Genomic DNA, 69154 nt, shown 5'->3' on the forward strand with positions numbered 1-69154 from the left:
TTAAAATAGGATTAGACATTTTCCATGATGGCTGAGCAGCATCCTGAATGCCAGTTACGGGAAATTGCAGGTGGGCAGCGTGCTGTTCATGCCCTGCATCTGGTTGGCCACTGTGATACCAGGATGCTGGGCTAGATGGGTCATTGGATTGATCTAGCAGGCTGTTCTTCTGTTCGATTTGTGTGCCTGGGGGAAAAATCTGGTTGGGTCTCCTAACAACCTGCAGCACCCTTAACAAACTATAGTTCCCTGGATTCTTTGGGGGAAACCATGACTGTTAAATTGGTATGAGGGTGCTTTAAATGTACTGCATCCACAGACAGCAATCGGACTCACAAAGGACATTTTGGCTTCCCAGCCCTCAGCAGGCGCAAGTATAGTATTGTGCCCTTAAACTGTGACTATATTTCCTACCTCAAGAGATCCTATTTCAGAGGTGAATCAAAACCCACTTCATAAGAAAAACGGTTTTTCTTTTTTAGAATGATAGACACACACAACCCTATATTTTTGGTGTCCTTCAAGATAAAGGGCTATTGCAATATGCCGTATAGGTTGTTGGTTTCTTTGCAAGATCAAGAGAAACAGTGGCTTGTATTCTCCCCTGCTCTCCCTAAAGGAGGACACACAATACGTTTAGACTTCTCTGACCTTGCCAAGAAGCCTTTTGCTCAAAGACAAAAGCAAGAGAACAATGGGAGGTTGTTCTTTGATGCTGGGCTTTGCCAAAATCTTTTTAGATAAAGGTCAGAAGCTGGCTGTTGTTGTTGTTACTGTTGTTGCTATTATTATTATTATTAGGTGGGTGTGCGCACTATGTTTTATTGGAAATAATAAATTCATCAGGTAATTAGTGCCTTGCATTTTATTTTTCTTTGCTGACCCTTTGCTTTTTTAAAAAAAATGCCCGTTAAAGAGATTCTGACTGCAGCGAATGGTAATATAAATCTCAACATTAGAACTTGGATAATATTTCCAGAACTGCTGTACATTAAAAAAAAAGCAAATGAATCTTTTGAATTTCTCATCCTTCCCTGAGCCATATTAATCAGAGAAGTAGATCGAGAGGTGTCGCATGGAGACAGCGTCCTGGGCGTACCTGTGCTGCATACTAATGGGATGCTCCCACCCTGCAGATGGAGACGTGGAAAGCCTTTTTAATGTCAGCTCAAAGCTGAGAAGTTAAAGCAACAAATCTCACTCAGCAGAACAGGAGAGCGTCAACGTGGCTGAGAAACAGCATTGCCATCAACCTCAAATTATTTCGTTTTGTGGGGGAGGGAGGGAGGCCAAACAGATTGAGACTCATCCTTTAGGGCAGGATGAGGCTGGACCTATTACCCTCCAGGTGTTGGCGAACTCCAACTCCCATAATCCTCTGACCGTTGCCCCATGCTGGCTGGGGCTGATGGGAGTTGGAGCACTAGCCTGCCCATCCCAGAGGTGTTGGAGATAAATGCATCTTCTCAAGCCTTGGAGTGTTGAAGCCTGAGAGAAGCCAGCTTCCATGAAAGCAGATATAGCCTCTTAGTCCAGGCACAGCTCCAGCGAGGGAGTAATGCTCCGATATGCCTCGAGAAGGGAAGGGAAGCAACCTGCTATCGAGCCAGAAAGAGATAGGCGTGAAAAGATTCAGCACAGCCCCACGTATTAAAACTGCTGTGGCAAAGCCCACGTCAGAATTTCCTACGGTGGATAGCAACACCGGGCAGGTCAGCACCATACATTTAAAGCACACCCAACACACATTCAAATCACGTGACTTCCTCCAGAGAGTCCTGGGGACTGTAGTCGGTTAAGGATGCTGGGAAACAGTAATTCTGTGGCGGGGGACTACAGTTCCCAGGATTCTTGGGGGAAAGTCATGTGCTTCAAATGGGTGTTCGTTATGCTTTAAATGTACCGTGTAGATCTGCCCATCTTTTCTTGGGAGAAAAGCAATGACAAACCTAGACAGCATCTTAAAAAGCAGAGACATCACCTTGCTGACAAAGGTCCGTATAGTTAAAGCTATGGTTTTCTCAGTAGTGATGTATGGAAGTGAGAGCTGGACCATAAAGAAGGCTGATCACCGAAGAGTTGATGCTTTTGAATTATGGTGCTGGAGGAGACTCTTGAGAGTGCCATGGACTGCAAGAAAATCAAACCTATCCATTCTTAAGGAAATCAGCCCTGAGTGCTCACTGGAAGGACAGATCGTGAAGCTGAGGCTCCAATACTTTGGCCACCTCATGAGAAGAGAAGAATCCTTGGAAAAGACCCTGATGTTGAGAAAGATTGAGGGCACTAGGAGAAGGGGACAACAGAGGACAAGATGTTTGGACAGTGTTCTTGAAGCTACCAACATGAGTTTGACCAAACTGCGGGAGGCAGTGCAAGACAGGAGTGCCTGGTGTGCTATGGTCCATGGGGTCACGAAGAGTCGGACACGACTAAACGACTAAACAACAACAAGATCTGCCCATAGGAACATGGGAAGCTGCCTTGTACTGAATCAGACCATTGGTTCATCCAGACTCTGTAGTTTTCAGACAGGGAGTTTCCTCCTGTATGCAGTATAGATGCTCTGTCACTGAGCTACAGATATCACTCATGGGCATCACCTTCAATGAAGTGGGTATCCTGAGCCGAAATTTCTCAGAAATTTTCTGATAATTTAAAATATACTTTTGTCTCTTCTCCTAAAAAGAATTCTTGGAATATTCTATGCCTCCCCTACCCTTTTTTGCTTGTTTGTTTGTTACCATTTCCCCACTCACAAAGTCCTGGAACAATGGCAGGTCTCGGGCATTGGGAGGAACACAAAATGTTGCCAAGTCTGCCAACTGAGTTGCTGCAGCATAAAAATACATGGTTCTAGGTGGGTGGCAGGGATAAGCTGTGCTGCAGCAGCAGCAGGCGGGCAGCCTATCAACTACGGGGGAATTTCTCCTCCTTCCACATTCAGCAAAATGGTTCCCCCTGTTTTGCTGCCTGCAGAGAGAGTGGAGAATTTTGGAAGGCCATTTTTGATGGGCTCTTTATGTGCTTGCTGCAGGGTACACACCAGGGTAACATTCAGTGCAGCGATCATAATGTGTGGAGCAAAAGCCACGAAGAGAGCCATCTGGAAGAAATGGCGGAGATGAGGTTAAAATATGCCAGGCCTGTTAATGAGGTGTGCATTAAAAAGGAATCATTTGTGTCAATATCATTTGGTGCTTCTATGCATTGATTTTTCCCCCCTTGTAATTATCTTGTGATTAAGGAATATGTATGCTGGAACAGGTTATCCACATAATATTTTCCAGGACAAATCTCTTGAGTCACATTCGATTCACCCCACTGAAATTATGGACAGCCACTTCAAGTATAACTTTTTTTTATTAATTTTTTTTAAGAATGCTTCGTTCAGTTCTGGTCTCTGCACTTCAACAAAGAAAAAGAAAAAGATACTGCTGCGCTGCAAAAAAATAAAAACAAAAATCAGAAAATGATTAAGGGAGCTGGTGAAAATAATTAAAAGCCTCAAATGCTGTAAACTTTCCTCATAGGGGAAAGTTTACAGCATTTGAGGCTTTTAATTATTTTATTTTTTAATGCACATACTGTGGAAGGAGGAGAAAATGATAGAGGTGTATAAAATGTGCATAGTGTGGAGAAAGTAGAGAGAAACCACCTTTCATAATACTAAATCCAGGGTCATCCAGTGAAGCAGAAGACAGGGAGATTCAGGAGAGACAAAATACAAACTGTGGGATTTGGTGCCACAAGATATGGTGACGGCCATCAAACGGGACAGCTTTAAATTGAGCTTAGACTAATTAATGGAGGATAAAGCTATGGCTCTCAATGGTGACCAGCCATGTTGGTGATGCTCTTCTTCCGCTGTCAGAAAGAGTGGGCCTGAATTCCAGTTGCTGGGAAATGGAACCAAAAGTGGGCAGAGTGCTGTTGCACCTTTTGGCAAATGTGAAATTAGAATGCTGAGCTAGACGTGCCTTTGATCCTGTCTGGCTGCTCTTATGATCTCATGTTCTTATGTGCCTCCAGAGGATGCTTCCAGGTCGCACAGGAACTGAACCCCTGAGCTGGAAGCAGGGAGGGAAACCTCAGAAAGGAGGTTTGCATTTAACATCTAACTTGAATTTGTGAAAACCACAAAACGGGAACAGTGTTCCACTGAGGTGGAATGCCACTGACACCACATACGGCCTTTTCTATTTTATTTTATTTTATTTGTTTATTGTGCTTATTAGTACAGTGGTTTATGTACTAATATCCTCGGTTTATGAATACCTCGGTTTACGAATTTTCGGTTTACGAACGCCGCAGACCCATCTGGAACGGATTAATTCACTTTTCATTATTTCCATTATTTTCAATGGGAAAGTTCACTTCAGTTTATGAATGCTTCAGTTTATGAACAGACTTCCAGAACCAATTACACCCATGCTTCGGGTTAAGTACGCTTCAGGTTGAGTACTCCATGGACCCGTCTGGAACAGATTAATCCACTTTCCATTACTTTCAATGGGAAAGTTCGCTTCAGTTTATGAACGCTTCAGTTCATGAACAGACTTCTGGAACCAATTGTGTTCATAAACCAAGGTACCACTGTATTTTAATTCATGTGGATTGTTTAAATTGAGTTGATACAGCAACCGAGAAATTTCATTGTTCCCGCAAGGGGACAATGACAATAAAGATCTATTCTATTCTATTCTATTCTATTCTATTCTATTCTATTCTATTCTATTCTATTCTATTCTAAATCATATTGTGTCTCTTCCATTGTGACATCAGTGCTATGTTATTAACTGCAGCAGACCAGAATTTTGTTCCCCACCCGCAGTGTGACAGCAGTGTTACATAGGAACACAGGAAGCTGCCTTATACTGAGTCAGACCGGAAGTCCAACTATCTCAGTACTGTCTACACTTACTGGAGTGTCCTTCCTCCAAAACCTTCATTGGTTGTCTTTGTGAACTTGCATGAGTGCGCAAGAGCAATTTGCCCTTGGAATTAGCACTGAGAATGCCCCTTGCCTCATAGTAAAAGGTAAAGGTACCCCTGACCGTTAGGTCCAGTCGCGGACGACTCTGGGGTTGCGGTGCTCACTCTATAGGCCAAGGGAGCCGGTGTTTGTCCGCAGGCAGCTTCTGGGTCATGTGGCCAGCATGACTAAGCCGCTTCTGGCAAACCAGAGCAGCACACGGAAACACTGTTTACCTTCCTGCCGGAGTGGTACCTGTTTATCTACTTGCGCTTTGACGTGCTTTCAAACTGCTAGGTTGGCAGGAGCTGGGACCAAACAATGGGAGCTCACCCCGTTGCGGGGATTCGAACCACCAACCTTCTGATCGCCAAGCCCTAGGCTCAGTGGTTTAACCCACAGTGCCACCCGTGTCCCTTATACCGGTAGTACTTTGGCATTAAATGCCATTTACATAGCTCTGAATGATCCAGCAGTAGGTCTGAACCCTCAAAAGAAACCAATGTTTCAACAATGAATAGTTCCAGGATTTAGAATATGCCTTGAATGCAGGCGGTCTCAGATTCAATCCCTGGTGTCTCCGGTTAATGCAACCAGGTGATGGGAAGGAACCGGGAGAGTCACTGTCAGAGCAGACAGACAGACAGTCTGACCTGGTATAAGCTAAGGCAGCTTCCTGTGATCCTCAGGAACAGAAAGCAGAACTTTGCCCTCTCCTCATGGAGAGCGGGGCTGTGGCAGAGAAGCATCAGAAGGGGTGGGGCTTAGCAGCACCATTGTTATAACATTAGAAACAGACCTGGATAGAGCTAGTCAGTGTCTCAGTACGTAATACACAATGCTGTAATGTATTTCCATCAAAGCCTCCTTGGGAATCAATCCCAATTGCATTACAATAGATGAGCACCAATTGAAAAACAAATGCAACATGCCTGGTTTTTATTAGCATGAATAGACAACGGTTAGACAACAGCCCTTATATACAGATAAAAGAGTGTTATGTGTGTTACCTGAGCAGCACTCGGTATAAACAGAAATGAGAAATGAGACAACTCTGATCCTGGGTGTTCCATATTTTGAAGATGAGACGTCTGTTCCTTCTCTTTAATCTACCACCCACGAGATTAATACTTGCAGGAGGACTTTTCAAGTTCTGCAAAGAGCCTTTCGTCGTCTTTGTTTAGATGTTATGTTCTTTCCCTATGTAGTTTAGGTGTTGTTCTGAAGCATAAACTGATTGAACCCAAAATATTTTCTCATCTCAACGTTAAATCATATTTTAATAATGTGAAAAAGTTCTGTTTTGCCTGCTTTTCTTCTTCAATTTTTGAAAGACACTTTCTGGAACTTGGGGCAACAGTTTTGTGTTATTTGTAGAAACTTAACAGTCCATAAAAGCAATATTTCCACAGGCACTCTGTGTAGGATGTATTTACGAATTCCTCCCTACATATTCAGCCCTGTGTTCATATAAGTTCCATCACACTTGCCCTCTAGGACAGGGATAGCGAATGTGGTGCCTGCCAGGTGTTGCGGACTATAACTGCCATCATCCCTGGCCATTGGCCATAACAGCTGGGGCTGTTTCCATTGCAGCTCACAGCATGTGCAGGGCCCTGTGTTCGCTACCCCTTGCTTTAGGAGGCATCCATAACACGTTGGCCTTACAATTTGCTAGATGGGATCTGTCTCGAGAAACAACGGAGTGCGCCTTCAGGGGTGAAGTCAAATTGTTGCATTAGCAGCACCGAAGTGACCTCCCTGAGGAGCAAGCCTGGGCAGTGTGTATGGAGGGCTTAGGCTGCCCAGACAAGACCCCACTCTCGGCCTCACTAATATGGTCCAAAGAAAAGCAGAGCAATATGTTTTGGCACCAGCTTGGCTGCAGAACCCATTGGAGCCACAGGTGAGAGGTGAGTGCAGGGTGGGGACCAAAGGTGGGCAAACTACCCCAGAAGGAGCACGACGTGTCCCACACCAGAGGCGCTACCCTTTCCTATACACCCCTTGTTAGATTATAACTGAACGAAAACCACAGCAGTCAGTCAATCTGCGCCTGTTATGGCATTTCTAATTTGGAACCCGCTCTGAAATGGCTTGCACTGAAGAGCAGGATAAAAAAGTTTTAAATTAATAAGCAAATAAATAAGTGCCTGATCCTATGCATGCTTACAGTGAACTCAGAACTTGCATGCCCCCCAAAGGCATTTGCTCGCTTCCCAATCTTTTATAGGAACATGAGAAGCTGCCTTACATTTTATAGGGACATAGCAAGCTGTCAGGCCATTGGTCCATCTAGCTCACTACTGTCAACATTTCATCAAAATGTAGTACCAGTGTATTCAAAAGGACTTACTCCCAGCTAAGCGTGATAGGGCGTCAATCCTTATATACCCTTATTTAAACACAGTAGGGTCAACTTCTGTGTAAGCATGCCTAGGACTGCACTATTAATCTGATGGGTTTTCCTCTGTTCTTTCTTTTTAATGCAGAATAAACACCCGGAAAAAGTACATGCAATTTAAATAATTTCTATATTTGATTTATTTGCTCATTTGTCTTAACACAACATAGTGGTTTCAATAATAAATTAAGACGGCAGTCCTAAACCCACATACTTAGGAATATACCTCATTTATATGTCTACTTTTATATCATCCCAATATAAGTGATTTTCCTTCATTCTCATGAAAGACAACATTTGTGCCATAGTTGCAAGGTTGAAGGTTTTTACTATTGATTCTTTTAAATCTGGGCTTTCAGATGAATTCCCAGTGTTTCGTGTGTACTACTCTAGCATCTATCATGTAGCTAGCTAATCAATTTACTATGTTGTTGTTTTTTACATTTAAGATCTCTTGGTACCCTAGATGAAGCCTGAAAAATACAGAATAAAGTGTAACTGTGACTTCTTGCAGCTTGAAAAATCTGTTCTCTTAATGTATGTATTAAAATTGTATCAGCTCTTTTTAAAGCGACGTCCTACTGCTGACATACTGGTTCAGATTGAGATTGACTACAATCCCAAAGTGCATTTCGCATGTACTGCTTGCAAGCCAGGTATTCCCCATCCTATACCTACACATTTGCTTCTTGTTTTTGCTTAATTGTTTCCAGTATACCTGAAGGAGCGTCTCCACCCCCATCGTTCTGCCCGGACACTGAGGTCCAGCACCAAGGGCCTTCTGGTGGTTCCCTCACTGCGAGAAGCAAAGCTACAGGGAACCAGGCAGAGGGCCTTCTCGGTAGTGGCGCCATAGCTGCCAAGTTATCCCTTTTTTACAGGGATTTTCCCTTATGCTGAATAGGCTTCCTCGCGAGAAAAGTGAAAACTTGGCAGCTATGAGTGGCGCCCGCCCTGTGGAACGCCCTCCCATCGGAGGTCAAAGAGATAAACAACTACCTGACATTTAGAAAACATCTGAAGGCAGCCCTGTTTAGGGAAGTTTTTAATGTGTGGCATTTTAATGTCTTTTAATCTTTGTTGGAAGCCGCCCAGACTGGCTGGGGAAACCCAGCCGGATGGGCGGGGTACAAATAATAAAATAATTATTATTATTATTATTATTATTATTATTATTATTATTATTATTAAACCTCTTTCTCTGTGGCTGCATAGGATTATCTGGTGAGAGCAGGTGGCGTCTGGTGAAACACTGCTTAAACTCTACCTGTGTAATATGACATGAATGCACAATGTCACATTTTGGGCAGGATGCTATGCAACTTTTGCTGCTCTTCCCCACCATCCCACCCCACCCCACCCCCACTCTCAGCCTGACTCTATACAGTATTTATTTGATTAATTTTAACTCTTCCTTTCTGTCCAAAGGCCCCCAAGACAATTTATATAAGCATGACCAAAGGCAGTTTAAAGTCTACATAATCAATTTGGGATCTCTCTCTCTCTCTCTCTCTCTCTCTCTGTTTTGCGAGAGATCCCACTTCAAGATCCAATGCAGTTATGTAGGGAGCAGCCCCCTTAAATGCTGTGCCACAGACTTTTGCTATGGAAGGGTTGCAGGGGTGGAACAAAATGTAGGAAAAATTAGAGGAAGTGAAGATTGGTATTTGTAGATGTTATGAAGCACCTCCTCCACTTCCCCATATTTCATCCTACATAGGAACAGTGGCTGCTGCCTTTTACAGAATCAGTGCATTGGTCCATTCAGCTACACTAACTGGGCGGTGGCTCTCCAGGATTCGCAGACATGGTCTCTCCTAGTGGGACCTTCTACACTGAAGCATGTGTTCTGCCACTGAGCTATGGCCCTTCTCCCCACCACACAACCACCCCATTAGCTCCTTGAACGCTACTGAACTTATATGCAAATACTATCATTTAGCTATAACAGTTTTACACCTACATTGCAAAGGTGGGAATCATTACCAAAGGTGCAAAACAATGACAGTGTGAACCTTTCTATTTCCAGCCAGGGAGCAGGACAGGAATGGCAGTTGCTAAGGTTGCCTGTGTTATTCTGTTGTACATACCCTTGTGTCGAAGAGAATTCTTCAGGATAAATTGGGAATGGAATGGAATTGCCCCAAGTAGCGGGGGGTGGGGTGGAGAGGGAGGGAACCCAAGCATTTCTCTTCACCACAGTCCCCTTCCCCTCCACACAGATGGCGGATCCAGGTCGTAGAAAACAAAGGAGGAATGTCTCCCTCTCCTCTTGCTCGGCGCTCTCAGACAGGTTCAGAGTGTGCAAGAGGAAGCCCAGCCGAACAATTACAAGAAGCAAGACACATTTTTATTTTAGTTCCACAGCTGCCTCCGAGTTCTTTAAATATGCTCCTCTTTAAATGCTTTCATGTGCAAGGCTATCTGAAGTGCTGCAGGCAGACTACTCAAGTCCCTTTCCAAAACTAATCTCTGTTTGGCCTTGTCAAAGAAACTAAACGGGGTGGGTCAGATGCCTAGCAGGGGCAAACCGATTCCCCTGGCAGACGCCTCCAGCCAGACTGGTTTCAAGTGATAAGTCAGTATGCCTTCCTTACTGGGCAGTGCATCCCAGCCTCTCACATCTCACATCTATACATTCCCACATACAGGTGAAACTCGGAAAATTAGAATATCGTCGAAATGTGCATCTATTTCAGTAATGCAACTGATGTTTTTTTATTTTTCTTCTAATTTTTACAAATGCTTTCTTTGGGGAATTCCACAGTAATAAAACAAATAGTTACAATAATACAAAAATAAACGTCGCTATTACATTTCATTCATTCCATTCCATTTATAATTGACCCCCCTAACGACAAATAATTACAATTACAACAAATAAAGGCTTGACATATCTTGCTTTGCCTGTCATGCATCTGTCTCATATATTGGTTTCACCTTTTAAGTTGCATTACTGAAATAAATGCACTTTTCGACAATATTCTAATTTTCCGAGTGTCACCTGTATATACACAAACATACAAAACACAGGAAACCACTGCTGCTTCTTGTAGTAGTGCCAATGGGCACCACTATGTTTTTGTATAAGTGTGCTCTATGGAGTGATAAGTACTTTAGCCTGTACTGGCCTGGGTGTTTTTTGGCTGCCTGGAATGCAAGCTACAGACTCTGAGATTTACTGGGAGAAACCTGAGAGATCAAAATCTTCTGCCAGAAACGCTTGAGTGTGTGATCATCCTGGATTGTTTTTCCTCTTTCGGCTTTTTTTTTTTTTTTGGAAGGTAATTTCTGGTCTTCCAAGGATTTTTGCTGCCATCGTGTGGGAAAGGCCCACAACGCAAATTTTCTTGGGGGTAAATTTTCCCCATCTCTTCCACACAGAATCTATGTCATACATGCATTCATGCATTGTGTATATGTCTGTATGTCTTATATGGGATTCCCTTCCCTCAAGACAAATAAAGTACTCCACTCACATCAACCAAAGCCATTCACATGGCAAATTACTTCATTAAATTATTTCACTTGCAGTTGCCACAGGGCTTCCTGAAAGGGATTCTAGATTTTCTGGAAGAGCGCAGCTGGGAAAATGTTTGGCAAACTGGATGTATTTACAAGTAGGGATGGGGAAGAAATTTGAAGGTGAACCTACATAATCTGCCATTTCCAAAAGATACATGAACCGAAACACGGCCACCCTAAATTCACACTGTTCCAGTTTTGCAATGTAATTCTCTAGACGTGTACAAAATTGCATAAAGGTAAAGGGACCCCTGACCATTAGGTCCAGTTGTGACCGACTCTGGGGTTGCACGCTCATCTTGCATTATTGGCCGAGGGAGCCGGCGTATAGCTTCCAGGTCATGTGGCCAGCATGACAAAGCCACTTCTGGCAAACCAGAGCAGCACATGGAAACGCCGTTTACCTTCCCGCTGTAGCGGTTCCTATTTATCTACTTGCATTTTGATGTGCTTTCGAACTGCTAGGTTGGCAGGAGCTGGGACCAAGCAATGGGAGCTCACCCCGTCACAGGGATTCGAACCGCCGACCTTCTGATCAGCAAGCCCTAGGCTCAGTGGTCTAGCCCACAGCGCCACCTGGGTCCTTACAAAATTGCATATGCCAGGGCAAAATGTGCATAATCCCAATCCTTGATCATAGAACTGTAGAGTTGGAAGGAAACATGAGGGTAATCTAGTCCAACTCCCTGCAATGCAGGACCCTTTTGCCCAATATGGGGCTCGAAACCATGACCCTGTGATTAAGTGACTCCCTGTAGTTACTCAGAGCTTAGGAAAAGCTTATAAGAACCTATGATGCCTCATGGATCCGACCAAAAAGCCAACAACCCTTTCCCACGCTTGTTCCCTAACGAGTAATATCAGATTCAGGTAGGTAGCCATGTTGGTTTGACACAGTCGAAATAAATAAAAACACTGAAAATAAAAAAAGTGAAAAATTGTCCAATCGCACCTTAGAGACCAACTAAGTTTATTCTGGGTGAGCTTTCATGTGCATGCACACTGTGTAAGAAGTGTGCATGCACACGAAAGCTTATACCCAGAACAAACTTAGTTGGTCTCTAAGGTTCTACTGGACAATTTTTCCATTTTAAAAAGTACTATCAGGCATATTTCCTCTGAACATGGTAGTTTGGAATGGAGAGTAGCCATTGACAAGCCTATTTCCATGAATTTGACTAAACCCTGTTTAAAGCCAAGTAAATAAGAACCCATCACCACATAACATGGCTGCAAATTCTGCATATGAATTACACATTGCGGGAAGAAGTACTTTTTTTGTCTGGTGTGGATACAAACTGGGTTTAATTTGTGGCAGGGCTCCTTAAGGCCCAGATGATGATGGCCCATCATTGATGGGGAACAGAAGAAACCAATGTAGTGAGTTTCACAGTCCCCAGCATCTCTCCCCCACCCTCTCTTTTGGAAATTCCCAGCTATCTGCTGATTTCGAATGAAACTCAGCAGACATAAGCCAGCAGCATAATGTAAATGGATCTGTAATTACAGTATAGATGACACCTAGTGGTCATTAAACACAACGATAAATTCCAAATAAAATAAGCCACCTGTGGGTCACTCAAAGTCACTGCCACAGCAATAGATTCCTAAGAATTTAGGAACACAGAAAGCTGCCTTACTCTGAGTCAGACCACAGGTCTACAGGTGAAACTCGAAAAATTAGAATATCGTCGAAATGTGCATTTATTTCAGTAATGCACCTTATGGTTTTTTATTTTTCTTCTAATTTTTACAAATGCTTTCTTTTGGAAATTCCACAGTAATAAAACAAATAGTTACAATAATACAAAAATAATACAAATATAAAAATAAACGTCGCTATTACATTTCATTAATTACATTCCATTTATAATTGACCTGCCTAACGACAAATAATTACAACAAATAAAGGCTTGACATATCTTGCTTTGCATGTCATGCATCTATCTATCTCATATATTGGTTTCACCTTTTAAGTTGCATTACTGAAATAAACGAAGAGTCCGACGAAGAGTCGGACACGACTAAACGACTAAACAACAATAACTGTAATAAATGCACTTTTCGATGATATTCTAATTTTCCAAGTTTCACCTGTAGTTAGCACAGTACTGTCTACACGGACTGGAAGTGGCTCTCCAGGATTTTGGACAAGGAGTCCCTCCCAGCCTGACATGGAGATGCCAGAGACTGAAACCAGAAACCTTCTGCATGCAGAACAGATGCTCTATAACAGGCACCCCCAAACTGTGGGCTTCCAGATGTTTTCGCCTACAACTCCCATGATCCCTAGCTAAGAGAACCAGTGGTCAGGGATGATGGGAATTGGAGTCCAAACATCTGGAGGGCCGAAGTTTCGGGATGCCTGCTCTATAACTTACGGAGCTACAGTCCAGCAGACCAAAAGTTAATACTATCTAGAGTTTTGATTCCCAGAGTGACTTGTCATATGCTTCAAGCATCCTTACAATCATAGGTATCTGCATAAATATTTCCAGGTGAGAGTGAAGTAAATACACCAAACATGACTAGCGTAAGAGAATTGGTCTATCATTTCTGGTACAGTCATACCTCGGTTTAAGTACGCTTCGGTTTGAGTACTTTCAGTTTAAGTACTCCGCGGACCCGTCTGGAACGGATTAATCCACTTTCCATTACTTTCAATGGGAAAGTTCGCTTCAGGTTAAGTACAGACTTCCGGAACCAATTGTGTACTTAAACTGAGGTGCCACTGTACATGTGATGACTAGTGGCCAGGCCTGGGTAGGCATGGCCTTTAAAAAGCAAGGGTTCTAGGTCTACCCTTCATTGCTTCCCAATGGGTAGATCAGCTGTTTATCCACAGATAAACCTACCAATCAGACAAAATTATTTATTTTGAGAGAGAGAGAGAGAGAAGGGAGGGCGGGAGTGAGACAGAGAAAAAAAGGAAGAAAGAAAGAAAGAAGGGAGAAGGAAGGATGGAAGGAAGGATGGAGCTCCTGTCCGCCGCCCCCCCTACAGCTCAGGTTGCTCCTCCCCCCCTCCCACGTTCCTGTTGCTGGCTGCAGCCATGGAGGGGGTGAAAACAGCCCGATTTCCATAACCCACAGCGACTTTTCCCCTTCAGTTTTCGGAGGGAAAAAGTGTGGGTTATGGTCCATAAAATACGGTAATTTTATTTATTTTTTGCTTCTAGGGGGGCAGCTGCCCCCTGCCCCTTGCTGGATACGCCCATGAACTGTGGGGAAGTCTATGCTTTCTGAATAGATACTGCTGGCTAGGTAAATCCGTTTTTGTACATGTGGCCTGACTAACCTTAAAATGCCTAGCCACACTACCTCCCTCTGCCACTGCTGCCCACTTGAGTTTTGTGCACACTGACACTGAAGAAGAGGACAGGGCCTTGATTCTGAAAAGGTACAGCAGTCCTTTCTATTTGATGGAGGAGATGAGATCTTTGACTTCGTCAATTCTTCACTTTTCATGTTGACCCCTCTCTCCCTTGAGCTTAGCTGCAGCCTGTAGGAGAGAAAATGAAATGGCACAAAGAAAACAAGCCGTTCTGTGTTTGCTATGGCAAACTGGTAGCTAGTCAGTAAAGCATTTGGGAAGAAGCTTTGTAGGATAGCTCTTTGAGCAAAACTGAGCAGTGCTGAATTTTATGTATCTCACTTTCAAACTGCAGGAATGTTTCCTAGTCAGAAATGCAAAGTGATTTTTTTATTGCTTTAAATATAGGATGCTCACTATATTCCTTTTTTTTCTGAATAATATTTATTTATTTTTCCACTTCAAGAACAATATTATATACATTTTCCATATAACAAATAAGATTAAGGAATAAAAATAAAACATATCTGGGAGCTTAACAAAGAAAGGTTAAGCTCTTAATAACAGTTATTCCTCACAGAACATTTGTAATCAATTGTCTAAAGGAAAGAAAAAAAAAAACCCGAAAAAACAGAAAAAAAGAAAAAAAGTTAAAAATAAAAAATGAATAAAAATAAAAAATGAAATGATAATAATAAAAAAACAGGAAAAAAGAAAACACTCTGGGCTTCCTGTTACCACCGACGGCTTAGTTTTTGTTCTTCCATTATCGAATGTATATACAATCAGTACTATTTCTACTTTCAATATGTTTTCACATTCTATTTCTTTAAGTTTCTACAAATTCAATAAATCTCCTTACCCTTTCACTCAAACGCTATCATTTTAATTTTATCTTCAGTATATTTTCTAACATATTTCTTGTATCTATCCCATCTTTTAACAAATTCTTCCTTATCTTTCCCTCTCAAACTATTTGTTAGCTGTGCCATTTCGGCCATTTCCTGTAGCTTTTCCTGCCAATCTATGATTTTTGGGGCCTCTCTTTCTTTCCAGTTTTTGGCAATAACCAGACGAGCCGCTGCTAGAGCATATAATAAAATTTCTTTTGTTTGTGATGGTATATCTTTTTGAAATGTTATACTTAATAGGAAAATCTCTGGTTTTTTTGGAATGTTTTTCCCTAGAATTTTTTGTATCTCATCATGAATTTTATTCCAAAATTTCTTAATGGTTTCACAAGTCCACCACATATGAAATAAGTTCCCATCGTTACCACCACACCTCCAGCAAACGTTAGCTATATTCTTATACATCTTTGATAATCTGGAAGGTGTCAGGTACCATCTGTTATTCATCTTTAACATGTTCTCCCTTATATTGCAGCTCGACGTAAATTTCATATTAATTTTCCAAAGATTCTCCCATTCAAAACATGTAATTGGATAACCACAGTCCTGTGCCCACTTAGTCATGGCAGATGTAACCTTTTCATCCATGACTTCGTGATCTAAAAGCAATTTGTACATTTTAGAAATAAGTTTTGTATTGTTTTTCAATAATTCTTTTTCAAATTTTGTACATTCCATCTGAAATCCTATTTGTTTATCTTTTTTAAATAATTCATTCAATTGATGATAATCCAGCCATGTGTTAAGATGTTCCCTTATATCTTCATATTTTTTAATTTTGATTTGTCCTTCCTCTTCTAGTAGCATCATATTGTATGTTATCCAATTGTTATCCATGTTTACTCTTTTTGGTGTTATTGCCTCCATTGGAGATATCCATCTTGGAATTTTTGGTTCAAGATATCTTTTGTATTTGTCCCATGTTCTAAATAAAGCATTTCTTATTATGTGGCTTGTAAATTTTGTGTGTGTCTTTCCTTTTCCATAATATAAATAAGCGTGCCACCCGAACCTCGTTTCATGTCCTTCCAGGTCTAGTACGTCCACATTTTTTAGCAAGCACCAGTCCTTTATCCATGTGAGGCAGGAAGCTTCGTAATAAAGCCTAAGGTCTGGGAGGCCAAATCCTCCTCTCTCTGGAAGGTCAATAAGTATCTTATGTTTAACCCTCGGCCTCTTATTTTGCCATAGAAATTTGGATACCTCTTTCTGCCACTTATCGATCATCGTAGTCTTACCAATAATTGGCAGGGTTTGAAATAAATACAGTAATTTAGGTAAAATCTTCATTTTAATTACCGCGATCCTGCCGCAAAAAGATAATCTAAGCCTACTCCATATTTCTAAACTGTTTTGGATCTCTTTCCATATCTTTACGTAATTGTCTTCAAATAAATTGATATTTTTCGGGGTTAGCATTATTCCTAAATATTTTAATCTGGGGTAGATGTTTAATTGAGTAGCTTTTTGTACTTCTTCTTTCTCCGCTAATGTCATATTTTTTGCCAATAATTTAGTTTTGTTATAGTTTAGTCTGAATCCGGAAACTGCACTGTATTCTTTTATGATGTCCAAAACTTTGATGAGGCTTTGTTTGGGGTTCTCCACCGTAATGATAAGGTCGTCCGCGAAGGCTCTTAATTTATAACTTCTCTTTCCTAAAGTTATACCTTTAATTTCTTTTTCCTCCCTTATTTGTTCGCAAAGGGTTTCTAATGTCAAGATATATATTAAGGGGGACAGGGGACACCCCTGTCTGACCCCTTTATTTATTTCGCATTCTTGGGTTATATTCCCATTTATTATAACTTTGGCTTTCTGTTTCGTATATATAGCATTTATGGCATTTAGGTATCTCTCCCCAAAATCCATTTGGTAAAGTAGGTCCTTCATGAAGTCCCATGAAACTCGGTCGAATGCTTTTTCAGCATCAACCGCCATAAAAATTGCCGACTTATCTATTCTTACATCCAGGTATTCTAGCAGATTTATGATGTTTCTAGTATTGTTAGAAATGCGCCTGCCTGGGAGGAAGCCCGCCTGATTATCGTGAATGACATTCAAAAGGATTTTTTTAGTTCGTTGTGCTAGAATATATGCGTACAACTTATAGTCGTTGTTGAGAAGTGCAATGGGTCTATAATTTGCTATTATCTGGTGGTCCGTTCCCTGTTTTGGTATGACCGATATGTAACTTTCCTTCCACGTATCTGGCATAGCTCCCTCTGTCATAAAATTGTTCATAATGTCTTTCAGTGGTTCTGTTAGAATATCCTCAAAGTTTTTATAATAACAAGCCGGAAACCCGTCAGGGCCCGGGGTTTTCCCAGTTTTGGCTTCTTTAATTGCACTTTGGACTTCAAAAGTTGTTATTGGCGCCTCCAACATTTCTTTCTGTTTTTTAAGGATTTTGGGCAGGCTATGTTTTTCCAAATATTTTTTAATTTCTTGTATGGATTCTCCCTCTTTTTTATATAAATTTTTAAAAAATTCTAGAAATTTGTCCTCAATTTCTTTTGGATCAGTTATTATCTTTTCATCTAATTTTATTCTATTGATAGTTCTTTCAGCTTCCCGTTTTTTAAGTTGCCAGGCTAATAATTTCCCCGGCTTGTTGGCAAATTCGAAATAGTTTTGTTTCATTGATTTTATTTTATTTTCAATTTCCTCGTTTATTAGCATTGAGAATTGAGATTGAAGAATTTTCAAATCTCTTTTTAGATCTTCCTTTTCTGGTTGTTGATATACTTCCCTTTCTTTTTTTTTTCCCTTTCCCAGCAGGGGAGAAAGGGATGCTCACTATATTCCAGTGTTAACACCCTGAGTAATTTAAACTTCAACAGAACCTCTTGCTTAGGCCCTGTATCTATTGTCTTCTGATCTGTAATGCCTTGGGGTTTGGGTAGGAAAACATGTATGTGTTGTTAGCTGCGTGTTACTATTTTGCATCAAGAACAAGGTTTTAAAAATACTTTAATATACTTTAATTCATAGTGCTACTGCTGCAGAAAATATTTCTGCCTACTGCTCAAACCTTGCTTTCCTAGCTTAAGACCTGTTGAAAGGGAGGAAAAGTCACAATTAGGGATGGGGTAGAAAGTTGATTCAGTTTTCATTTAAAGGTATATTGTCTCCCTGCTTATTTAACTTATATGCAGAATTCATCATGTGAAAGGCTGGGCTGGATGAATCCCAAACTGGAATTAAGATCTCCGGAAGAAATGTCAACAACCTCAGATATGCAGATGCCACAACCCTGATGGCAGAAAGTGAGGAGGAATTAAATAACCTTTTAATGAGGGTGAAAGAGGAGAGTGCAAAATATAGTCTGAAGCTCAACATCAAAAAAACTAAGATCATGGCCACTGGTCCCATCACCTCCTGGCAAATAGAAGGGGAAGAAATGGAGGCAGTGAGAGATTTTACTTTCTTGGGCTCCATGATCACTGCAGATGGTGACAGCAGTCACGAAATTAAAAGACGCCTGCTTCTTGGGAGAAAAGCAATGACAAACCTAGACAGCATCTTAAAAAGCAGAGACATCATCTTGCCAACAAAGGTCTGTATAGTTAAAGCTATGGTTTTCCCAGTAGCAATGTATGGAAGTGAGAGGTGGACCATAAAGAAGGCTGATCACCGAAGAATTGATGTTTTGAATTATGGTGCTGGAGGAGACTCTTGAGAGTCCCATGGACTGCAAGAAGATAAAACCTATCCATTCTTAAGGAAATCAGCCCTGAGTGTCACTGGAAGGACAGATCGTGAAGCTGAGACTCCAATACTTTGGCCACCTCATGAGAAGAGAAGACTCCCTGAAAAAGACGCTGATGTTGGGAAAGATTGAGGGCACTAGGAGAAAGGGACAACAGAGGATGAGATGGTTGGACAGTGTCGAAGCTACAAACATGAGTTTGACCAAGCTGCAGGAGGCAGTGGAAGACAGGAGTGCCTGGCATGCTCTAGTCCATGGGGTTACGAAGAGTCGGATACGACAACTCCCCACTTACTTGGGGTACCGACAACTCCCCACTTACTTGGGGCTTATGTTCTGGCACCCCACGCACATTAGTAAAAGAGATTTCACTTTACAGTACATGGTTTTTCACTTATTAGACTATTGGGGGGCATATTGAATCTCTTCCATTAGAGATTTTTAAATTTTTTGTTTTGCTTGCTCCTCTGTTTTCTCCTCCAGGGCTTCCTGACAGCCCAGTGATGATGGCCCAATTGGAAGGTTGTATCTTTTGGTTTACCAGAAGCAGCTTAGTCATTCTGGCCACATGACCCGGAAGCTGTACACCGGCTCCTTCGGCCAGTAAAGCAAGATGACCGCCGCAACCCCAGAGTTGTCCATGACTGGCCCTAATGGTCAGGGGTACCTTTACCTTTACCTCAGTCACATGTCATAGGTTTGTTTGCCCCTAACAGAACAAATCAATATTCAGCTTTGTTGTTAGAGACTCTTGGTTGCTTAGCACAGAGTACTCTCTGTATTGCTGTTTAAGAGCTGGAATATGAGAGCACAACACTGTTTGTTTTGTTTTTAGTAATAGTTTATATCCATCATTAAGTCATCTCAGAGTAGACCCATTGAAATCAATAGAAAATTAGTTATCCAACAGATAGAACCCATTAAGTTAACATTGTGGAATACAATGTACCCAAACAGTGTTCATGTTATACTATGTTTTTAGAGTGCAATACCAATAAAAATCTAGTTTTATGTTAAACTTGAGAAATTTTGCGACTAATTCTATCTTTACTTCCAGCTAGGAAGTTAAAGGGGGAGGCGGGTGGCGCTGTGGGTTAAACCACAGAGCATAAGAAGGCTTGCCGATCAGAAGGTCGGCGGTTCGAATCCCCACGACAGGGTGAACTCCCGTTGCTCGGTCCCAGCTCCTGCCAACCTAGCAGTTCGAAAGCATGTCAAAGTGCAAGTAGATAAATAGGTACCGTTACAGCGGAAACGTAAATGGCGTTTCCGTGTGCTGCTCTGGTTGGCCAGATGTGGCTTTGTCATATGGCCACATGACCCGGAAGCTGTACGCCAGCTCCCTTGGCCAAAAACACGAGATGAGCGCTGCAACCCCAGAGTCGGTCACGACTGGACCTAATGGTCAGGGGTCCCTTTACCTTTAGGAAGTTAAAGGGGTCTGTTGGAATCCAATAGATTGCTGCTGTCGAAGAAGATTGTGTAAGAGGTTTAAAAATACTATCTGATGTAAGGTGGTTCTTGGAGTGCCGCTGAAAAGCAGTTAGCCCAAAACATACTAGCAGCAATCAGTACAAGGTCTGGCTTGCAGGTATTCAACATGCTTCTACCCACAGCAGCATTCCAATTCCTGAAGAATGAGAACATATGGAAATGCTTTTCAGAGCTGGGACAAAACACTTAATTTCAAAAAATATATAGCAGTGTGGGGAGGGCACCCGTATATAGCTCTCCAATTTTGCTCTCTTTAATTGCTCAACATGAGCCAAAGGAAGAGCAAGCAAAACACAAGCATTATTATGGTGTCCCGCTTAATGATGTTTTTTTTAAAAAAGACCAATGTACCAGCAGCTATGTGGGGGCAGCTATTTTTCCTCAGGCTGACAGCACAGAGGGGGAAAGGTTAATCCCTGTCTCCTGATCTTCCCACCACCAACACAGCAGCTGCTACTTTGAAAGGGGAAAGCAGACGTAAAAGAGCCCAGCCGGATCAGATCAAAGGCCTGTCTATTCCTGCATTCTGTTCCTGCAGTAGCCAACCAAACTCCTCTAGCAAACCCACAAACACCACATGAGTGCAATAGGCATCTTCCACCATTCCCAGTGACTGGCATTTCAAGCCATATTTGCCTCTGATCTTGGAGGTTCTATATGGCCATCATTTGATGGACGAATTGATGGAGGAGAAGGCTAATCTCCTTTTGAAGCTGTGCAAGTTGGGGCCATCATTACATCTTGTGGTAGGAGGTGGTATCATGGTCTGAAGAAGTACTTTCTTTTGTCTGTCCTCACTCTTCAATCATTGTTTATATTAGATTATTCAATTGCTGTACCACTTAATATATTAAAAATATGTATATCTGAACGGTGTACTAAAAACTGAAGCAAGAACAGTTCACATTGGATGACCTTGAGTTTGAGTATTATGAGAGAGGGAGGAATCCAGTTTCTTCAAACCATGCATCTTTTCAAACAAAGGCAGGCATAGACAAATGAAGAATCTAATAAAATGTGCAGTTTGGCCCAGAATCTATTAATATTGGAGCAAATAGATAATGTAATCTCTGTGGGTGGAATTCAACACCATTTTCCAATTCAACACTTTTCCAATCATTCTGTCTGTGCAAAACATTTCAGCTTGCCAGATGGCATGATCCCCCATCTTCTCCCCCTGCGTCCTGTTCTGAGGGTCCTATCGACTCCCCAGAGTCAATTTTGGGTGGGTGTAAAGGGGCAGGGGTGGGGAAAGCCCCATTGCACAAGCGGAAGTCCTTGTGCATGGGGCTAGTTAGGTGAGTATCACACAATGTATTTGAATGGGTGACTTTTTAGAAATGCTTCTCTTTCACTTGCTAATTTCCTTCCCCTCCTTCCCCTGAGCGTCCATAAGCAACAGCTTTAAAGGTGTCTTGGTCTCTGGTAGAGGATGAGCAGTTATTTTTTAAAAAAGTAATTTGCACTGATTTTCATAAATGTGTAGCAAAAAATGGAGTTGGTAAGTATTTATGTTCTTACAAATGGGACGCGGGTGGCTCTGTGGTCTAAACCACTGAGCCTCTTGGGCTTGCCGATCAGAAGGTTGGCGGTTCGAATCCACACGGCGGAGTGAGCTCCCATTGTTCTGTTGCAGCTCCTGCCAACCTAACAGTTTGAAAGCACGCCAGCGCAAGTAGATAAATAGGTACCGCTGCAGCGGGAAAGTAAACGGCGTCTCCGCGCGCTCTGGCTTCCGTCACAGTGTCCAGTTGTGCCAGAAGTGGTTTAGTCCTGCTGGTCACTTGACCCGGAAAGCTGTCTGCGGACAAAAGCCGGCTCCCTCAGCCTGAAGCAAGATGAGTGTTGCACCCCATAGTCACCTTTGACTGGACTTAACCGTCCAGGGGTCCTTTACCTTTACCTTTTTACCATATGTTCTTACAGTGTTGCTTCTCTTTATTCTTTTCCCTCCACAGGGTCCTCTCTTGGTGTTTTGTCAACAGCCTGAGCAGATTTTGAGTGTGTGCATATACATGTTTCATTTAATTAATATATAGCACGGCAGCCTGGAGAGAGAGATAGATGATAGATAGATAGATAGATAGATAGATAGATGATAGATAGATAGATAGATAGATAGATAGATATGAGATATATTCAAAAAGGTTGAAGGTGGCAGATTGAATGGTCTTGCCTTCCTGCTCCTCCCAGCTTCGAGGGCTCTTCATCAGTGGCTCAGCACCCCCTGCGCTGTGTGCTGGAGTGATTGCCAGCCTTCCTGTGCTAACAGCTGGACAGCGGGTGCAGCATCAAAGTGAGCACCCAGAAGCTCTGCAAGGATTCAGCATTGTTTGTCTTTTTTTTAAAAAAAATATCAGCTACTGCAGGGAGCTGACGTCAATATCAAGGCAAGCAAAAAGCCCCTTTGTTCTCCAAAATGCTTCAGCTTGGGAGAGTTTAAATATAAATTATTGCCACAGTTTGAGTGGTGTGATAACTGTTGTTGGGCTAATTACTTTTCTGAATATGGGCTGCAAATCATTTGGGGGGGGATTTCTCTTTGTGAAAAAAGAATGTTGTCTAAACGGCAGCCCCTCTCGAAATTTGCACAGCTCTGATGCTATTGAAATCAGCTACAGGCTTCCCTAGCTGTTTGCTCACCACAGGTGATGCCCGGGTACTCAAGTCAAACCTACGGCGATGGGTAATGCTGCAGACAGTGTGCAGTTAGGAGAGGAATGGCCAGATCTATTCTTTTTAAAAAAGATTTCTCAGTTTGCAAAAGTATGTGCAATGTCTCTTTTTTTCAAGCTGCATTTTTTTGCAGTTCAGTTTGATGCCAGATCTATTCTTTGAAAGGTGGTTAGCAACTGAAACATGTAAAGTGCACTTGAAATCTGTCTTGATTTGAACAACTGGAAAACAACTGGAAAACGGAAAATAATTGTTGCGAATTTTGCTTTAAAAATGAAATAAAATGTAGTTGTGAAATAACTCAATAGATTCTCCCAGGATACAGTTACAGGTTGATCTGACATAGTCAAAACAAAAAATAATAAAAATTCCTTCCAGTAGCACCTTAGAGACCAACTAAGTGTGTCATTGGTATGAGCTTTCGTGTTCATGCACACAATTTTTTTGTCCCAGGATACAGACTGCTCCTTCAGTTTCCGTCTTTTTTTAAAAAAATGGTCTCTTTAGCTGCTTCTCTCAAAGATGCTTTTGCCTTGTGGCTTCTCAGAATGTGAGGTGCCGGTTCAGATGTAGAAGATAAGAAGTGGCCAGCTAGTTTAGGCCAGTGGCCCATCTGGTCCAGCGTCCTGTCCACACTGTGACCCACCAGGTGCCTATGGGAAGCTTGCAAGCAAAATCTGAGCACAAGAGCATTCTCTTGCATGTGTTCACATCCCAAATAACTGCAACCAAAACCATCACAAATCTAAAAAGCTACAGTTCCATCTTTGATGGCCGAGGCCTCTGCACTTGAAGAAATTGTGCACTGTATTTGCACTTTGCATTTCTTTTGGCTGTCTTTTGAAATTCAGAATTACCTTTGGTCATCTAGTTTCAGGGAAAATTCGGCTTTAGTGCTCAGTTGGAGCCAACAGCAATTCAGGTTTTCTCTGGATTGATGCTTGCTCCAATTTAGCTTTAAAAAGCGGGGTTTCCCTGGGAAAGGAGCGGGGCAAGGGGGAAGCCGCTTGGACGTGTGTCTAGAAAGTGTGGGTCAAGTGGAAACCCACTTCAACATGTGCTTTCTAGGCCTGGGGCAAGCAGAAGTGTGGACAAGCCCTAAGTGACTATTTTATATCCAGTTCAGGTCAGGCTCGTCTTCGATTGCTGGTGTTTTTGCCTGAATAGCAGCTGGTGGCTCTTTATTGTTTGACTGGTGGAAGAGGCCACTGTCTTCTTTTTCTTTTGCATCTATAGTCTCAGGACAGCAGTCAGAGCATGGACTTCTTCTTTCTGGTAGGAAGAGGAGAGACACAAGCTCCCTTCAGCTGACCTTTCTCTGATCAATACAGTTGTACCTTGGTTCTCGAACAGAACGTGTTCCGGGAGTCCATTCGACTCCTGAAACCAAGGGGCAGCGCAGCTTCCTACTGGCTGCAGAAGCATCCTGCAGCCATTCGGAATCCACGCTAGACATTCGGCTTCCGAAAATCGTTCAAAAACCGGCTCACTTCCGGGTTTCAATTGATCGGGAGCCAAGGTGTTTGAGATCCAAGGTATGACTGTACCGGGACTAGGTTGGTCTCCCCATTGTTATGATGTTCTTCCTAGGAGGCAGGAGGAAAAACACCCAATGACCCTTGGCTAATGGCAGACCAGTATATTTCCCTCTTGCTTCTGCAGTCTCAGGGGACTTGAATCTTGCTTTGTTATCTCTTTCAGCATCCTAATATTTACCATATGCTGTCTGTGTGAGGGCCATAATTTCTTTATTTTTTTTAGTTTATTTTCTGAAATGTGAACTTCTTGCCCTCCTTTTCTGTCTTACAGCTCTTACCATGCAGCAAGCATCCTTGTAATCTCATTTCCACCTTTTCTTTCTCAGGCACATCTTTTCCTTGTGGTAAATAACATTATCTCTCCCACCCCCACCCCCGCCAGCTTCTGCAACCCCCCCCCCCGGTAATTTTCCATCTCTCTGCCGTCTTCTAAAGAATTGCATCAAGTGAGAAACAAGAGCATTTTTTTGGTATGAGAACCCGGTAGCCACATGTCTCATCTTTAAAATCTCAGCACTTTGAGAAGATGGAAGTGAGAGGGGAAATCAAGCAAAAAACACCATGAAGTTAATATTGTGAGTGGGTGGCAGCTGTTGGTAAATGGAGAGAAGAAATAAACAGAGGTAGGAGCTGAATAGAAATAGGAGCCAAGTACCTAGTGGGGTCAGAGTCTTCGTCACCTGGGAGGGTTGCTAAGAAGCGAGTAACTCTTTGATGATGTGTGTTTTTTACTTTTTTTTTAAAAAAAAAGATATTTTACTCCTCTTAAGGAAGCAAACAGTTCCTCAAAATGGTGTAATGCACAGTGGATGCTGTATTCTCCTCCTATTTCCAAAGGGAAGGATAGGGAGGAATAGAGGAATCCTCTCTTTTAAGAGAACTTGTGAACATGAAATGTCTTTGGTATCAGCTTTCTGCACTGCAGATCATCCAGAACTGATTTGTCTGTCAATTAAGGCATAAGCATCAGATGCATGAAGTTTTGCACTGAGTACGTGCAATATATGAGTGTATTATAAGTGTGAGTGACCCAGGTGGGGGACCCAGGTGGCACTGTGGTTAAACCACTGAGCCTAGGGCTTGCTGATCAGAAAGTTGGCGGTTCGAATCCCTGTGACGGGGTGAGCTCCCGTTGCTTGGTCCCAGCTCCTGCCAACCTAGCAGTTCGAAAGCATGTCAAAATGCAAGTAGATAAATAGGAACCGCTACAGCGGGAAGGTAAACGGCGTTTCCATGTGCTGCTCTGGTTTGCCAGAAGTGGCTTTGTCATGCTGGCCACATGACCTGGAAGCTATACGCCGGCTCCCTCGGCCAATAATGCGAGATGAGCGCGCAACCCCAGAGTTGGTCACGACTGGACCTAATGGTCAGGGGTCCCTTTACCTTTACCTTTATAAGTGTGAGTGAGTATCTCACATGCACACATGGTTGGGGAAGGGGAATTACAAACACTGAGGTCAGAAGAAAACAAAACAGAGAAAATAAAGACTGGGATAATTAGGTTATTAACAGTGTTTCTGTATGTATACGGGCACAAGCACACACACTCCAAGTACTCAGGGTAGCAATTCATTGTAATGATGAAATGGACCATCGTACGTAAAAGCTCGGCTTTCTTTTCAGGGAATGTTACCTGTTTTTCTATCTGCTTTAGAGGGGAAGGAGCTAGTTCAGATGTTTCGTTGTTAATGTATGGTGTGTGTGGCAGTCTCTTACATTTCTGAATCTGCCTCCAGGCCCCAAAGGGTTGGGGACTCTTGGCTTGAGGTGGTACAATACCCTGTTGTTTTGCTGCAACAGGCTAATATGTCAACCTCGCTGAAAATCAACTGCTTAATAGACTCTTGCTGTTGCACATGAATTGCTGATATGGAAAAGACTTTTCCTGTCTTCACCAGATCTCTTCCCCTTTATTTGCCTGCTAGTCACCTCACCTGTAAGTTGGTGGAGCAAGTTGCTCAGTGGGTGAAATTGTGGGTGCCATTGACTTTGTCTTTCTGCATTCAGGGCATTACATTTTGCAGGGGAGGCTGAGTTTATATTTTCGGTTTTTATGGGGAAGTGTATCAAGGATCATTTCCTTGTCATCAGAGTCCTCCATAAATGTGCCTTGATGTGATGACAATGAGATCTGCCTATGTGAAATGCTGTGCTTCAAAACAAATGTTGCCTATAATGTGAATGAATCTTGGTTTCACCACATGGGGGTGCATTTGTAACATGCTGGCACATTGATTGTGAAATGGAAGCAGTGACTGGCTTCTTGATGGAAAACCTGATTTTCAGGGTGGAAAAACACCCAGTAGCATAGCTGTGCCCACTCCACACAATGCACCCTCACCGGTGAGCATGGACCTGCTTGTGATGCAATAATCTGCCCTATCAATTGTTGCAATATTGCAGGAGCCCAGGGAAGTGGCACACAGAAATACTTTGGGCAACCCCTTCCCAAGCAAATCTGTGAGAGCCACAGCCTTGTTTCTAATCCTCAATTCTTCTGTGTCAATTCTTCTGTGAGATGTTGTCTGTCTCACAGAAGTCCACTTGGTGAAGAGGGGGAGAGAGAGAGAGAGAAGATGTTGACAAAAAGGCAGAGGAAGAAATAGTTGTCCATTTCGGCTTAAGTCCACCCACCACATGGCCATACAGCTCCCAACAGCTCTGCCCCACTTCCCAAGGGAATGTGGTCCTTGGCTGGAAAAGGTTCCCCCGTCATTTGCAAAACTTTGGGGAAGTTTGCAGAAAGTGTGGGTAGACAGACAGACAGACAGACACACACACACACAGAGAGAGAGAGAGAGAGAGAGAGAGAGAGAGAGAGAGAGAGAGAGAGAGAGAGAGAAAGAAAGAAAGAAAGAAAGAAAGAAAGAAAGAAAGAAAGAAAGAAAGAAAGAAAGAAAGAAAGAAAGAAAGAAAGAAAGGGAAAGAGATATGTTGCTGGCTATACTGTGATACTGAGGGTCACTGGCCTCCATTCGAATTGAAAATTACATGTAGGAACCACAGACCTCTGTCTTTCCCAGCTGTAAAACCACTCTCATGCTGCAACTAAATAAAATGCTTAAGAGATCTAAAGGATGTGCATATAGATGGTTTAAATATATTGCATTTCAGATTTAGTTCTGTGTGTGCAGATGAAATGGTACATAACAATAGTCTAAACTGGGGGCGGCATAATTCTGGCCTCCATGACCTCCTCTGACCCTAACATTCTCTGATAGGGGACAGCTATGCCTTGACTTCCCTTTTCTAAGGCTTTAGCTCCTTAGCTTTCAGTGTTTTCCCCTCTAGTCTTCCTTCCATTCACTCACTCATGCATCCCTTTGGCATACACAATGACTGCATCTCCCCACGTCTTTCCCCCTTTCAGATTACAGAATGAGCTCCCCTTCGTCTTTTCTCATAAGTCTTCCCTGAGCCTTGCAGAATTCTGGTTTCTTGTCAGATTTCCTTGTTACTCTGTTTTCTTCCATCTGTGTTTCCCCCAAAGCCTGGAGACTAGCACGGCCAACAGCACCCATAAGGCCAATTCAGAAAAATCCAATGGAACACTGCAGTTTTGAGGGAGATCTCTCTTTATGCTGCGCAGCAATTATAACCCTGGCTTGTCTGCTCATACTATGTAAAAAAAAGATGCTCTAAACAGTGTAATGGTGGTAGCACTATGATGGTAGAATGTCTCGCATATGGAGAAACATACACTTCCTCGAGCAAAGAAAATGCACTTTTCCCATGCAGCTTTGTCTGATTTTAAAGGCTAAATGTGGGACTTCACAGGCACTGTGTGGAGCAGAACAGAAAGCAGACAGTATGTATGATATGTGAAGACTTCAAGAGATTGTCTCTTTAAGATGCCAAATCATGTGAGAGAGATGGGCAGATATAACATTGCTTGGGGGGGGGGGAACCTGCAGGAATGCTTCCTCTCACAACTACGTTGCTGGTAGACCTCTCTAGGGAGGGGATTCCACAGCATGGGTGCCACCATTGAAAAGACCCTGTTTCTTTTCTGTAAGTTTTTGATGGTGAGGGTATTTGGAGCTTTGTAGCCTCTTCATTTAAAGACATACATTTCCTGTGCTTTTCCATGACCTTGGAGCAGAACAGTTTAATTGAGAGAAAGTTGTGTCTTGAGTTAATAGATAGTGACTTTTCTTCATCTCAGGGATTTCTGTGAATAGACTCCTAGATGCACACACACACACACACCCTGCACTTCTTGTCGAAGCTGAGAGCTTGATGAAACTAAGGAGTTTGAGTAAATGAGGTACTCTGACAACTACGGCTCCTGTGGGGTCTACAACTCTGAGGCCTTGGGTGTTATTCTCTAGAGAGCTGGCAAAGCGACAGAGAAATAAACTAGCCTGCAACATTACAGAGATTTCACGTTGAATCATAGAGTTGGAACATGCCTCAAAGGTCATATAGTCCAATTCTTGGTCGATGCTGAACACCCACTGTTTCAGCACCCCTCGTTCAGCCTCAGATAAAGAACTTCTAATGATGGACTGTCAAGCAGCTAATACCATTGGGAAGTTGTTCCTAATTTTTAGCTGATACCTTGCAATATGAATCTGTTAGTTCAGATAATACACTCTGGGCACGAGAAGACAAATTTGCTCTGTCATCTATGTGACAGTCCTTCAGATATTTGATGACGGGTGGATATTGCCTATTAATTGTTTTTTCTCCAGGCTGAACATGCCTGTACAGAGAAGCTATATTGGGTGGCTCCCGTCAGTCAAGAGTAGAATACCTAGCTAGAGAACAATGATCTGTCACTGTGTGGCTTCGTATGCATGTCAGAAAGGATCTCAAATGCAAAACTTCTCAAAAGGAAATCTATATTGACTGACCTTGAGGCAGTCACACAGCAACATAGCTGTGATTTATCTTTTGATGTGGTGTTTTTCATTTGCAAAGTGCTTCATAGTCTTTTCTGCTTCACTGCAGTATCACAAAACGATGAGGTCGGGGTTAATATTTGCAAATGAGTGTGGGAGATGGGGTGGGACTGTGCACCCCCCCACACACACACACACAGTCCCACCAAAATATGGAGATGCTCTGACTTCCATTGTTGGCATATGATGGCATAAGAATCCCACAAATGACGATTGGCAGCCCGCAAAATATCCTTGCCTGCAACTACTGGTTCAATCAATACGAAGGGCAAAGGGCAAGAATCTCATAGCTTAATAAGTTGTGTTGATACAAGAAAGCTACTGACAGGGTATCGGGGAGCCTGTCCCTTTTAGAAATCAACAAGAAAACAAAAAAGCCAGCAGTGATACAAAACAGAGCATTCGGACCATATCCACAGAAAAGCTTATTCACTCTTCCACAAGGGTAGAACAACAATCTCAAGCTCTGGGATTTTGAATATAAAAGGAGACAATATCAGGCAAACTATCCCAGAAGGGGCATTGCATTCCACTAGGATGATTAGATGTGAAACATAATCACATGATCATCTTCTCCAGCAAGATTTCAATGAGAATATGAGAACTCGCTGAAGACAAAGCTTGGGGAAGTCTTTGTTGGGGTGGGTGGGGTTGGTTAAATGAAGGTATTTGCCATATTTTTTTGGTAAGGGTAATAAAGGCAGTGGTATTTAATTCCTCCTCCCCCCTTGCAGATATATGGGAGTTGTTGTTGGCATCTGTCTGTCTCGAAAGGATGGAGAAGTGTACCTTTAGGGGTGAAGTCAAACTGTTGGAAGGTTACAGCACTTGCTGTGGTTGTTGAGACCAATACAGGAGAGACATGTCTTGTTGTAACTGGGACAGATGAAGGTGCCTGGCTGTGTTGCTGCAGGTGCACCGTGGCGTTTCTTCTCTCTGTGCTTCTCCAGTGGTCATTCCTCCTCTGGCCACTGCCACAAGACCTGACTGTCTGTCAGGGAGCCGACTGTGATTATTTGGTGGTGAGGGAAATAAGCACTTATTTAAGCAACAACACCCAAGATGGCTTAAAAGATCAAATTGAAAACAACACATCAAATCTACACACACACACACACACACACACACACACACACACACCCCTTTGGTTATCACTCATGGCCGAGTAAGATTATCTTCCATGAACACGGTCTTAAGAGTGAGTCTGTAAGTGACTTTGGAGGCCAGTTCTGGATCTACAGGTCCTTCCACAGTGGGGACATAGGTTTCTGGGTGGCAGTTGATCATGGTGAGGGTTTGCCAAATGAGCTCGCTTTTAGCTCGCTTCTCCCTTTCATCCTGGGTTCAAGTGTCTTCAAAGTCCATGACACCTTTGGTAAAGGCTGTTCTCCAATTGGAGCACTCACAGGCATACCTGCCAAGTCTCCCGCTGAAAAATGCGGGATCAGCGGCGGTGTGCACCAAGTGTGGGCACCAAGATGGCCGCCGGGCATGCATAGAAGCAATTTCTGGGGCCGCTCTGACCATGTGTGGGCACCGGAAATAGGGCAGAGCGGCACCAGAAGTCGCTTCTACGCATGCCCGGCAGCCAACTTGGTGCCCACACATGGGCAAAGCAGCACCCAAAATGGAGGCTCCCTGGCAGGCAGGAAATCCAGGGGATTTCCGGGATTTTTCTCCATTCAGGAGAACAGCAGGAAACGGATTAAAATCCGGGGGTTTCCCGTGAAAAACAGGGTACTTGGCAGCTAAGCTCATAGGCCAGTGTATCCCAGTTGTCTGTGTTTATACTACATTTTTTTAGATTTGCCTTGAGACAGTCTTTAAACCTCTTTTGTTGACCACCAGCATTACGCTTCCATTTTTAAGTTTGGAATAGTTGCTTTGGAAGATAATAATCAGGCATCCAGACAACATGACCAGTCCAAGGAAGTTGATGTTGAAGAATCATTGCTTCGACCCTGGTGACCTTTGCTTCTTCCAGTACACTGGCATTGGGCTTGCCTGTCTTCCCAAGTGAGGTAAAAAATTTTTCAGAGACACTGTTGATGGAATCTTTCAAGGAGTTGGAGATGGCGTTTATAAGTGGTCAGTGTTTCACAAGCATACAGTAAGGTTACCAGTACAATAGCTTTGTAAACAAGCATACACACTTAAGGTCTCCCTTAACCGGGAGTTCTATAGTCTGCATATGGTCACGGGGACAGTCCTTTCCTGTTGCCCAGCCTAACTCAATTCACATGCTGATGGGAGAAATTCTGGAGGAGAGCCTCTCCAGAGGATCTTTATGAGCAAGCAGGGGTGAGGGAACTGTTGTCCTTCAGATGCTATTGGACTCCAGTTTTCATCATTCCTGACCATTGGCCATCTTGGCAGAAGCTGATGGGGTTGTAATCCAAAAACACCTGGAGAGTCTAAGGTTCCTCAACTTTCCAGGACTGAACTCTCTGATGTTGAAAACGTAGCATGCAGTAGTTCATGACTCTTTGTTTCTTACATAAGAGATTTAGCATTAAAGATTTAAGGAGTCCAAAATGAAAAGCCAAGAGTAGTTACACAAGAGACACACATTGTAGAACCAGAGAAAAAGAGAAAATCAATAAGCTACATTGGTTTACTATTTTATGGTTTAACATTTTATGATGGTGGCATGACCCTTTTTGGCCTTATTTTTACACTGACCTGATATCTAATTGCTAGGCTAACTTGAAATATTTTATCTAATAATAAAACGAATTCTTTTGTTTATGGTATTTAAGAATCTAACAGCCTCATCCTTCCTCCCCATTTCCCAAAAGAGAAGTTAAAGATCACAGCACGGAAGAGGCAAACTTTTTTTTATTAAAAAAAATCAATACATTTTATTGTTGTGTGAAAATGCAGCAGAGGAGATAGCTAGGTAAATAAAGGCATTTTCATGCAAGCACATGTCTTACAGTCATACCTCAGTTTAAGTACGCCTTGGTTTGAGTATTTTCAGTTTAAGTACTCCATGGACCTGTCTGGAATGGATTAATCCACTTTCCATTACTTTCAATGGGAAAGTTCGCTTCAGGTTAAGTACGCTTCAGGTTAAGTACACTTCAGGTTAAGTACGGACTTCCAGAACCAATTACACTCATACCTCAGGTTAAGTACGCTTCAGGTTGAGTACTCCGTGGACCCACCTGGAACAGATTAATCCACTTTCCATTACTTTCAATGGGAGAGTTCGCTTCAGGTTAAGTACAGACTTCTGAAACCAATTGTGTTTGTAAACCGAGGTACCACTGTATTTAGTAAGCCACTTCTCTATGTGTGCTAACCTGTTAGCAATTTCTTCTTTTGAGATGTTCTCAAGGTCAATACACCTCTTCAGAATATGCTTATTTAATTTGTTTCTTGTGTGTGCATATTGGCACTACAAAGCTGTATGACAAGGACATGGCCAAAGCTTTTTGTCAATGGAAATGTGAGAAATGTGACTTGGACAGTTCCTTGGACCACATTTCTCCACCAAATGTGAACCATCCATGTTGTGAAAGGAAAAGATCCAGCACCAATTGCTAACTGTGATCCTTCCGGCCAACTCAAGAGCAGCAGTAAGGTTTCCTTATGTTACTAATGCAAATATGACACTTGTCATAACTTGAATGTTGAGGAAATGTTGACTCTTCTGGGTGCCTCTGCCCTCTGAGGTGACCCGGGTGATGACTGGGGAGAAAGCCTTCTCAATGGTGATGCCCTCTTTGTTGAACACTCTTCCCAGGCAAACTTTCCTGGTACTCCTCTTTGTGTTGTTTTGGCACCAGCTGAATATCTCTCCCCCCCCCCAACCTAGCCTTATAAATAGTCTGTGCTAATTTTAACTTCGGAGCTCCTGCTAGGTTTTAAATGCTGCTCATTTATTTTCTGTGTTTATTCTGCTTTAATTGTTTCAGTTGTTGATTTTATTGTTTTAAAGCACAGGTACCAAAAGGGCGGGGTCAAGTTGTAGAAAATAAATAGGTAATTTGCATATGGAAAAAGGTAAAATGTGTTTTGTTTGTGGGGTGGATTTCAGCATTAGCGCATGTGCTTAGATTTCCATTTTCAAGATGCAAGTTCCTAATTAAAAATAAATGAAACACAAACAACTATTTCTGAATTGTGAAAAAGTGATGGATTTTCAATGTCTGCAAAATCCAATATGGGCACCAGCATAAAATGTGCTTAGCTGAAATAGGCTGACAGATTTTGTTACCTATAAAAAAAAATAAGGCACCTTCCACTATAGGTTGGAAGGGTCCAAGTTGTATTTAGCTTCCCTACTGATCTGATTAATCCCTGCAGTTTAGACTAAACTAAGTTAATTGCCCCCATGAAGTTGAATGAATATGTTGCTAGAAGCATCATTCTAAGACACCCTTCCCCAACCTGGTGCCCTCCAGATGTTTTGGACTATGTGGCTGGCTGTGTCTGATGGGAGTTGTAGCCCAAAACATTATGGGTGCCAGATTGGGGGAGGCGGTTTTAAGACAGAACAGCTTGGTGTGGCCCAAGAGGCAGTCATGATTAGAATAACAATATGGAAGAGAGCTTGGCTGTGGAAGGATGGTAAAAATAGAAATAAAAAATGAGATTGAATGGTTTTGTTCCTTGAAATGTCTCTTATCGTCCATGTATGGTATGAACTCTTCACCCTATTAATCATGAAAGAATTATTTATTACAAAGTGCTAATTTGAGGGCCTGCCTTCAAGGGCTGCTACTTAGAGTCTTCCCTTCAATAATTCAGTTCACTATCTCACTTGGCTGCTCCCTGACACATGCAAAACTACATCTCATGCCCTCTTAAGTTGGAGACCGATGGGAGTTTTGAAGAAAGCTGAAAGTGGTGCAAGACAGGCATTGTTGCCCTGGGTGTACATACACATTTCATTGATCACAGTGAGTTTCTCGTTTTGGTTTTTTTGCACCACTAAAAAGCTGCAAAATGGGTTTACCAAAGGTGAAAGAGGAAGAGTACTGCTATAGCTTCTAGCCAACCATTCCTGCTCTTCCTTTTGTCAGGCAGACTGCACATTAGTCAGCCAGAATGGGTAGCAAATATTTCCTTATGGAAGCAACTTCTTGATAGAGCCAGCCCTGCCATTAGACAGAGTTAGGAAGTTGCCCCAGGCAGCCGGTGCTGTGTGTCCTCAGGGTTAGCTTACTGCCCCATGGCGCAGTGGGTGACTCTGTTCCATCACCAGTGTTGAATAGGGAACTGTCAGTTTTGGCTCCCTTCATTTCTCATTTTACCCATCTTAAACTGACTTCTCTACATTTGGAAGCAATTTGCAAAATCATCAGCATTTTAGTGCAAACTCTCTTAACACATTTTTATAAGCAACTTTGATTAATGTACACGTTTTGACAAGCACTTTCCCCCAACATAATGCATTTGCGCACATTGTTTTCACCAATATCTTCATTTTTATGCATGCGTCTCCTAAAATATGCATTTTTGTAAACAATGGTTGAAGAACCAAAATTCGGATAAGTGCAAATTTCAAAGGATAGCTTGTGTTTCAGTTCATATATTGTTTTGGAAAGTGTGGATTTGAGAGATCCAGTTTTAAATGCATACTGAGTCAAATTTCTCCTCCGTTCCTAATGTTGAAGTAAGATTCCACTGCCATTCAAGTTGTCTTTTGTACATGGAATGGGGGAGGGCAGGCTACACATAGAAATATGATTCCTTCGTTCCAACATAAGCATGATGGAAAAGAAACCCGTTTATTCTCATACACAACTCATTTTTCAAATAACTCCCTCCACCTATACCATCCCATTCTTCTCCAGCCTCTGCTCATTCACTCCCCTCTCCCACATACACAACAATGCAGTCTTAGGGTACTCCTCCATGTGAGATGTCCCTTGAGAAGGCAGGAGCCCATAGCCCAGTGACAAAGCACGCAGCTTTGATGCTGAAGGTCCTAAGTTCAATCCCTGCCATCTCCAATTAAATGGGTGGGTAAGCTTTGGGGCGGGGGTGTCAAAGCCTGCATCCCATCAGAAGAAAGTGACAGGGGGACACATACTGGTGGTGATAGGTTGGGCCAAAGCAAAAGGTTATGGGGGGGCATCGCTTATCTCTCCCTTTCACCCATCCCTCCATTTGCACATCTGACCATCATCCAGTAACACTTATCCCCTCCTTACCTGCTGCATTTCAAGCCACATGTTTACATCGCCGTAGACACCATTTCCTGGCTTGTTTCCCCACACCTGCAAACCTTCCAAATTCCTATTCAAGGAAGCCAAGCTCTGCGCATGTGCTGTCCTCTGCGCATGTGCAATGGATGGCTGAAGTACAATGCACCTCTGCTTAACTGCGACTTACGTTTTCAAATTGGAAGGAAGCTGGTCTGAGGGGAAAGGCATTAAACAGCAGAAACTACAGGATGCATAAATAAGGACTGTGGCTAATGGTCGTGTGCACTAAGCTTCGAACACCAGCATTGAGAGTGCACAGGAGCCACAGTAATGTGTACACAGCTTCCCTCTCACCATCTTTTCCTCTTAAAGAAGAGGTGGAGGGCCTTTTGTCAGCACCAAGCTGTGGGTTGCCAACTTGTGAGTTAATGGATTGAGCTTAGAAAATGCTTCTTCTTACAATCATGTAGAGCCCCTGTAAGTCAGACAATCATGGGCTCTGCCTCAGTACAGTGGTACCTCAGGTTAAGAACTTAATTCATTATGGAGGTCCGTTCTTAACCTGAAACTGTTTTTAACCTGAGGTACCACTTTAGCTAATGGGGCCTCCCGCTGCTGCCGCGTGATTTCTGTTCTCATCCTGAAGCAAAGTTCTTAACCCAAGGTACTATTTCTGGGTTAGCGGAGTCTGTAACCTGAAGCATCTGTAACCTGAAGCGTCTGTAACCCAAGGTACCACTGTATAAGACAGTCCAGAACTTTAACGTCTTCATACATTCAGTCGCTCCTTTCTCATACACTTGCCTGCTCTTCCTGTTGCCATCATTGTGCTCAACCCAAATAAGCTTGTTTCCTCATCCTTGGGGCAAGATGGGCTTTGAACAGCGCCATGTGTCAGGGATCAGGGCAAGTGGGTTGAAAACGAACCTCATTCTCTAAAAAAATATAAAAATAAAAATCAGCCAGCAGACCTGCTACCCTGGCAGGCCACATGCTCAGGCTGTTAACCATCGTTCCTGGATGTTGGAATGGAGGGGAGCAACTAGGAGGTGGGCAGGGAAATGCTTGTCATCTCTGAAGTGTGCAGGCATATACCATCTGCCTCCCCAGCAGTTGTCATTCCTTGCACCTTAAAGTGCTTCACCAACCACACTTTGCTGTTCTTGTGAAACCGGCTCCTTGCTATATTGGGGTCAGTTGAAAAACTGCAAAAAAGAAAGAAAGAAAAGCAGCTTTCAAGTAACAGATTGGGCAAATCCCACAGGAGTCTCTGCTGTGCTTACAGCCTACTCAGAGCAAGGCAGACTACCTTGAGATGGTGGGGGATGTGCTGTTGTTGCTACTCCTACGGCAAGTTAAGCATGAAAGGCAAGGTGGGAAGGGAGAAGATTGTGAGAAGGGGCACAGTGAGAAAATGATTCAGAGTCCCAAGGGTGGGTCTGATGAACGCTTTTAGCAACCCAGAGATTACTGCTGTAGCTTCACATATAACACGGGCAACCATTTCCCCTTCTAAGATACAGAATCAGCCCAGCTAGCTTGATAGTTGCCTCCCTTCCTGTACAGTAGGTGGCAAGGCTGAGAAGTGGGGACGGAAAGAGAGGTGCCTCAATGTGCTGCAACTCCATTATGGCCCACGCATGTGCATGTATGTGTGCTCATGCGCACCTGTGTGCCGGGCGGCGTCACTTCTCCTTCTGCCTGTGATAGTCGCTTCCTACGTTGAGCACGGGGATGAGCAGTCCGAGCAGCCACCTCTTCCCAAAGACCTCTTCCAGGTTCTTCTTCCAAGGACGGGCTCGTGCCGCCACCCCCTTCCGCACCTGGTACCGCGTTTGGCCTCGCAAGATCAGCAGCATTTGGTGGCAGCAGAAGCCGGCGCAGGCGAGTCCGATCCCCAGCCAGAGGTATAGCATGAGGATGACAAACATTTCCGAGCTTAGCAGAGCTCCTGCGGACCCAAAGGGGAAGGGAAGAGAAAATGTTGGGAGATTTGGGACAGATAAAAGAAAGTACATCTTCACACGGTGCATTGTTAAGCTATGGAACCCACTGCCATGGGAGGCAGGGATGGCTGCCATCTTGGATGGCTTTGAAATGGGGTTGCATCAATTCCTTGAGGGTATCAAGGGCTACTAGCCATGACAGCTATGGTCCAACTGCATGGTGAGAGGCAGTGATGCTTCTGAATACCAACTGCAAGAAACTACAGGGAGGTAGATTGGTTTTGAACTCAGGTTCTGCTCGTGGGGTTTACCAGTTGGCCACTGTGAGAACAGGATGCTGCACCACATGGGCCATTGGCCTGATCCAGCAGGCTTTCCTTATGTTGTAACGTGGACATTCACTCATGGTGTGATGATATCTGTCCATCCTGGAACAGAGAAAATGGTTTGTCCACACATATCATAGGGCGGTATATAAATTCAATAAGTAATATAATACTTATTGAATAATACTTTTATACTGGAGGCAGTTGGCAGAGTGCCCAAAGGAAGTTTGCTGTGAAAGTTTGTTGTGACATGTGCCAAGGCCTAGACCCTAGCAGAGAATTCATGGCTGCACCCCAAAGCTCCCCCCTACTTCTGCCCCCCCTCCCCCTTCCATCGCTCTTGCTAAATGCTCTCTCCAAGCCTTCAAGCAGTGCAAGGAGATGGAACTGCACTGGCTTCACTCTGTCCATTGGGCACAGAAGAGGTGATGACAGTGACAAGGAGCAGGGTGTCCCTGAGGGCATCTTGCCAGAGCTCCCTACGCCCTCCAAAACCTGAAGCCAACATGGCTTGTTTGCAGTTAGTGGCTTAATCTAGTGCTTAGAAGCAGATTTTCAGCTGCCAAGAGCTAGAATAGGCTCAGTAGCAGAACATTTGCAGGTTCTAGGTGGAACCCCCAGCATCTCCATGTTCAGGACTGGGAATGTCCCTGGTCTGGACCTCTAAAGAGCTGCTGCCAGTTAGTGTTGACAGAACTGAGCCAGGTAGGCCATTGGTTTGCCTCAATATGAGGTAGGTTCTTCTGATTTCAGTTCTTTCGCAGTACAGCAAGCAGAGGTGAAATGTGGCAGATGTAGAAGGTTTACTTAACAATTAAACAGAATCAGGGGGAGGAAGATGCAGGACTAAGGCTGGAACCATACTTTTCTAAGGAATAAGCCTCACTGAACAAACTTCCAAGTAGATTGGCATACATAAGATTGCATGGTTAAATAAATATTTCAGTTGTCTTTTTTTCAGCAGCTCCTTAATTGCAGTATCAGGGTGGGGGGAGTGGAGTTAAAATCCAACATTTCTTTAGAGTAGTTTACATTGCAGCTAATTCTTAGTGACAGGGTCAAAATGGAAAATTCTGCAGAATATAAGCAACATCCCAGTCATTAGTCTAAATGTCAGGAGATAAGATAAAACAATGCACAAAAATGAGCCTTCTAGGAAGAATTCGAATAGGAAATGTGTTGTCATATGACTTGGAGAGCAGGAGCTCCATCGCATATGAAGCTGTAAGAAAGCAGGAGGCTTTCGATGTTATTGTGCTTAATTCCTCTCTTTGGGAATCAACCATGTTGTCAGATGTGCCAAACATTGACAGTTTGAGGTTGATATATTAATCCTACCCCACCTATGTATATAGGCTAGACCAGAGGCTTCTGCCAGGATTGGATCTAGAGACATTTGGCACATGTAATATTGAACCATTGGGATGTTAGCCAAAAGAAATGGACCTTTGTTGCCTGCTCTGGCTGTAGAAGTCAGCAGTTAACTGATCTTTCCCATCTGCTTATATTCTCTGCATTCCTAACCAGCCTCACCAGAACAGCTTCATTATAAACCTAACACTTTGCACTGAGCCCATGCAACCTTATTCTTGACCTTTGTTTATTGCCTACACAGGCTTCCTTCTCACTTAATAACTCAACTCTTCTCCTGGGGCACTCTGCTGCTGTCCTGAAAGTTGTGATTCTCCTACTAGGGGATTTCAAGGGGAGGCTCCTGTTCAGAAATACTGAATTGGAATTTACTGAGAATTTTGATTCTGCCTAGAGCAGCAATAAATCTGCTAGCACATTTGCAAAGCTAAGCAGGATCCAGTAAGATTTCAAATTGGATGGGGAACCATGTGTTGAGATTCCTACATTGCAGAGGGTTGGACTAGGCGACTCTCAGGGTCCCTTCCAGCTCTATGGTTTTTTGTCTTGTTGTAGATCAGAGGTTTTCAACCTCTTTGAGTCCACAGCTCCCTTAACCAACTACTTTCTTACTGTGGCATCCCTGTGGGACTCAGGAACCCAGTTATGTCACCCCTTGCCTCACCCTTTTTCGAACACCCTCCCTTGTGAAGTGTTCTCTCCGGGCAGCTTCTACTGCCATCCCTGGTCTCTGAGCTGCTCCACCCCCCATCCCAAAGAGAGGTGCTTCCTAGAGGCACTATTCACCTGCAGAGCTTATATCCAAGGCTGCTGCAATAAACAGTTGTGCAAGCCTTTGGGAGGCAGAGTCATAAGAGAGCATCAGAGGAGGGAAGGAAAGAAAGAGGGACAAAGGCCAATGTTGCCTGTGGCACCCCTGACCATCATTCAAGGCACCCCAGGGTGCCACGGCACACAAGTTGAAAACCACTGCTGTAGCTGTTTGTTGACTTAGCAATTCTAGTTACAGGTAGGTAGCCGTGTTGGTCTGAGTCGAAGCAAAATAGAAAAAAAATCCTTCAGTAGCACCTTAAAGACCAACTAAGTTTTTATTTTGGTATGAGCTTTCATGTGCATGCATACTTCATGAAGTGTGCATGCACATGAAAGCTCATACCAAAATAAAAACTTAGTTGATCTTTAAGGTGCTACTGAAGGATTTTTTTTCTATTTAACAATTCTAGGTTGATTATGTTGTCAACAATTACTGTGGCTATGAACAGTCACTGTGTTTATTCTGCATGCATCTAAGCTTTAACTCAGACTGTACTTTTTACCTGTCACAATCATTTGAATTCACTGTTTACAATTTCTCCCTTCCCTGTACCTAATACCTAATACCTTATAAGGATGAAATGGGCTGGCTCCACAAACATGCCGCAAGAAATCTGTTAGTCTTTTAAGGCGCCATGAGCTTTTATTATTTTCTCTTTTTGAGCTACAAACTAACACAGGCACCTCTCTGGAATAATACTGGAATAGATAGAATCAGGACAGTGCCAATTTGTGTCTCTCCCTACCCCCACCCCACCCCTTGAATATATTTACTTTGATCAAGAAATATATTCACCTTCCTCAAAAGAAAAGCTGGTTTAATCTTTTCATTTATCATTTATCACGTGGATTCATTCAAAAGCCCCCGAAAGCCAGTCACATCTTAATCCTGTTGAACTCAATGGGCTAAATTAGGGTGCATACACACATTGCTCAAATTGACCAAAGCCACAGGAAACCAGAAGTACGACAGGAACATAGCTGCCAAGTTTTCCCTTTTCTCGTGAGGAAGCCTATTCAGCATAAGGGAAAATCCCTTTAAAAAAGGGATAACTTGGCAGCTATGGACAGGAAGCCTTTTGGGGCAAGACGAGAAACCTTCCCACATTGTACCCTTTGTCATAATTCCAGACCCTAGTTCTTATCTTTAAAAAAGGGCTGAGGAAATTCTGGCTCTGGCTGAACTGCAACTTCCATCAACCCTGATCATTGGCCATGCTGGTTGGGGTTGGTAGCAGTTGGAGTCCAACAACATTTCCCGCCCTCCCATCCCCACAGGTGGGCGAGGTTTGCGGCACCGAATGGGGCTTACCTGGGCGGGTGCCTCCCACCGGCTCAGGTTGGCCTTTGACCCGCCCCCGGCCAGGTAGGACAATGGACGGATGGACGGACGGGGGTGGGACTGAGGCAAAAAGAAAAGAGGCTGAGCCTTTTGGCCAGGCCTTACTTGGATTTTTCTTTCAGGTTCACCCACCCTCCCTCCCTCAAATTATTACGTTCTTGCCTCCACATAATTTCATCCTAAGTCAGCGGTCATCAAGTTAACGATTTTTCCTTACAGACTAATATTTTGCATTCCAGGTCAGCGGGCGCTGCTGCGGTCGTAAGATGGTTGCTGTATTCAGAACCGGGAAGGAATTTTCCCTGCATTGGCAGGTTTCGCCTTCCCCGCAGCAATTCGTCACAACTTTGGCGATTTTAGGCCTTGGCAAAGTATCCTTTAGTCTATCATCAGGTTTCATGCTCCCTTCCCATGCGGCGGCGCTTGCAGGGCCCATTAAAGGGCAAAAACCGGGAGTCCCTGGTCCTAGAGCAGTGGCATGTAGGTCAAACTCCCGGGCCGAGGTTAGTGGAAGGGCATGCTGTTTGCGCTTTACAGTCCCCTCCCACGGTACCTCATTAGCCTGCATATCCTCAGCCAGACAGGCTGAGAGGGTTACCTGCCAAGGCCTATGCCAAGTTTCCCACTTCTGAAGCTCAAGTAAAGTTGTGGCCAATTTGAACCCATAGCCTACTCTGGTCTCTGGTCTCATCCTTTGGGGGGAAGGGGTAGGCACCCCAGACAAGGATTAGCGCGTGTGCCCGCAAATGGAAGGCTACAAGTTCTCCAGGCCTGCTTTAAAATGGCTTAGGACTACAAACCTAAAAACAACAACCCACCCCTGCGATAAATCTGCCTGCTTTAAGAGATCCACTAATGAGGCCTTCCAGTATATCTCTTTATCTTCCAAGGTTTGCCTGGTGAGGATCTGTGAATGTGCCTGTAACATTGCGACAGACTGAACTTTAAGAAAAGATCTTTAGCCAGTTGAAACACCAAATGCACACGAAAGCTCATACCAAAATAAAAACTTAGTTGGTCTTTAAGGTGCTACTGAAGGAATTTTTTTACCATACTTGGCGTTTCACTACAATGTTCTATGTTCAAGTTATTTGAACATTTATGTTCAATATTTTGTTTTCCTATTAACCTTGCTGCTTTAAAAGTGTGTTTTATTTGACCTTCATCTGTAATGTTTTGATACTCTATCATTCTTTATTTGATGCTTTAAGTTAACTTGTAAGCCGTTTAAAATATATAGAAATGATTTCAATGAAATAAACAATCTTGTAAAGAAGTGCCGGCGGAGCAGCTTAAATGTATGTAACAAAGCAGGGTGATATAACACAAACATCCTGGCTTTGAATGCCTGCAATAGGATAAAAACCCATTCTTTCGATTTAAGCCATAGATGATCATCATTAAACTACTGTTAGTTAATGAGTTTCATATTGGGTGTTACCAATAATGGTGCTACTGCTAGGTATTCCCCCTTACTTTAATGGTATGAAAATCAGAGGAAAATAATAGTTTGTTTTAAAAATATTATATAATGTCTATGGAGAAGAAAATTGGACCAGACTATTAGCTAGTTTTAATAGCTTCGGTGACTCATAGAACTATGTAACAAACTCATTTCTCCAAATAGCCTAAGAAGCATCCCAAACAGCTGGATAATTAGGCAGTGGTTTAAACAGAAATGCATTTACCTGTAGTTAAATTTCTTCAGGGATACTCAGAAAACATGTACAAAACTCAAATATATCAGGAGATTTGAATAAAATGGAGAGACATGACCAAGGGTTCTACTATGCAATCCTTGATTATGTTTAAAGAGTTTTCTATATCATTTATCAAGGTATTTATATAATGATCAAACCTTAGCAAGTAATAATTCCTTCAGGGTTCTGTAAATGACATTTGTTATGTTACTATCTCAGCTTGAAGGAGATATATTGCCAAGAGGTCAGTAGGAAAGATCAGAATTATTCTCATCCAAGCATTTGACTATAAAAGTCAGTAGAGAGAACCATCCTAAGCAAAGCATAGCCAAATCACAATTCCTGCTCAACGCAGGCTGGGGTTGTCACATGAGTCTCACTGCCCATTCACAAAGGCATGATGAGTAGCCATTGATAGACTTGTTCTCCATGGTGACAAGGGTGGGGAAACTGCAGTCCTCCAGATGGTGTTGAACTCCAACTCCCATCAGCCCAGCCACCATGACCAATGGTCAAGGATGATGGGAGCTGTAGCCCAGCAACAGGTTCCTCACCCCTGCTTTAGGAAATAGTCTTTACTTTAAATGCCATTTAAGCTAATGGCCATCATCCCTTTCTTTTATCTGCCCTGAATTTGCTGCTCATCCCATTTCATCAGTTAACTCTCCAATATGGTGGCGAGGGAGAGAGAGAGAGATTCTCTGCCACCACATTGTAGTGAATCCCCATGACAGCTTGTTACAGTATAAGGAGACTGTGGCAGCTGGTTATTCCAAGAGTCTTCTGTAAACTTGAAAGAGACGTTAAGGGGATATGTTCAACATTGCTTTCTAAATGCAATGTCATCCTTCCATCCTTGTCAGGTCCCATTAGTTGCAGGAAAGCATCATGGACACTAAATAGCGAAAGAGAGACCAGGCTCCTTTGGAAAGCAATAAAATTAAATAAAATCACAGACATATGTAATTTCTCTCCTGTGAGATGGATTTGAAACAGTGGGTAGGGGGTCTGGAAGCAGACATTAATTGAATGCCTGTGCTATCTCCTTTCAATGCTCAGGCTGTAGCAGGAGATGTGCTGAGACATTTTCTCCCAGAAAAGGCTTCAAGCTTCATTTTAGGTGTCGCGTTTCTAACATTTGCAGAGGGAAAATTGTCAATTTCTTTGTTCCCGCTTCTAATTGAAATTCTCCTGTAAGCCACTTGCTTAAAAACACATATGGTTCCTTAATCTCCTTCTTGAAGCAAGCAAATACAGTAAAACAGCTGAAGTTGTTTGTTTTGATTATTCATTCTGAGCAAAGTTTGCAAAAGCTGAGTATGAAGCAGGCAGGCTAACTCAGCTCCCCCACATTTCACCACCTGAATGTCTTCATTTTCTTCCAGATGGACATGAGGTGATATGATGACAACACTATTGCTGTAACCTAATCATGTCAGAAATAGAATTTAAATTCAGTTGTGGGTTTTAGAGCATTGAAATCTAGGAACCAAATATTTTCCCTTTGCTGGCTTTTTAGGCTGGTGTTTTTAATGATTCTATGCTGCTCCATTCCTATGCTATCTTGAATCTGTTTTATGTTGGGTTCTGAGTTTTTATCTCATTTGTATTGAGATTGTTTTATTGATTGAATTGCATTTGTGTATTCTATTGATTTTTGTAAACTGCCCGGAGGACAGTTGAATGGGAGGTCTGGAAATGGGAAGGCTGCCTGAATGAATTAATGAATGCTGAAGCACGATGACGATTTTGCATACCAATCCAATTTTGAAATCCATTCCAGGCCACCTAATGTGTAACACATCTGGCCATAGTTGCTCATTTCAGGAAGGTTATTTTGTGATGGAAGTGCCTATATGGCATGAAACAATTCCATCTTTCCCCACTTCAGGCTGTTTCATATCTGAAGACTGGGCAACCCAGTCAGGTGGGTGGGATACAGACTGGAAGTAGCGCTGCCGCCATTTGGAACTGGGCAGAGCAGCATCAAAAGTCGCTTCTGAGCATGCTCCGCCCAGTTCCAAAATGGCCGCCGCACCAGAATAAACCGGGGGAAAACAAAAAAATCCGTTTTTTCAGCTAGGAACAGCTGGAAAAAATGGGGATTTCCCGGGGAAAACGGGAGACTTGGCAGCTATGGCCTTAGCTCATGGGAGGACTGGTGGGGAACAGGCGATGGAATCAAGGAATCGCAACTGCAGTGGCCTTTCCTCTTCTTCTCCCTTTCCAGTTTATAAATGCTGGGCAGAGTCCAAACATCAGAATGAACTTGGCAAGCTGTCAGCTTAAGAAATTGATCCATCATTATTTTTTTAAAAAACAACAACCCCACTCTTCTCAGACACCATCTTAAAATAATATTGCAATGAAGGTCTACCTTCACACTACCATCTGAGTAAACTGTCGCTTGTGTGCTTATCAGCCATACAAATTTATCCTTTTATCTAAAGAACAAACTGGGTTCATTTAGCCTCAGTCATTATAAACAATAAAGAACAGACTAGAGTCAACAAGCCCGTGGATAATCTCAAAGCCAATATATACACCCCTGACCTTTTCCCAGTCCTTCCCTGGTTGTACAATGTTAGCAGCAGTAAGGGATATTAACGCTTCCTTGTAAGTTGTTCAGTCTATAAACTCTGGAAACACAATGCATTCAGACAGCAAGCCTGTTGGGTGGGAAAAATCACTTTCGGAACTGAATCCATCTGTGTGTGTGCCCACGACCCCAGCCCTACCATTAGGCAAAATGAGGCAGCTACCTCAGGCAACAGATCTTGGGTATTTAAAAAAGGGCAGCAACTTGTTATTTAAAGTGTTGTATATTTTCTACCAGGATAGAGAAAAGTTACTTGTCAGATTTTCTGCTTCAGGGATAAGCATAACTTGACTAGACTTGGGTACAGTTCATCTTAACTTGAGAGGTGGCATTTACTATTATGCCTCAGGCAGCAAAATGTATTGGGCTGGCTTTAGTGTGTGTGTGTTTCTCATTTTAATGATCTTTTCTATGGTTCTTGAATTTCAGAAGCGAGAGCAGTAGGGGTGGAAATTGACAAATACGAGGAGGGAAAACCAGAAAGTGGGAACAAACTGAGGTGTGGAGAAAAAGAAAAACAGCATGATGATGAGGCCTGTTTGATCTTGGTCAGAAAGGTCAGAATCTGAATCACATTTCAAATTCAGTCAGTAGAGCACTTGCAAGTGGGATGTAGCAGGGTGCCTCTCATCATTTCTGCTTTTTGTCTACCTCCACCATGAGACAATGACAGTGCAATCCTATGCATGCTTATTCAGCAATGGGACTTACTCCTAGCAAGTGTTTTTAGAGTAGCAGCTTATCAGTGCAATCCCCTGCATTTTAATAAGGGCAGATCCACACCACACATTTAAAGCACATCCAATGCCCATTTAAAGCACAGGACTTCTCACAGAGGATCACAAGAACTGTGGTTTACTGCTAATAGAGCTACAGTTCTTAATACCCTTCACCGAGTACAGTTCTTAGGGTGTTTTGGGGAAAGTCATTTGCTTTCAGTGCAAGCTAGATATGTTTTTAATGTGTGGTGTTGATCTGAAGGTTCAATAGGACTAGCTTAATTAGGGTTGCTGCCTAAATGAAGTATTAAATTATTAACTGCATTAGGTTTCTGCATAACGAGTTCCTGTCCTTTTCACAGGAACAGACATGATGTTCAGATCAAGAGGAACCAAAGTCCAGGTGATAACCAATGAGTTTCTGAGAAAATAGGACTCTGGAAAAGGAACCTTTCTTGCAAGCCTCTACACTAACTTCCCTCGGTCACATAATACAAGAATGAAATGCTCCTTCCATCGTCTTCCAAGATGTACAAAACCTTTCAGACAATGGCCTTGGGCTGGTCCACACTGAGTCACCCATAGGACATTGCAGGGTGCTTTTCTTGGAATCAAATCAATTATACATAGACAGCATTGGATGGTAGCCTGGAGCAGGCCCCAACCTTTGTGTATCAAGGTGGCCTTTGCACAGAACCCTAGCTTTTTTATTTGCTGGCTATTCCAATAAGCAGCCCCAGCAATTAAAGCAAAAGATGGGCGAAGAAACATAGGAAACCCACATATGCACAGACAGCCCCCTCCCCCCCGGCTCCTGGCAATGCTGGAGGGACAGCTGTTGTGGGAAAGGAAGTCTTATAAAGAAGGGTTGGCAGGGAGAGGGGGAGAGGGAAGGGAGCCACAGATCACCCCTTCTGCTAGAGGAGAAGACACTGACCTGAGAAGAACTGGCTGATGGACTGAGGCAGGAGAGTGAGGAATGCCAGTGGGTTGGCAAAGGAGGTGGAGAGCACAGTGGAAATGTAAGCCACCCCTGCCACCAAGGAATCCAGGCAAGCCAAAGCAGTATACAGGCAGAACATGACGAAGTTCCTCATGTTCCTGCTCCCAATGCAGTTCCCTGTGAAGAAACAGTGGTGGTCATGTCTTTGGGTGACCCGGGCACACAGTCTACAGAAGTGGGTGTTGGGTAAGGCCGAGTCAGGGGGGCAGCTCCCATCAGGCCAGTCGGGGGCCACGCCATCGGCTCCTCCTCCTCCTCCTCCAACCCAGTTCAGGCCCTTGCTCAGGTCCTCGGGGGTGTTCTGGATCACCAGGATGTAGTTGCCCAGCGCGTTGGCCGAGAGGAAGAGGAAAAGGGCGCCGTGCAGCAAAGCGGAGGAGCAGAAGAGCGGGGTGGCGGAAGGGTCTTTGAACATGCTGGGGATGAAGAGGAAGAGCTGGAGGACGAAGGTCACACAGGAGATGCACAGGAAGTAGGCAGGAGCAACCACATTGAGGAACCTGAGGACTAGCATGGTGGATTACATTCCTGCAACGGACAGCAAGAGGAGAGAGAGAAAGCAAGTGGTCACCAGCCTAGCCTGTGGACTTGCACTTTCCCATGCACACAAGGATTCCCCATTCGCCCCCCTCTCTCCCCCCTGGTGCTGGAGAAAAAGAAGCACCTCCTCACAGGTCTCCTTGGCTCTTTGTCCCTCCCAACCTGCTCCCTTCCTCAGTGGAATCTCTCACAAACACACCCCACACATTTCACCTCCTAGCTCTGCTCAGCGGTGCACAGGAGGACAAACTCAAAGGTTCGCTCTCCATCGCTGAGCCTCAGGTCTGGCTCCAGGCCCTGCCCCTGGCAGGCAGCATTGCCACTGAGATGCCAGGGGCCGCAGTCCCTGGAGTGTCTCTCTCAGGTTGCCTGCCTCTTGCCTGCCTGCCTGCCTGCCTATCTGCCTGCCTTCCTGCCGGTTGCATCGCCACCCAGCTCTCTCTGCTCCTCGTGGCCCCCTGTTCTGGAAGGCTGCAAGATACCCTCGCCGGGGAGCGAGTCCCCTTGAACTCCGAGGAGGGTGTGTGTGTGTGTGTGTGTGTGTGTGTGTGTGTGTGTGTGTGTGCTGAGCAGAGCTGCCGAGGCTCGCCCTACAATTCAGGAGTTCCTCTTCTTCCATGCAGAGCGCCGTTATTATTTTATTATGCGCTATTAATTAGATAGCGGGGAGGCGAGGATCCGGGTGGCGGTCCTAATCCGCTGCAATACGGATCAAAAACGATGCTCTAATTTCGCCTGGAAAGCCACAAATCCGCAGATTACCGCGGCGGCTGTTGCCCTGACATGGGCATCATCAGGAAATGCTCCAAACAGCTGCTTAAGTGCTGCCGGGCACCAGCCGCCAGCGGTGCGCCAGCAAGGAACTCTGTGGCTTTCAGCCTGTCTGGCAACATCGCTGCTCCGTCAAGGAGCATCGCAGAACGAAACAAGCCGACATCCACTCCCCACGCAGCCACCCACCTTAAAGAACGCGGCGGCTCAGACACCCAAACAGGGAGGTGTTCCTACAAGTCTACCTCCACCTCGCCACACACACACACACACACACACCCCTCCACCCCTCCTCTTTCCCTCTCCACCCCGCCTTCCTCACCCAGCTCTCCACGCTTGGCTTTCTCTTCCAAAACAAATCCATGTACGACACACGTACTTCAAATGTGGGAGAACATTGCTAACAAGGCGCCCCAGCGCCCCAGCCTGTTCTCGAGTGGCCGCCCCTTGCCTCAGTCCATGGTGAAGGCGAACTTAGGGGCTGCCTTCGTTGTGGAGAGGCGAGGAACTCTGTCCGGATCTGATGGTCGCCGCTGGGAACTTTTTTGTGCTCCAGCCCTGCGGGCGGGTGACTTGGCGAGGGACCTGCCAGGAGTCTCCACTTCCCGAGTCAGCTCCGTCTGGCTATCTGTCTGGCAAGGAGCGTTGAATTCACCTTGAAGTCCCCTTGCTCGCTGCCTGGATAGGTCCTCCCCGCGGTCCCCATATTTACCTGAAAGCCTGGAGCGGAGCGGAAGCTGCTGTTCCTTCAGCACCAGCCAGCCCTGTGCGCCGCGAAGCCCCCGGGCCAGCTGCTGCTCCCCCCCTCCCCGCCTGATCTCCCTCTCTCCACCCCCTCCAGCCGCCGCGGTGTGAACAGCAAAGGCGCTCAGAGAGTCCCCGTTAGCAGCACAGCCGCTACTACCGGCAGCCCACCCTCCCGCCGGGCTCCGTGGGGAGCCCTCCTTTCCCCGGCTTTCCTAGGGGAGCTGTCCGCCCCTTCCGCAACCCTGTAGGAGAAGCGCTTCGGGAGCTCGGCGGGGAGCTGTCCCTTCAGCACCACCAGCGAAGCAAGCCGCCTATGGAGCAGCGGGGGCGGGAAGAGAACTCTCGGGAAATCCGAAAGAGGTGCGCTCCCACCTGAAGTCCCTCCGGAGAGTCTCTCCTGCAGATGAGCCGGTTCTCTGATCCTGAAAACTAAAGAAGGTAAGGAAGGAGGAGGAAATTGTGCTCACTGCTCCCTCCTGGCGTGCCTTAAGAAGAGGAGCCCTGCTGGGTCAGACCAAAGGTCCAGCTAGTTCAGTGCTTCCCACAATGTCGAACCAGAAGCCTGTGGGATCCTTAAGAGCAGGACATAACGGCAACAGTTGCCCACAGCATGTGGTATCCAGGGGCTTGTTGCCCCTGAATCAGGAGCTTTCAGTTGACTATACTGGCTAAAGGCTGTGTATCCCTGCAGGTGTGAGATGCGGAAATATCTTCCCAGTGCTGCCTCTCTTTAGCAACCCAAGGCATATGTAACCTCTGCTGGTGCAAAAGAAATACAAGAAAGTTTGAGATGGCATTATCATATAATTTAGGGTAAAAGCCAGCACCTCCAAAAAGCAGGTGTTTGGTGTGCATTGGACACAGGCTTCTGGAAACAATACATAGGTGGAAGGCTCATTCATCCAGTATGTCTCATAGTGATCTTCAGTATCAATTGAGAGTCTTTCACTGGAGCAATCAACTCTTGTGTTACTCCCCGGCATTGGTGGCATATAAAAAGGCCCAGTCGGTGACTTCACAGCTGTGTGACAATTCCCCCCTGCCATGGAGATCCACCAGAGCCAAGCATAAACATCTTTCAGAAACTTTCTAAAACCTTCCTGTTTGCCTTATTTTAGGGGTCACACACCTTCAACATCATATGACATCAAAACCAAAGATGAATAGGTGACCTGTGAAGGTGGGAAGTGTCATGTCGGAAATGGAGCCACCTAATATAAAAACTCTGTGGTATTTGGTGATTTCCAATGTGCAAATTATCTGGGCTTGTAGGGAGCTGTGGAGCATAGATCCTTCTGGACCTAGACCTCTGCAGTTTCTGATAAACACCTGTGAACTCTCCCAGATTGGTTTGAAATGATCTAGGGCAGGCATCTCCAAACTGCAGCCCTCCAGATGTTTTGGCCTACAACTCCCATGATACCTAGCTAACAGGACCAGTGGTCGGGGAAGATGGGAATTGTAGTCCAAAACATCTGGAGGGCCGAAGTTTGGGGGTGCCTGATCTAGGGATTATGAATATATGAAGCTACCTAATACGGATCAGGAAATGTCAGAAATGGAGCCACCTAATATAAAAACTCTGTGGTATTTGGTGATTTCCAATGTGCAAATTATCTGGGCTTGTAGGGAGCTGGGGAGCATAGATCCTTCTGGACCTAGACCTCTGCAGTTTCTGATAAACACCTGTGAACTCTCCCAGATTGGTTTGAAATGATCTAGGGCAGGCATCCCCAAACTGCGGCCCTCCAGATGTTTTGACCTACAACTCCCATGATACCTAGCTAACAGGACCAGTGGTCGGGGAAGATGGGAATTGTAGTCCAAAACATCTGGAGGGCCGAAGTTTGGGGGTGCCTGATCTAGGGATTATGAATATATGAAGCTACCTAATACGGATCAGGAAGTTGTTCCACCTAGCCCAGATTTTACTCTGATTGGCAGTAGCTCTCCAGGGTCTCACAAAGAGGTCTTTCCCTTCACATGCCATGTGACCCTTTTAGCAGAAGATGTCAGGGACTGAACCTGGGACTATCTGCATGCAAAGCAGCTGAACCGTTGCAACCTCTACTACAGAACCCTTAGGACCTCATCAACTGGGCTGATGTTTGCAAGATTTGTTATTGTTGAGAATTTACTGTTTAGTTTTGTGTCTTATATGTCTGGGTTATGGTTTATTTTTGGTTTGATTTTGTTGTTGTTTTTGCACATCTTCTCAATTCAGTATGCTGACATCTGTTCTGAGCCCTAAGGAATTTTTAAAATCTAGATCAATAAAATAAAAGGACTATTAAAGCATTAAACCAGATTATAATTACCTGGGTTTTTACAGCAAAATCCAGACAAGGCTGTTGATGACTGACCAGGGTATTCTATTTCACATGCATAGTCTTTATCTGAGCAACTTTCTTCCCTGACTCCTATGCAAAAGACTTACAGCTGTCTTGCTTCCCAAATCTAAAGGGCACTATACTTTTATACATGTATACATACATTTTAACTATGAAACATTGTGAAAGACACAAATACACAATTTTTTGCAATAGCTATAAATGCAGTTTCTCACAGTGATTTTATGCATACATACACATAAGCCTTCACATAGAGACACCCCAACTGGATACACCTTTAGAGCTTAAACCCTGCAGTGTGAAATCTCCTTCGTAATAGTCTCAACATTCTAAATTTTTCTTCATCTAAAAGTTATGAATCCTAAACCACAAGATGGAAGAAGCAGATAATCTAACACCATTCCCCCCCTCATTTTTTTCAAAAGCATCCCTAATTGTTGCCTGCCCATTTTTTTCCTGGAAATGCTTCAAGGGGAGACGTTCTATGGTATCCCATGGCATCTTGCTCTACTGCTGAACTACTTTTATAGTAGTTAGAAAGTATGGTATTCCTTTCTGCTTAACTTGCATCTGCCTTTTTTCAAATGAGCCTCAGGTCCTCACTGAACAAAACACATTTCTCCATTTGGTCTCTTTCATAGCCACTTAACAATACGAAAATTGCTTTTCACCCACACAGCGTGAGCCTATGCATATTTAGCAAGATTTTAATTGATGTTTTTAATTATGTTTTATAGCTATCTAGAGACTGGTTTTATTGTATTTTATATGTTGCAAGTCACCTTGTTATATTTTATAAAAGAGCAGATTACAGATTTTCAAACAAATGAAGAAGCTGCATTGAGTTCCATGCAATTTGCTCCCAAACAAAGACCGCACCACTATTCTTTTTTGTTCAAACTTGCCTTTAAGACCCTTTTTATCCTCAGCTATACATTTTCTGATCTTGCCAATGCCTTTCTATAATGGTGGTTTCTCTAAGGCTGACTTTATAGTGCAGTATACAACTCATCAAGAGGTACAAGACACCTTCCAACGCACCATTTCCTATTAAAATCAATGGAAGCTATAAAAGTCCAGGCTACAGTGACGGCTGGTAGGGTGAAAGGCAGGGAGACCAACAGTAGGGGGGGGGGCAGAGCCAATGACAGGCAAGACGAATCCCTGAGTGGGGACAGATCCACACCATGCATTGAAAAGGCCTGTCCAATGCACATTTAAAGCACATGGCTTTCCCCAAAGAATATTGGGAACTGTAGTTTGATAGGGGTATGGAAAATTTGTGAGTGGGAAACTACTGTTCCCACAATTCTTTGGCCAAAGCCATGTGCTTTAAATGTGTGTTGAATGCACTTTAAATGTATGATGTGACTCTGCCCTGGTTGTAAGACAGAAGGCAGGCAGGCAGGGGCTAGCTAAGCACAGATTAAGTTTGCTCAGCCAGTGCCCCATTTAGCCTATGTTACCCTGGTAGCCAATAGAATTTGAACAGAAAAACTTCAAGGTAGATCATGCCAGTGGTCTCTTTTTCATGACCATAGCATGCAGGCAGGATGAGGCTCTCTTAATATGTTGATTCAACATAGTGTAAGCCTTCAATAGAAGGGATGCATGTGACATACCAGCCTGGGAACTATTTTTAATGAAACAGTGCTTTCTCCATATTTTAACAGCTTTCATCTTTGGGGGAGAGAATGCATATAAGGCTTTTCATGTAATGACAGGTTTGCAGACGAAAGGGAATGACTAACATGAAAGGCATTAATCCTCCCCATATCAGCCGACCACAAGTTATAGTTTATTAATGAAATGTATAACAGAAATTGAACAGCTTTCCCCAAAGGAGTCATTACAGAGGCAAAGTAATTTGAGCTTGGCTCTCTCATTAAAATGGTCCTCTCCGTTTTGATGTCCATAGATCAACTGCCCGCGAGAGCGTTATAGTTTAGAAACAGGATGCGAATAAGGAGGATGCGCAAAAAAATAAAAATAAAAATGCCACTGTGCAGAGTTCTCCCATCTCATTCCCCTCCCATCCATTTTTGCATCTGTGTCCCCTTCCCAACAGTCAGACATCATTTGGTGGCTACTGAATACACTCAACTCTCACTGGACTGTTTTGGGGATGTTCCCCCCCACCCACAGCCCAGGGCGGCCAATCCCATTTTGCCGCTTGATGACTGATGCTCAGAGAACTGAGACAGCAATTGGTATATATGATCAGGGCTTGTTTTCAGTTGGAACTCGCCAGAACTCAGTCCTGGCACCTCTCAGATGGGTGCCATTGCCATTCTAAGAGAATGAGGGAGGTGTTCAGGGTGAGCTCCAGCACCTCTTTTTCTAAAACAACAACAACCCAGCACTATATATGATCATATACTTTCCCTTCCTTTCATCTGTGAGAGGCTATGTACCCTAGCAGTCTGTTTCCAACAGCAATCAGTCAGATGCTTCTAAGCATACATTGTCACTGGGCCTGCAGGTGATGGACTTCTCTGTTGCTTATCCCCATCATTCGGAATTCAATGGCATAATGTACATGAAAATTCAATTTCCCTGTCAGGGCTAATATCCATAGAAAGATCTGCCTCCGGTGATTTTACCTAATTCTTTTTTCTTAAAAAAATCCAAAATAGCTGGCCTCCAGCTCATCTACTGTCGGGGCCGTCTCAAGGCGGTCGGGCGCCCTGGCACCATGGCGCGGAGATCGCTCCGGCGCCCCCGCCCTGGTGGGCGGGTGGGCGCAGAGCACAGCACGGCTTCCACACGGCTTCACCGTGCAGCGCCCTCCTGCCGGCCCAGCGCCCTGGCGCCCCGGCGCCCCGCGCCACCGAGACTACCCCTAGAGCCGGGCCTGTCTACTGTTTGTTGTTGTTTAGTCGTTCAGTCGTGTCCGACTCTTCGTGACCCCATGGACCATAGCATGCCAGGCACTCCTGTCCTGCACTGCCTCCCGCAGTTTGGTCAAACTCATGTTTGTAGCTTCGAGAACACTGTCTACTGTTACACAGTTCCATTAGTTAATTATATGACGTATAATGTATCTGAAGAAGTGTGCATGCACACGAAAGCTCATACCAATGACAAAGTTAGTTGATCTCTAAGGTGCTACTGGAAGGAGTTTTTTTATTTTGTTTTGACTACGTCAGACCAACATGGCTACCTACCTGTAACTTAATTATATGACGAGTTGTATCACATAGCCTTTAACCAATTACAAATGTGTGAAAATCACAAAGTGTTTGATGTTTGACAGTGGCATTTTAAAGATGGAAAAATGTACTGTCACTGAGCGTTCACAGGTTAGAGCCCTTTTTGCCTGATGCTTATGGATGCTTTGCTTCTGCTGTTGCTGCTATCTGCCACAAGTCATCTTTGGGGGCTGAGGCCACAGATTTGGAGGTATCTGAGTGGGGGAGAGAATTTCCCTCAAAAGCAGCCCCAGACATCTCAGTTGCCCCAGAAGCAGTTTTAGCAGCAGGTTTCCAGCCTGAAAAGGTTGTGTGGCCAGCACGTCCCGGCCCATCCCAGAAGCCCCAGTAGAACTGCAGACTCTACCAAGCTACTGGAGTCAATGGCTGTTGAAGCAAGCAGGGCCCTTTTAACTGAGGAACTGCCTCACACTAGAAGCATAGCTAGCCACCCAGATGGAGCTGTCACTCTATTTAAGGCTTGGCCTGGGGTTGCTCCATTGAAGCCTTGCTGCTGCGAATCTCCAGGCTGAGCTCTTTCTGCAGTTGTTCAGGGCACGGCTATCTATCTGCACCCTGAACTCTCACTTCGTCTTGCTGCTATGTTTCTGGCATGACTCGAGGTTCTGGGTTATGATCATTTATATCCAAAATAGCTTGAGACCAGAATAACCTGAGGGCTGGTTTCCTCTGTACAAACTAGCCAGGATTTTAAAACATTTTTATATTGCCCTTCATCAGTAAACTGTCAATGTAAGCCATCTGGCAAAGGGACGCGTTGGTTTTATGTGCCACAGGGTTCTGTCCTAGGCCCATTGTTGTTCAACGTCTTTATAAATGACTTGGATGAAGGAATTGAGGGGATGCTCATCAAATTTGCAGGTGACACCAAACTGGGAGGGGTAGCTAATGCCATAGAAGACAGAATCAGAATTCAAAATGACCTTAATAGATTGGAGAACTGGGCACAAGCTAACAAAATGAATTTCAATAGGGACAAATGTAAGGTTCTGCACTTAGGCAGGAAGAAGCAGATGCTCAAATATAGGATGGGGGACACCTGGCTTACTAGCAGTACATATGAAAAAGATCTAGGGGTCTTGGTGGAGCACAAACTTAACATGAGTCAAAACTGTGATGCAGCAGCAAAAAAGAGCTAATGTTATTCTAGTACCACTCTATTCTGCCTTAGTCAGACCACACTTGGAATACTGTGTCCAATTATGGGCACCACAATTTAAGGAGCTGGGGATGTTTAGCCTGGAGAAGAGGAGACTGAGAGAAGATTTGTTTTTTGGAAAAAAAATTATTTATACTTTTCAGATATATACATTTCACTGCTTTTACAATCATTTTAAAACTTGACTTTCTTCCCCCTCTTTCTGTGGTTTTTAAATTTATTTTTAATATATTCTGCATATCCAAATTAACTTAACTTACTCATTTATTTATCTTCGTCAAATATATACTCTTATGTAGCTGCAGGTTATGACAATAATCCTGCCAGTGCTTTTTATCTGTCTACAATTTATCTGTAAATATTCAATAAATCATTTCCATTCTTTTATAAAAAGTTTGTTGTCTTGATTTCTTATTCTTCTGGTAAGTTTTGCCATATTCTGCATATTCTGTAAGTTTTTGTATCCATTCTTCCTTTACTGGGACTTCTTCTTCTTTCCATTTTTGGGCAAGTAACATTCTTGCCACTGTAGTCGCATACATGAATAAATTTCTATACAATTTAGGTAGTTCTAGTCCTATAATTCCCAAGAGAAAGGCTTCTGGGTTGTTGTTGTTTTTAAAAAAACATTATTTTAAACATCCTTTTCATTTCATTGTATATCATTTCCCAGGCTGAGAGGAGATATGGTAGCCATCTTCAAATATCTTAAGGCTGTCACATGGAGGAGAGAGCATGCTTGTTTTCTCCTGAGGGTAGGACTCGAACCAATGGCTGCAAGATAGGAGATTCAGAAAAACTTCTGACAGTGAGAAATGTTCAGCAGTGGAACAGACTCCCACAAGAAGTGGTGGGCTCTCCTTCCTTGGAGGTTTTTAAACAGAGGTTGGATGGTCATCTGTCATGGATCCTCTAGCTGGGATTCCTTGATTGCAGGGGGTTGGACTGGATGACCCCTTAGATACCTTCCAACTCTAAGTTTCTATGTTTCTATGATAGCTTGGTTTACTCAGGAGACCTTGATGAGGGAATTTATCAAAAGCTTTTTGTAAGTTCAAATACATAAAACATACCAGATCACCCATATCTATACTGTATGTTGGTTGACAGTGAAGTGACACTATGAAATAATTCTAAAAATCTGGTGATGCAGGACTTCCAATCATAGACACCATGCCGAGCTTTCCTCAAGAGGACTCAATACTCCACATGCTTAATAATTCTAGATGTACAAAGCAATCCTAAGTATAGGAAGCAGGCGTATTCCAAGCTCTGTCCAGGAGCAGGATTACTGCTGGCTGAGCGAGTCTAATGGAGCAATCCAACCCCAGGATCCACCAGGATGAGGAATATAGGATCCAGTGGGTCTCCAGCTCAGGCCGGCAATCCCTGGTACAATTGGGCTATGCCAACATAAGCTCCACATCCCAGCTCAACTAGAGAAACAACAGCATAACTCTCTCATCCCAGATCACTTGAGTTCTTGCAGCGGCCCTGCTCCTGATCAGAGTTTGGAATAGGGATAATTTACACCAGTGTCACTTAAACCAGTGTAAATTCCACCAGCTTCCAACCAGTGCCGGAGATCTGCTGGATCCTAACTTGCTCATCCCAGTGAATCTTGCCTTTGTATTGCTTCCTTAATCATGCTTTTCACTAACTTACCTTGGATAGAAATTATTTCCTGTATTCTCGACTGGATCCCTTGGAAAACATTTCGTGCATTGACTACCTTTCAACTGCCCAGTAACAAGGCTGATTTTGATAAGCCGCATATATTGTTAAAGATAGTTAATTTCAGGATGGCATTTACCCAAGAGTCCTTAAAGAATTCTACGAGTTCTGCACAGGCTCTAGGATAAATGCCACCCAGAATACTGTATAGTGTTTGTTAATTTTTAACTTACCCATTAGCCTCAGTTTTATATGTTGTGATCCCTATAGACTTAGTTCATCAGAAGCTCTCGCCAAAAACAGGGTTTCAGGCAGGCCATGAATATTTCTCCAAATCTTACACATGGCTTTATCTGCAGCCTCCCTATCCTCCTCCAGCAATCTTTCCACATCTTTATCATTCAATGGTCCCACTGGTGAGGGAACATTCTACTTCCGCTGTCTTTCAAAGGGTGTATACTGTAGTGCATGCTTCAATGTCTTTAGCAATAGGCTTCCTAAGCTTCAATGTTTTTGCTTGCTTTGCTATCAACTTAGCGTTCTGCCAGCATTCATACTCCTTTTTATTTTGCTCCTTTGGGCAAGAAAATTCTACTTTTTAAAGGGAAGCCATTTTGCCACCTTGGCTCTATTTGTTAATTACACGCAAGCTCTGAAGTTGTCACTATGGGATGGCTCTGTGCCCATGTTACAAATGTGTTCCCAAGGACAGGTAGGGGTACATCATAGGCAGCATTTCTGTTATATGTGATCTGCTCCCTTTGTTATTGCTGCATCTTTGTGACATTGATGAATGATGTCAACACTTAGGACAAAGGGGAAGGAGGGAGAGCACTCCTTGGCTCTGATAGGCTCTTCAAGGGTACCACTTGCCTGTGTCATCTAAGGAGGAGGCAGGAAGGCAGAAGTGGAGCAGGCTGGCTGGATGGCTGGATGGGAGTGAGCAGAAGATAGTTGGTTGGGGGAATGTGGGGGTGTGTGTGGAAAGAATGTGGGATGGATAAATAAGGAGGGGAGAGAAACAAAATGAGTATCCTTGCCCACTGATTGTATGCGGCCCCTAATCATGTCCCCCTGAGAGAATGTGGCCCTTGACACCAACAAGGTTGCACCCTCACCCTAGGGTCTCATAAACTGATATGTTTTTGTAATGCCTTTTCAGTCTCAGAGTCAGTGAGTCCTGTTCACCAGCTACACCCTTGCATCTCTCCTCAATATTAAAATGTATGTTGAAATCTGTCACATTAATGCAGGACTTTCTTTCCTTCGTGGGCCAAGCTTAGGTCTGACATGTGTGTTTGTTGCCTGCTTGCAAACCTCCTGTTTTCCTGAGTTTGCAGCTCAACTGCGGAAATCTGCTGTGGGCAAAAATATGTCATCCAAAGCAGCTATCTTGGAACACATTATGTTCTACATGTTGCCACACACTGAAAAATCAGCCAGGAGAGTTTTAAGGGGCTCAAGTGAAAAGTTTGCATCATTCCGACAGGCTGTTGCCATGGTGTAGCCCAGGTAGCCATGTTTTAGAAATAAGCTAGCACTCTGACAGCATCACTTGCAATATGTGAGACATCAGCTTGGACAGCAAAAGGGAGGAAAGAAATGCAAAAGAAAGAACTATCCAGAGGAACAAAATGCATAGATGTTTATATAATAATGCTAGAAACTTCAAAGTAAAAATGTTGGTGGTGCCCAGAATCCAGTTAGAAATGTACAGGTGAAACTCAGAAAATTAGAATATCGTCAAAAAGTGCATTTATTTCAGTAATGCAACTGAATATATGAGATGGATGCATGACATGCAAAGCAAGATATGCCAAGCCTTTATTTGTTGTAATTGCAATTATTTGTCGTTAGGCAGGTCAATTATAAATGGAATGTAATTAATGAAATGTAATAGCGATGTTTATTTTTTGTATTACTGTAACTATTTGTTTTATTACTGTGGAATTTCCAAAAGAAAGCATTTGTAAAAATTAAAAGAAAGATAAATAATAATAAGTTGCATTACTGAAATCAATGCACTTTTCAACGATATTCTAATCTTCCGAGTTTCACCTGTAATTGCTGATAACAGCCTGGCATAAATCACTCTTGAATTAAACTTATATGTAAGTGGAAAGTTGCCAAGAAAGTCCAACATGGTCAATTTTAATTTTAGAAGATAATTAAAAATAATATCTCTCTATATAACATATTTCCTAGTCTGTCATCACACTGTGGCGGCAGTCTGAACATGTTGGGCGCAGAAGAGGCACACAATCTGAATTAAAACTTGCAGGAATCCACCTCGGATCCAAAATGGATCACTTAGGGAGGGGGAGGAAGAGGCACCACCATAACCTGATGTGGGGAGTTCTCCTCCTTCTCTTTCTCCCTGGCACAGAAAGGGTCGTTTTTGGACGGAGAGGAAGAGATGCTGGGGATGGGAGAGAGGATGGTTTGGGGGAAAGAGATAATTTGACACTTGTGTGGGTTTGGAATGTGAGGAGGAAGGAACTGGGGCATGGAGAGGGGAGATGTGGCAATGGAGAGAAGAACTCTGGGGAGGGAGACGGAGGCAAGGAGAAGGGCATTGGCAAAATGAAACCCCTACTTAGTTAAAAGGATGTTATAGAGGCATGCCAGGGATGTCAAATTTCACCAGGAAGCTTGGAGGTGAACATCATTATACTAGGAGCTCGGACAAAATGTATATCACTGGCCAGAAAGGATATGAACAAGTTCAAGAGAACGCCAGCATGGTTAACTAGCGTCAACAGAGTAATAAAAGGTAAGAATTTTTGCAAGTGTTGTTTAAAAAGTGGAAGTCTGGCACACACACACACACACACACACACACACACCAAGGCAAAACAAATGTAAGTTTATGATGAGGCAAACAAAGAATTTAAGGACTGAGTTGCTAAAAACAACCAACATGTATTTATTTGCATTCATTAGGTGCAGGAAACCAGTCAAGGAGGGAATAGGAGGACCTTTAAATGACAAGGATGTGAGAGGAATGCTGAAGAGATTGCAAAGAGGCTAGCCCATGAATTATTTGCCTTGGCATTCACTGTAGATGTTAGAAAGACATCTGAACCATTGTTTTCCAAAAGGGTATCTCAGAGGTTAGGAGACAGTGAATGAAGGCTTACAGCTAATTGACAAGTTACAAATTCACTAGCCGCCAGATGGCACTCACCTGAGAATCCTTTAACAAATCTCAAATGAGAAATTGCTAATCTTTTCACAAGCATGCTTCTTTTATTATTAAAGCTATCCTCCTTACGAAAGAATTTTGAATGCCTCAAATTTTAAAGAGGGGAGGGAATCCAGGAAATTAAAGACTTGCCACTGTGCTGGGTAAATGGGCAGAAAACATTATTAAAATTAGAAACTTTAAACATCTATAAGCAGTGCTATTTTTCTAGAAAAAGAGGTGTCAGAACTCACCATACACATCTCCCCTTTTCTATTATAATGGCAGGGATGCGGGTGGCGCTGTGGTCTAAACCACTGAGCCTCTTTGGCTTGCTGATCAGAAGGTCAGTGGTTCGAATCCCCGTGATGGAGTGAGCTCCACATGCTATGTCCCAGCTCCTGCCAACCTAGCAGTTTGAAAGCATGACAGTGCAAGTAGCTAAATAGGGACCGCTGTGGCGGGAAGGTAAACGGTGTTTCCATGTGCTCTGGTTTCCATCATGGTGTTCCGTTGTGCCAGAAGTGGTTTAGTCATGCTGGCCACATAACCCAAAAAGCTGTCTGTGGACAAATGCCAGCTCCCTTGGCCTGAAAGCAAGATGAGTGCCACAACCCCATAGTCACCTTTGACTGGACTTAACCGTCCAGGGGGTCCTTTACCTTTACCTATTGTAATGGCAATGGCTCCCACCTGAGAGGTGCTAGAACTGGGTTCAAGTGAGTTCCAGCTGGGGGAAAAGCCCTGTCTAGAAGGATAAACCTTACAAAGCATGGCATCTGAAATTCTGTTTACCAATCTTTCTGAATTCTTTGAGCTTCAACAAGCATACACATTATGCTCTTGGGACTTCCAAAATACTTTGTCCAAGTCCCTCAACAAAGGCTCCTGAGTAAATTTAGCAATTATGGGATATGAAGCTCCTCATACCGGTAAACTAGGCTAGATGTATTCTCAGTCAGATCCAGCGCAGCATTTTAAAATGTTGCTTTTAAATTGAAAATTAATATTCTTCCTCACCTGCACCAGCTAATGTTCAGCAAAGCTATCCTGAAGAACTTAAGGTTTAGATTTAAAATACTCTTATGCAATGATTTAAGGTACTCAGAAGGAAGTCCCACTGTGGAAAATGGGACTTAATATGTTGAAAACGTGCCATTATGTACTCTTTCTGATGCCAGCCTGCATGTTCAAGCCACATATTATAGTCATCCATTGTGTTCTCAAACTGATCATGGAGACAGACCTTAGACCCTGTAGGGATATTGTGATATCACATTACATCACAGCTAAGTAAGCACATTTCTCTAACAATATTGTCTCAGTTTTCCCTAGCTGGCTGGCAGGCACACTGCATTTTGTCAACTGAGATGCAAAGAAGGTTTGCCCTTTATGAATTGACTAGGTAAGTTTATGGATATTATAACTTTAAGCATTTATCTTGCTCTATATAGAATCTTAAGGGACACGGGTGGTACCGTGGTCTAAATCACAGAGTCTAGGACTTGCCGATTGGAAGGTCGCCAGTTCAAATCCCCACGATGGCCGGGGTGAACTCCCGTTGCTCAGTCCCAGCTCCTGCCAACCTAGCAGTTCGAAAGCACGTCAAAGTGCAAGTAGATCAATAGGTGCCACTCCAGCGGGAAGGTAAACGGCGTTTCCGTGCGCTGCTCTGGTTCGCCAGAAGCAGCTTTGTCATGCTGGCCACATGACCCGGAAGCTGTACGCCGGCTCCCTCGGCCAATAAAGCGAGATGAGCACCGCAACCCCAGAGTCGTCTTTACCTTTACCTATAGCATCTTAAACCAGAGCAGAGTCTTTGTATTAGAATGACATTTTATGCCTTTTTATATACTTGAATTTTATTTACGAAAAATGTAACATAGGGCAGTATTCTACTAAGTAATTGAGGTAGCGGAACAACTTCCGCTTGCACAATGGGCCTTTTCTCTTCTCCATGTCACCTGCGCTGTCCCCAGATCTTCTCCAGGGGGTTGGGGGAACCCCTAGAACAGATTATGAGGGTGCAGGAGGAAGGAGAGGAGAAGAATGTGTCCTTGCGCTGATGAACCATTGAGTTCCACCAATGAACCCAAGCATATAAAAAGGCATAAAATTCTTTTATTGGAGAATGTTTTATCACAAATCAAGGTACAGGCAGTGAAGCAGTGTGTGTCATTTCCGTGAAAATTGAGTGCATGCAGAAGATGTTTTAAGGAAGCAGTGCCTGGCAAGGTATGCAAGTCCTTTCAGGGGAAGGGAAGTGGCAGGTCAAGGTCCAATTAGTGAATATTGAGAAAGGGAGATCAGGGCAGAGCCGGTCTTGTCTTGCATGGGGCCAATGCAATTATTATCCAGCCATTCTTTTACTTGTCCCTGGACTATTCAAGCTGCTGTCACCCAGAAGCCTTATAATTGTTCAGCACATACTGTGCCCAGATCCCAGAAAGAAATATTTTTACTCTGTTCTGCATTGGTCAGGCTGCCTCTGAAATACTGTGTGTCCAGTTTAGGGTGCCACGTTTTAAGAATTACACTGACAAACTGGAGCATGTCCAGAGGGTGGGGGGACAGGACGCTGAGGGGCGTGGAGACCAAGTCCTTTGGGGAAAAGTCTTTTTTTTTTTTAATAATTTTTTATTGCACATGAATAAAGCAAAAAATAATACATACACATACATTCATACCATTCATCATACAAGACAAAAACGAAAAATCAATTACTTACACTAACATACCATACCTACACACATTACATTCCTACCTATAGAGCTATATTGCTAATATTATATTCAAATTTCTTGTCAAAGTTTAAAAGTCCGATAGGACAATTATGAGAAAAGCTCGATAGGAAGAGAAAAAGAATAATGGGCAAGCTAGACAGCACCAAAGACCTAACCTGAAATATTTTTTAAAAAAGGAAATTTAAAGAAATATCTCAGGAAGGGAGAATACGAGAAAAATCAAAAAGACAAAAAGAGAGAGAAAGAAAAAAAAAGAAAGAAAGAAAAAAAGAAAGGAGAAAGAATTTAAGAAAAGAAAAGAGACGAAGGGGGGAAAAAAGGAAAAAAATCTAAAGTCGTAAGAGAGAGAGAGAGAGAGAAAGAAAAAAAGAACAAGGAGTAAAAAAAAAAAAAGACAAAAGAAAGACGATTCAGACTGATTCAACAGTCATCTCTCAACTGAATACATTTCATCCTCTAACACTTCCACCGCGCTATACACAGGAGTTTACCCTTCAATATTTCTTATCCAGTCCTCTATTTACCACTCCTAGTCTCATTAACCTTCATACTTGATCCCGATCCCATAACCAAAATCATTATCGTCTTGTCACAAGTACTGTAAAGAATAAAAGAAAGTGAACATTCTACAATTCTTTTGAGCAATCCTGTATAGTTATTCTAAGCACAACCATGTCCCATTCCCCACTCCCATATTCCTTAGATAATCATTGAGGCACTCCCACTGTTTTCTGATCTTGTTTCTAGACTTATTACGTATCAAATCTGTTAGCTTTGCTAGTTCTAGATATTCGCAGAGTTTGTCGACCCATTCACTTCTTGTTGGTGTTCTTGGTTCCTTCCAGGTTTTTGCAATAAGCGTCCTTGCCGCTGTTGTTGCATAAAGATATATGTCTACCTTATCTCGGGGTATATCACTATTTAGGATACCTAATAGATATGCTTCCGCTTTTTTCCCATATGCGATTTTAATTAATTTTTGGGTTTCCCGGTGAATCATCTCCCAAAATGATTTAATTTTTGGGCATGACCACCACATGTGGAACATCGTTCCAATGGCCTGCTGGCATTTCCAACATTTGTTGTTGTTGTTTTTATTTATTTTTCCTATTTTTGCAGGGGTCATGTACCACCTATAGTGTATTTTCATAAAATTCTCTTTCAATGTATAACAAGCTGTGAAGTTAATTTGCTTTTCCCAAAATTCTTTCCACCTTTCATATTCTATAGGGTATCCTAGGTCTTGTTCCCATTTTACAATATATTTGTTTTTTACTCCCTGCTCCCCTTCCTGTTCGTTTAACAGTCTATACATTTTCGAGAGGGTTTTTTCTCTGCTCTTAAGGATTTCTTTCTCAAATCTCGTCTTTGTTTCTCCGAATCCCCTGGTTCTAATATCTTTATCAAACGTTGCTTTCAACTGGAAGTATTCGAGCCATGATATTCCTTTTGCCTTAAGCTCTTCGTATCCTTTGAGCTTAATTTCTCCATTTACTTTCTCAGTGATCTCTCTGTAAGTGGGCCAGACCTCTCTCTTATAACATCTTAGTGTGGCATTGGCTTCCACTGGTGAGGCCCACCAGGGGGTTCTGTCTATAATTTTTTCTCTTGTTCTATTCCACACCTCCCACAGGGCCCTTCTTATAATGTGATTTTGAAATTCTTTGTTTTTCTTTCCTTTATCATATAACAAATACCCATGCCACCCAAAGATTTTGTTTATGCCCTCTAGCTCCAAAATATCAGATTTTTCTAACAACAACCAATCTTTTATCCAGGACCAGCACGCTGCCTCGTAATATTTTGTCAAGTCCGGTAGTGCGAATCCTCCAATTTCTCTTGGGTTTGTTAATATCTCCGATTTCATCCTCGCCTTTCTCCCCTGCCAGATGAAATTCGTCAGGTCTTTTTGCCATTCTTTTAAATATTTATTCCCAATTATAATCGGGATGCTTTGGAATAAAAACAAAACCTTCGGTAGAATTACCATCTTGATCATGGATACTCTGCCCCAAATAGATAGATTCAGATGTTTCCATTTTGTCAATTTTTTCCTCACCTCTTTCCATGTCTCCATATAATTATCTTTTAATAAATTTGTGTTTTTGTTTGTTATTTGAATACCTAAATATTTAACTTTATTTTCTATTTTTATTTCTGTTATCTTTTCCAATTTCTCTATATCTTTTTTTCTCATATTTTTTGTTAACATTTTCGATTTATCTTTATTTAGTCTAAAGCCCGACACTTCACCAAATCTCCCCATCTCCTTTAGCCCTTCCACGATTCCTTCCTCCGGATTCTCAGTCATTATAATTAAATCGTCGGCAAAGGCTTTGGCTTTAAAACAATAAGCTCCCAGCTTTATTCCTTTTATTGTTCTGTTCTTCCTAATTGCCACCAAGAGGGTCTCCAAAACTGCAATAAACAATAAGGGAGACAGGGGGCAACCCTGTCTTGTGCCTCTCTCTATACTAAATTCTTCCGTGATTTCGTTGTTTATAATCAGTTTTGCCCTCTGATCTCTGTAGATTGCTTTAATTCCATTTAGAAATTTGGGACCCAGTTCTAGCTTTTCACAGGTTCTTATCATGAAATCCCATGATACGCAATCAAAAGCCTTTTCGGCATCTACTAGTAATATTGCTGTTTCTAGGCTGGGGTTTAAATCCAAATATTCTATCAGGTCTATGATGACCCTGGTGTTATCTTTTATCTGTCTCCCGGGGAGGAAACCCGCTTGGTCCTTTTCAATTATTCTATTTAATACATTTTTTAATCGGTTTGCCAATATCCCTGTAAATATTTTATAATCTGTGTTAAGTAAGGATATCGGTCTGTAGTTCTTAATTAATTTCAAATTCGAATCTCCTTTAGGTATCAATGTTATCAGGGCCTCCTGCCAGGACCTCGGTATTGTGCCTTTTTCTAAAATTTCGTTCATTAATTCTTTTAATCTCGGAATTACCAGATCTTCTAGTACCTTGTAGTATTTTACCGAGATCCCATCGGGTCCCGGCGACTTTCCTTCAGCCATTTTCTTTATAATTTGTTTAATTTCCTCCTCTTGGATTTTTGCATTTAAATATTGATATTCTACTGCATTTATTTCTGGTAATTTATTTTGAGTCAGATAGTTCTGGATTTCTTTCTCGTCTTTCCTTTCCTCTTTATAGAGCCTCTTATAGTAATTTATAAAACTTTCCTTAATTTGTTGTGAATCCGTTATTTCTTTATCTTCAACCTCTATTTTGTTAATTATCCTATCCTTTTCTTTTTCTTTAACTAACCACGCAAGCATTCTCCCAGGCCTATTGGCCTGTTCGAAATACCTTTGTTTTGTCCACAATATTTTATTTTGAACTTCTTTACTTATTATTTCTGTGAGGGGTCCTTTGGGGAAAAGTCAATGGAGCTGGACATGTTTGGCACTGAAAAGGAAAGATCAAGCTGAGAGACCATCAGGCTCTGCAATTATCTGCAGGGCTATTGTGCACAAGATAAAGGAGACTTCCCTTTCTCTTGCTCCAATGGGTGGAACAAATAGACCCAACAGGTAGGAATTGCAAGGGAGCGGGAAAAGCTTCCTGACAGTCGGAACTGATCATCAGTGGAACAATCTGCCTCAGGAGGCGATGGGCTCTCTTCCACTGGTAGTATTTAACCAGAGCATAAAAAGCAACCTACACTATCTTTTAGAACAACAGTCGCTAAATCATAGCCTCACCCACAAAACCCCCAAACTGTCATTTAAAATAGTTTTCTTCATTGATTGCTGCCATAACTGTGTCCTCCACCCCTAATGTCATGTGGCCCGGAGGTTTGTGGGGCTCCCAATTTTCCCATCCCCCCCCCCACACTTGATCAATTTATTCTTTTTTCTTTTGCTGAGCACTCCTTTAGATCCACCAATTATGGGAGAGTAAGATTATCATTAATGATTAATAATATTTATACTGCATGCCACTTAATATGCAAAATCCCTCAGCAGTTTGCATAAAACACAGTAAGTTCATTAAAAAGGAAAAGGGGGGAAATGTATACGCAACACTTAAAACCAAAAGTACGTAGAAATACATCAGCAAAAACAGAGAAGCCATCAATAAAAGATGCAGTTAAATATCAATAAATAATAAAGCAGAATAATGTGAAGAAAGTTACGAGCCGGGGAATCCCTGCTTAAGCAGATGGATGGGTCTTTGAAGCTTGCCACTATTTTGGCCTCATCTAACAGCAAGTGGAAGAGACCCAGGTGGCGCTGTGGTTAAACCACTGAGCCTAGGGCTTGCTGATCAGAAGGTCGGCGGTTCGAATCCCTGTGACGGGGTGAGCTCCCGTTGCTTGGTCCCAGCTCCTGCCAACCTAGCAGTTCGAAAGCACGTCAAAATGCAAGTAGATAAAATAGGAACCGCTATAGCGGGAAGGTAAACGGCGTTTCCATGTGCTGCTCTGGTTTGCCAGAAGCGGCTTTGTCATGCTGGCCACATGACCTGGAAGCTGTCTTCGGACAAACGCCGGCTCCCTCGGCCAATAATGCGAGATGAGCGCGCAACCCCAGAGTCGGTCACGACTGGACCTAATGGTCAGGGATCCCTTTACCTTTACCTTTAACAGCAAGTGGAAGGGTGTCCCAGTGAGTGGTGGGATTCTGACCATTGGCCACTGTTACAGAACTCCCCCCCCAAAAAAAAACACCACTTAAATTAATAAATGCTAGGATTTTGGGTTATTTGTTATATGAAGGGAGAATACGGTATAAGCTGCAGAGGGATTCCTGGGTAGCCTGGCCAAACTTGGGCCGTTAAGAGAGCCATTGTGGTTCAATAACAAGACAATGGAACTTATTGCCCAGGTGTGACCAGAGATTGGAGATTTGGAAGGTTGCCAGGGTAACTGTTCTGGGGGAGGGCAAGGGGCTTCTGGGAAGAAGAAAGGGTGAGATCCATCTTGGTGAGGGAGAAGGAAGAACTGCCTGCAATGCTTTGGACCATGCTGTAAGATCTGGATCCCCTCCGTGCAGACTGAAGGTGAAAATATAAAACTCTATTTCTTGAAGCACAATTGTTTTCGCTGTGTCTTCCATTCTCCAAAGGGACACCTGGGCTCTTCTTGCCTTACTGTCTTCATTCATTTCCCCCTGGCTCTCTCAGGGTAACAACCACTGTCCTCCCAGATTAATTCATCAAAATGTGTCTTAACCTGGCTTCCACTGTCTCAGTGAAAAATGAGAGAGAGTAAGAGAGCAGGAGAATGTAACCTTTTAGTTGCGATTAGGAAAGGCTGGAGAAAATGAGAGAAGGATGAAATTACATAGAGGCAAATGTACCGTGTTTCCCCTTTTTTA

At 43.3% G+C, this 69154-nt stretch overlaps 1 protein-coding gene across 1 annotated transcript; it reads right to left on the reverse strand.

Moving 5' to 3' along the window:
* Window positions 1-31507: 31507 nt before the first annotated feature.
* ZDHHC22 (zDHHC palmitoyltransferase 22) lies at window positions 31508-47942 on the reverse strand. The gene is made up of 2 exons (XM_035118161.3): window positions 47363-47942; window positions 31508-37560 (listed from the first exon to the last, which is right to left on the reverse strand). Exons 1-2 carry the CDS (start codon window positions 47940-47942, stop codon window positions 37295-37297), a joined length of 846 nt encoding a protein of 281 aa, XP_034974052.2. The 3' UTR covers window positions 31508-37294.
* Between the last annotated feature and the right edge of the window lie 21212 nt (window positions 47943-69154).

The sequence above is a fragment of the Zootoca vivipara genome, chromosome 1 (genome assembly GCF_965207765.1).
Source record: "Zootoca vivipara chromosome 1, rZooViv2.hap1.1, whole genome shotgun sequence".
In the NCBI taxonomy this organism is placed as follows: domain Eukaryota; kingdom Metazoa; phylum Chordata; class Lepidosauria; order Squamata; family Lacertidae; genus Zootoca; species Zootoca vivipara.

Excerpts from the sequence above, each read along its gene's own strand:
- ZDHHC22 (XM_035118161.3), bottom strand. The coding sequence starts at position 47,942 with ATGCTAGTCCTCAGGTTCCTCAATGTGGTTGCTCCTGCCTACTTCCTG. Across the intron at positions 37,561-47,362 it reads CATCAGCCAGTTCTTCTCAG|GAGCTCTGCTAAGCTCGGAA; the intron begins GTCAGTGTCTTC and ends TTGGGTCCGCAG.